We start from the raw sequence: 60948 nt of genomic DNA on the forward strand, positions 1-60948 counted from the left end.
ACCAAGTTGCATCAGGCACCGGAAACGTCTCTTCATGGAGCCCAGCGTTATCCGCATGACATCATGGATCTTGGCGTGGGCCTGATTGAAGCGGTTCTCTTTCTCATTTGCAGGTTCTGACACAGGAGTCAAGACATGCTTGCTTAGGTTGTAGCTGCTCCCTCCTTTAAGAAAGAGATGAGAGAATTAACACAGCATCAGCAACATCATACTGCATTGAAGAAGGCTTTAAACTAGCGATTGAGACCATAAACACATTTCGAAAACGTTTACTGAGGTTAGAAATCAAGTGAGAAGTTGGTGAATTCTCCATTGACTTGTATAGAGACGGAAGTCCTTTTGACACCAAAACGGTTGCCCCCTGGTGGCCTTTTGATAGAATGCAGTTCTATGTTACTTCCACGTTGGCCTCATTTTAGAGGACCCGAACTCCCCGCCTGTGTGTACCCCAAAGTGTTAACAAAAGACCTGAAAGTGTCCCTCTCATACGGATAGGCTCTGATCTTGAAGTGAGCTGCAGCCAGGACGCCCAGTGCGTCTGTGATGCCGCAGGGTTTCTCTATCTTTAGGGCGACATTAGTTCTGGTGGCCTAGGTTAGCGGGAACGAGATAATCGTCAGGCAGTCATTCTGGCTCAGCCTGAGTCTCTGCTGGATAGCAGTGGACGATACTCCGTGAGCGTAATAGTTGAGCACCACCATGATCATCGCGTACACGGGCAGCGTTGGCTTCTTTAGAGTGACTTTCTTCATACGGATGAGGGTGCTGTCTGTGATGAAGGCGATACATGGTCTGGTGAGGTGCAACATCTGGAACAAAGCTTCATCATCGAAGTCGTTGAAACAACTCGGAGAGTCGGGGTCCACATCTCCGCCGTACGCGAGGAGCTCCTCCTGGACCACGAGCCACACCGGCAGAGCGAAGGCCATCTGTTTCCTACTGCAGTGTTTAAACAGACATGTGACTCTGAAGGTCCAGCAAAACGTTTCTTAATGCAGGGATAAATGTTGAATATAAACAGTAACAAGTAGCATGGAAGCACTGTGTTCTTCTGTGCTGTAATAGTGCGTAAAGCTGCGCATTATCGCCCCCCAGTGGACAGGAAAGTAAATCATCTTCTTTGAGTTTTGTTTTTTTATGGCCGATTGTAACCTTGCAATACCAGCTTTAAGGTGCATACCGCCACCTACCGTACAGAGCATTTTACCATCCATTATAATAAACTAAAACAAACAAAAGACCCCTATATTCTATTGAACAGTCCGGTGTTTATTAAAAATGTTATAACCCCTCTGTGAATTTCCTTCATCTTCTCTCCATTTGTTCCCAAGATTCCTTCTATCTTCCACCCTCTCTCACCCTATTTTGTAATACCCTCTCCTCATTATATTTGCAACAGTACATTTATACATGTTAAGCATTTTCAACTATATTACAGAACGTACATATTTGTGCATTAACTGTCCCCTGTAAAAATAGTGTCTTATTCAAACCAGTGTCATCAAACCTTAACCCAGATAATACAATCTCCTCGACTATGTTTCTTCATTTAATAATCTGTGCTCTGACTGACTTTTGTATTTTATATGTTCTGCCTTTACTGTCCTCATTCCACTTTTTCTGCCAAAAATCAGATTTCTGGTTCCTTTTTAATTATTGCTTTAGTTGTTTACTTGTCCAAATGGAATGTCTATTATGTGCTTCAGATTTTGTGATTTATTTGCCACCCTGCTGCAAATGCATTACCTTTTAATCCCACATGTGATGGTACCCAGCAGAAGAACCACTATTCCCAACCTCTCAATTCTTATTAAGCATGAGATCTTCCCTGATTGACTTCAAGATCTGTAAACCAAAAAAGAAAAAGAAAAGGAAAGGAAAAGAACTGTTGCTGAATCGCTACATACCACCACCCTGCCTGGTCTCACTTCTTCAACCCACTGAAGACCAACAATAACTGCCATCATCTCTGCTGTATAGACAGGTAAATTATCTGTTATTCTGTTTCCTAAATTGATTTGAAATTTTGGGATGTAGCTATCTGTCCTTACATGGTTATTTTGATCTTTTGAGCCATCAGTAAAAATATGCAAGTAATTATAGAACTAACCCTAAGCCTTATTCTTTAAATAGTGATATGCACAGTGTCCTAATTCATTTTCCATCCAGGGTTCCTCAGCTCCATGATATCAATGTCCACTTTAGCTTTAGGAAAGTGCCATAGGGGAACAGCACTTATTGGAACAGGGGAGTTAAACCTTTCTTTAATGTCACATTCTTCCAAATTGCTATTTATTGTCCCTCCAAAACCATTTCCCTTATATATTTCCCATTTCCCTAATATTTATTATACTCCCAACATTAATTTAAAACATTTTTAGTGGTGTTTTCATCCCTACATCCTCTAAGACGTATCCAATGAGCTAAGGAAAACTTGTCTCTTCTGAGCTCAAGTGGAAATGTATCCTTCTTCTATCAGCACTGCATTACATGGAGTAGATCTCATGGCACCTATATAAAGTCTTAAGGCTTTATTTTGCATTCTGTTGATTTTATTGATGTAAGAATTAGATACTTGTAATCAATTGCTGATCTCATCAATGCCCTGTATGCTTGCTTATCTGCTCCCCATTTATACCCAAATATAACTCTCATTAGATTAATTACTTTTTTGCATTTTGTTTCTAGTTTTTCAACACAACTCTTTCATGTATATCTTTCATCAAGTCAGATTCCCTAATATTTGAATTTAATTTACTTTTTCCATTGGTTGGTCTTATAAATAGAGTCTCTGATCAGTACATATGACATGACTTACTAGTTGAACGTTTTAAACCCCAATTGTATATACCATTGCTCTACTGCTCTTGTTCAAGAGACTCTGAGGTGCAGACTTGAGATCATGCAGCGATCATGAGCATATCACCCCCTCCCCTCCCCTCCCTCTCCTCTCAGCTGCTCGTTGAGTGGCAGCAGCCAATCAGAGCTGACTAGTTCTGCAGCAGACAAACAGTGTAAAAGCCCGGGAGGAGAAGAAAAGAGTTTTGGAGCAAATAAGAGTTTAGAAGTTAATAGTACCAGTTATGAATTAGTTTATTTTCCTTGGACTTTCTGTGTGCGTGAATGTAAAAAAGTAAGTGCAAGTTTACCTGCATTTAAGTTTAGCTTGTAATTATTATCGCTACATGTAGAGGCAGCTCGTTAAGTTGTTACAGCCCGTGTTTAGCTAAGTTTCACAGCTAACCCATATTACCAAGAAATGCTTAGTACGGATGTTTATTGCATTTCCTTTATTTCTGTAAGCTATACTTCTGGCATAATTATTCTGTAACTTTATGTATGTAAGCAGGAAAGAGTAATAATAATACTTTGGTGTTTATTGAATGCAGATAATTGATGCATAATGTGTAGTGTTATTTTGGTGACAGTTCATGCATTCAGTTTAGTGCTATTGTGTGATTAATGCATAACTTGGAATGTGAAACTTTAGAGAGTGCCACCTGGAGTTTATGATACCATAAGGCATGTTTTTCAGTTAAAGATGTGATGAACCAAATGAAGGAGACTGAAGACCAGTTTATTCATTATTTTATAAATATTGTTTCTGTTGGTCCTTGCTTTAATAGAGTATATGCAGACCATTACTTACCTTGAATTTGCTGTCTTATTTCTATGGTTAGTTACAGTACGTAATGTTAGGATTACATTTAAGGTGTAACCTAATTGCCTCTGGATTTTGCATATGTTTGTTTCCTGTAGAGACCACACACATTCGCTTAATAAATGGTAAAGGAGGTTCTGCCTCCTCTGTGTCTGATCAACACCCCTTGGCGACGGCTACCACACCTGAACCACTTAGTCTCAGCTACAGCTCTACTAAATAGCTTCCCTAATCTTACTCAGCACAGTTCTGTCATCTCTCCCCCTGATCCATATGGCTCTGATGTCCGCATACAGTGATGAACATATCCCTCCGTCTAGATTCATAAATATGTCATTGATCATAATATTAAATAACACTGGACTAATGGCACTTCCTTGAGGAATTCCACTAGCTATATCAAATTCATCAGATAACTCCGACCCCCCTGTAAACATTTAAATAAATCCTCGCACCCAGTTGAATAGTCTTCCACCAATGCCCATTCTATTCATTTGAATTAACAGTCCCTTTCTCCACAGAGTCATAGCTTTTTCAGTATCTAAGAAAATAATTGCCATGATCCCTTTCATTTTAAGTGACTTCTCAATTTCATTACTAACTCTTACAACAGTATCCATGGTAGAACTTATCTTCCTTTTCTGAACTCATTCTAATATGATGCTAATAGCAATATAAGTATGTTGACTAAAACCTTGAGGTGATGGGTCTATAGTTTCCTGAATTATTTGTGTTTTTCCCAAGTTTACTAAAAGGTCAAATTAAGAAGAAGAAGAAGCTTTATTGTCATTGCACAGCGAGATACAATGAAATTTCGTTTGGCAGCAATCCTGGTAGCAGCTATAATCATTATGAATATAAATAAATATAATAAATAAATAAATATGTATTAACATAAATAACAACGCATCTAAAAATATGTATAACATGGGATCATTCTGGATCTTTGTGGCCCGTCGGAGGAGACGGCTCGAGTAGATCTCATTTAGGTGTGGGAGTTGGGAGCCAACGATCCACTGAACTGTCTTGATGACTCGATTCAGCTGTTTTCTCTCTGCTGCAGTGCAGTTGGCATACCACACGTGCATCCGAAGGTAAGGACACTCTCTGTCGTGCAGCGGTAGAAGTTCCTCAGCAGAGGTGGAAGGAGTTTGCTCCTCCTCAGCGTTCTCAGGAAGAAGAGACGCTGCTGGGCTTTGTGATGATGTGGGTTGTGTTCACTGTCCAACCCATGTCCTTCAAGATGTACAGGCCGAGGAACTTGAAGTCCTCCATAACACACTCCACCTCCTCACCGTTGATGCTCAGGCCTGAGTGTAGTGTGGTCCTCAACTTCCGGAAATCAATGATGATTTCTTTGATCTTCCTGGTGTTGAGGTTGAGGTGGTTATCACTGCACCAGGTCACCAGCGTCTGGACCACCTCTCTGTATGGTGCCTCATCGGTCATGTTGTCCGCAAATTTGATCAGGGTGTTGGAGCTGTGGATGGCGACGCAGTCGTGGGTGTACAGCATACTGCACTCTTCCAACTTTTAAACATGAATCCTCTCCAGATCTTATTAAATAATTGCAGTAAGATACTCAGCACTTATTTTACTTGTAGGCATGCTCTTCAGTGCAGCATTTACTATTAAATGAGTTACTACAGAAGTATATTCTTCAATATTGTCATACATTGAAATTGTGTTTTTTTTTTTCTCTCTGTGCAGTATTCTTGAATTTCCCCCAATCTGCCTCTTCAATTTCTCCAACATATCTTTCTTGGGTTGGCACACTGAGATTTAAAGAGCACAATATTGGAAAATGATCACTTCTATGCCAGAACTAATGTGTGAAGTTTTCCTATTTTCAGACATGTTATTTTGTCTCCTACTGTTCATATTGTTGTGAACTCATAGCGCTGTATACCTTGTATTTCTTCTTCGGTGGTTATTCTTACTGTGACTCGGTTTGACAGGTGAAGCTGAGCTGGTGAGTTGGTATAAAAAGTGATTGTAATTTGTGTTAAATATCATAAATATGTCCGTGCCATTAACGTAGTGATGTTTATATTTTGTGTTTTCCAGTTGATTACCTGCTGACGGCACGATCACTGTTTTAAGTGTTAAAAGAAAAGCATGTGTGGAGTTGCTAATGAAGAGAAATATACACGTGAAAAAGACAGAGATTGAGTGTTGGAGCTGAGTGTGACACTGTTTCGCCGGTCAAGCACACCCCGTGCGGTGGGATTTATTAGTTTAACACAGATAGGTTATTAAAACCGTACAACTAACGTTTCCATTCCATTCACATGAGCATGCCAAATTTCTAGAAACGTCAGATCTAGACATGATAAAGTATTTCTATATCTATATCTAAACATGTCCCTTTGCCATCATTAATGCAGACTAGTGATCTGGAAGTCTGGTAAAGTATATCTTTTAAATTATTGGCCATTAGAAATGAGGCTTCTCGCATTCCAGTGTAATATATGGAACACCATAAAAATTATGTTATTTGCCCTGAGAACCTCCATCAGTGTTAACTTTCAACAGTTCATGTATATCTTCTGCTCTCAAACCTTTAGTATCCAAAAGTTCTTCTGCTGCATTCACCACTGTCTTAATCCAATCATTTATTCTCTCTTGTTTGATACCCACCCAAAAAACCTGACGACGTGACAGTCTGTCGCGCTGCTCGTGCACGTCAGATTGCCAGTGCATGCATGTGCATCACAACGGTATCAGCAAGATGAAGCGGAGTTATCCCCCGGGGAGTGAAAAGAGAAAAAAGAAAGTGCATGAAAATGAACAGCGGGAACAGCAGTCAGGTAACTCTCCTCTCCGGATGGGAGAGTGGGAGGGACGGGGCTAGTCCGTGTTTGGTGAGCCCTGGCTGAACAGCGGACGGTCTCCGTGTGCGTCTTGCGAGCTTCTGTAATGTGTTATATCAATCCCTCTGAGTGTAGTTACAACTGCACTTATACAAAATGGAAAGTAATGGATAAATATTTACTAAGATTGAATTTTGTTTGCTTGGATAGCCCACAGGCATATAGATGCAGATATATTAGTGAATAAATAAAACTTGTGAAATATTATGACAATGGTGCTAAATAGGCTAAATAATAATCTAAATCACCTACATTTTAAGTATATGAAGGTAAAACAAGTGCAGTCAATTTGATGGAACTGAATTAATAGTAGCCTGAGATATTTTACAGGTGCTATGCTTAAGTTCCTCACAAGCAGCACAGAGTCCGGTCAGTCAGCCAGTGGAGGGACAGAACCAGGTAAAACAGGCACAGATCAAAAGCTATCTGAGACATCCATGTCCCAGGAACGTCTGAGTGGTTTGGCCATCATGAGCATCAACCATGATGTGGGGAAGCAAATATCATATGATGACATTATTGATGATTTTGCATCCAGAAAGGGCAGAAAGGGACACTTTTAATGGTGAGTAATTTGTTACACATTAAGTTCAATTTGATTTGGTCTGATTTAGTCTGTATTTATTTTGAATTAGACTAACAGGTGGCGACACTAGTGCAATATGTTTAAAGGGGGGATGAGTGGAAGCACTGGGTGTTAGGTGCGACTGTTCAGTTAAGAGGGCCCCTTAGCAGAACTTTGCCTAGGGCCCCATGAAGGTCTGAACCGGCTCTGCTCATCACTTACTTATAGGTTACTGTTCTTTGCATTTCATCATTTATTCTCTTTAAGGCTTCTGCATAGCATACATGATTGATTACTCTATATTTCTATATTTCTCTTTGGCTTTACTTTGGACTACACCCCCCCCCCCTAAATGCAGCACTATGTCCTCCACCACAATAACAACATTTCAATTTAGCATCCTCTGCACATTTACTATTGCATATCTTTGTTTGCCATTGAACTGCTGGGCTACATGTTCCATTCTTTGGCATTTGTAACATCTGAAAAGGGTTTACTCTGTAATTAATTCATCTCATTTTGATTTCTTGAGGAAGTCTGTTCAAAGTCTGTGTCAGATTGCACCATTAATATACTGTCCTTCTTTACACCACTTCTGTTTGTGCCAAGTCTCTTGACATTTAGGACTTTCTCTCCTCTGATTTCTTTCTTAACTTCCTCCTCAGTCCTTTCAAGTGACACATTATAAATGACACCTCCCAGTTTAGGGAGTGTGCCAGGTATGTGTGCTTTAATCATTATACCATCAAGTGTATCTAACTTGAGGACTCTGTGTTGCTGCTGGCTGAAATTAGGACTCTTTGATTATTAATCAGCAAATAGATTGGCACTGCAAGAGCCCAATATTAGATTATTGAAACATCAACTTAGGACATTACAAAACTGATTTCTGTAATGACTTTGGTGTAACTTAACTGAGGCATTCTAGCAAAGTAATTACAGTAATCAGTTTTGTTCATATAGATTTAAAAGTTAAATAAAATACATATAAATAGACCAGCACTTTTATTGATCTGTAATCTGAAACTCTGTAATGTCATAAGCGTACGTTGATGTTTTCTGTTCATAGTTCCTTATAGATCTCAACCACAAGGGAGTTATAAATATCATCAAAATACTTAAAGAACAAATACTGTAATTGTCAAGGCGGTTTTTGAAATATTTTCCTGGGTTCATTGGAAGTGAAAAGAAAATGTTTGTCTACACATTATAAAGGTACAGTGACGAACATGAAACTAGACATACAGTAGTTATGGAGCTATTCACACTAATAAACATGTCAAACAGGTGCACTGATGAGGGGCAAAGGTCTCTGTGGTTGTACAAGGCCAAAAAGGAGAAGCAGGTATTTATTTAGTCAATTGCCAATATGAGCTCAGACCAGCAGTTACAAGAGGAGGAGATGGTTAAGAATTAAAAGTCAACACCTCTGAAATAATATTAATATTGGACTACGTCAGCTTGGACTCAAAGGCATTATTTGCCAACCTGAAGTGCTGTTTGGTGGCAGCACTGAAAATAGAAACCTGAAGTTCAGCTTGGACCGGCAAAACAAAGGAATTTAACAAGTTTATAGTATGTCTGCAGCTTACTAAAACATTACAATGATGAGGCATTTATCTTTCAAAATCACCTCAGACCACTTGCTGCTGTGTGTCTTCCTGAGTCTACTTTGGGTAAGTTTTTTTTCTCTTTCCACTTTGATAGTGATCAGATAGTGTACCTTTATTCAACAGAAGGTTACCCTAAAATTCTGGAATTTAAATATACATATCAGTGACAGTGGAATATAATTGAGGAGGACCAGAAGGCTTACTGAAAAAGGGGAAACACTTTTCATTAATTAATAAATAATTGCACAATTAAAAAGAGGAATTAAAAAAAGGGATTTAAAAAAGTAACTTTAAAACATTATTTAAAACACCATTTGGGAAATACAATTAATTCCCAAATAAATGACTGAATTTCAAAATCATTTATAAAATGCAGATTTAAAAACAGAAATAAATGAGTGCATTTGCAAAGAGAATTAAGAATACAGCTTTTAATCGGGCATTTAAAAGGGACATTCTGTTTTTTATTTGCATTTCCATTTCCTTGTTGATTTTCCCTTATCCTATTCAAAAATGGATTTGCTGAGTCGTTTTCCCTTTTCATTTCCATTTTCAGTGTCCCTCCTGGTAAAGCAACAAGGAAATGGAAATGCAAATAGAAAACACAATGTCCCTTTTTCATGTCTTCTGTCAATGGTGCAGATTCAATAGGTGAAACACTTTATGAAATTAAACTTCATATATTTGGAATGAGGTCCATCGTGCTGTAACTTAATTATTCTGTTGCTGTTCTGTTTTCAGGGTGCCACTAACTCCACCACAACATCCACACCAGGCACAACGGTGACAGCAACAAGCAAATCAACTCCACAAAAAAACATGAAAATTAAACTCTTCTTTTTAGCTCCTCCTGAAAATGTGCAGAATGTGACGGTGTTGAACCAAACTGAGAGCAGTATAACCCTGAGGTGGAACAAGGTTAATGACATCTCAACATACTCCCTGAAGTATGTTAACAATGGCATTGAGAAGGTGGAATCCATTACTGCAACTCCTGAAGAGCCATCAGTTACACATGCAGTCACTGGTTTGAGTGCTGGGACAAAATATGATTTTTTTCTCCTCACGACACATAATGGAGTCAACAGCACTGGATTTCCTTTTTCTGCAGCCACTGGTAGGTGATGTTTGAGAATACATTTGGAATAATTTGGCCTGTGACATGCAAATCAAAGACAAGCAACTGTACTTAGTTGTACTTCTATTTTCTGATTATACATTCTCTCCCATTTATCAGTTGCACAAAATAAAACTTGCAGTAGCTAATATAGAGACATGGTGATATGTATTCACAAGGATTACTGTCTAATTATATTCTAGCACCTTTTAATGTAAAACAGTTTAAATCAGTGAGACAAAGGGAGACCAATATAAATCTTCTGTGGAGAAAAGTGTAATTTTTAAAAATCATATTTGGTTCAAGTTTCATCTCCACATTCATGTACATCCTAGCTCCTTGTAACGCAGAGACGTTTATGCTAATTGGACAAAATGAGACCAGTATAACAAAATGAATGACATCCTCAACTACATACTTGTGTTCAATGGAAGTGAGATAAATGTCACTGGATTAGATGAAGATAGTTTTTCCTCCTATAAAGCCCCACAACAAGACCAAGGACAGAGCTCTGTAACAATATGCCATTTAAAGTTTCTCATCAATAGATGGGTGCTGCTCACTTAATAGTTTGACTAAGGCTATTAATGTAATTTAATGCAATTTGTTATTTGTTTTCGAAAGTTATACAATACACAATATTTTGTCAGGAGTAAGCTGTCGTTCTTTAAAATCAAATTTTGTTTCAGTTTCTTCTCTATGTCTTTTTACATCCTAGCTCCTCGTAACACAGACGACTTTAAATCAATTGGACGAAATGAGACCAGTATAACTCTGCAGTGGAACAAAGTGGATGACATCCTCAACTATATACTTGGGTTCAATGGAAGTGAGATAAAGGTCACTGCATCACAGGAAGATAAAGAGACATACACTGTACCAGGACTCACAAGTGGGACTAAATATGACTTCCATCTCTTCACTGTGTTTGAAAATGTCAGAAGCAGTGGAGTAAACCTAACTGCAGTCACTGGTAAGATGTGTTTCCTCTTATAAAGCCCCACAACAAGACCAAGGACAGAGATCACTTATTAGTTTTGACTGTGTTTGATAAAATAATAAAATTGAATGAAGCTTTTTTGAAAAGTTACAGAAAACACAAGATTTTGCTGTGTATGTCATGTTATTGTTTTAACCTTTACACACTGTTCATATTCAAGAATTCCACAGTATCCCCTTCATAATTAGTCTCTCTACATAAGTTTGTGTGTAATTTTGTGCATTACCTGCACTAAAACATGTTTAAAAGTTGTAAAATATTTCCATTTTTTTTACATTCAGGGTAAAATTAAAATAAATCGTCAAATTTCTAGTTAAAAAGAAAAGTTTGAATGGTTTTTTCTTTTTATGTACAAAATATGGGTCAAATTAGACCCTGAATAGTATGTAAGGGTTAAATCAAACTTTGTTACAGTTTCTTCTCTATGTCTCTTTACATCCTAGCTCCTCGTAATGCAGACGACTTTAAATCAATTGGACAAAATGAGACCAGTATAACTTTGCAGTGGAACAAAGTGAATGACATCCTCAACTATATACTTGTGTTCAATGGATATGAGATAAAGGTCACTGCATCACAGGAAGATAACGTGACATACACTGTACCAGGACTCACAAGTGGGACTATATATGACTTCAGTCTCTTCACTGTGTTTGAAAATGTCAGAAGCAGTGGAGTAAACCTAACTGCAGTCACTGGTAAGATGTGTTTCCTCTTATAAAGCCCCACAAGACCAAGGACAGACTTCACTTATTATTTTTGACTGTGTTTGATAAAATACTAAAATTGAATGAAGCTTTTTTGAAAAGTTACAGAAAATACAACATTTTGCTGTGTATGTCATGTTATTGTTTTAACCTTTACACACTGTTCATATTCAAGAATTCCACAGTATCGCCTTCATAATTAATCTCTATACATAATTTTGTGTGTAATTTTGTGCATTACCTGCACTAAAACATGTTTATAAAGTTGTAAAATATTTCCATTTTTGTACATTCTGGGTCACATTAAAATAAATTGTCAAATTTCTAGCTAAAAAGAAAAGTTTGAATGTTTTTTTTTCTGTTAATGTACAAAAATGGGTCAAATTAGACCCTGAATAGTATGTAAGCGTTAAATGAAATTTTATTACAGTTTCTTCTCTATCTCTCTTTACATCCTAGCTCCTCGTAACACAGATGACTTTAAATCAATTGGACAAAGTGAGACCAGTATAACTCTGCAGTGGAACAAAGTGAATGACATCCTCAACTATACACTTGTGTTAAATGGACAGGAGATAAAGGTCACTGCATCACAGGAAGATAAAGTGACATACACTGTACAAGGACTCACAAGTGGGACTAAATATGAATTCAGTCTCTTCACTGTGTTTGAAAATGTCAGAAGCAGTGGCGTAAACCTAACTGCAGTCACTGGTAAGATGTGTTTCCTCTTATAAAGCCCTACAACAAGCACTGGGGCAGAGCTCTATAACAATATCTAATTGATACGTTTCTTATACTAAGACCTCAATAATGAACTAGAATAGAATTATCACCTTGACTATGTCAGCAAGAAGTGAAAATGTATTAACTTCATAAATGTAGAATCATGTAAAGCAGAGCTGTTGTATTGGATTGCATTAGATTGCACAGGTGTGCCTAATAATGAGGCCAGTGACTGTATATACACTTTATATACATATGTATATACATATATATATATATATATATATATATATATATATATATATATACATATATATATATATATATATGTATATACACACGTTTAGATATATATGTTTGTGCTTGTACAAACAGTTCTGAATGTTACTCACATTGATACATGTGTGTGTGATGAAAGGCTTTTTTCTCTCCATCAGTTCCTCCAGCAGTGGATGTCGTAACTGTGACTGCACGCTCTGAGACCAGTGTAACTCTGCAGTGGAAGAACACGGATGAAAACTGGAGCTACTTTCTCCAAATCAATGGAGAATATATCACAAAACCAAGTGGATCCCTTGGTGATGTGTCCCTGACAGTCTCATCTCTCAACCCTGGAACAGAGTATCCATACAGTGTGATCACAGTGTTCTCTGAACTCAACAGCACTGCTTTTATTGGCTCCACAGTAACAGGTATATAAAGGTCTTTTCTCTCACATACTCTGTTATTAATATGTTATTGCAGGCTTTTTAGAGAATGTTTGAAGTTTGGACTTACCTTTTAAAATGGACTGTTTACAAAGTAAACCTAGCTGCAGTCACTGGTAAGATGTATTTCCTCTCATAAAGCCCCACAACAAGACCAAGGACAGACTTCTGTAACAATATCTAATTTAAATTTTCTCATCAATAGGTGAGTGCTGTTCACTTAATAGTTTGACTGAGGCTATTAAATTCAATTTATTATTTGTTTTCAAAAGTTATACAATACATAACATTTTGTCAGGTGTAAGTTGTCATTCGTCAACATCAAAATTTGTTTCACTATCTTCTCTATCTCTCTTTACATCCTAGCTCCTCGTAACACAGATGACTTTAAATCAATTGGACAAAATGAGACCAGTATAACTCTGCAGTGGAACAAAGTGAATGACATCCTCAACTATATACTTGTGTTCAATGGACATGAGATAAATGTCACTGCATCAGTGGAAGATAAAGTGACATACACTGTACAAGGACTCACAAGTGGGACTAAATATGACTTCAGTCTCTTCACTGTGTTTGAAAATGTCAGAAGCAGTGGAGTAAACCTAGCTGCAGTCGCTGGTAAGATGTGTTTCCTCTTATAAAGACCCAAAACAAGAACAAGAACAGAGCTCTGTAACAATATCTGATTTCATGTTTGTTATTAACAGATGGATGCTGCTCACTGAATATCACTGCTGTTGATAAAATATCATAATGGAATGACTTATTATTGAACTATACAAAATTATACAAAACTACACTGTGTCCTGCTGGTATATGTTGTGTGTAACTGTAAAGGCATCTTTCCACTTGTTCTCATTCAGCTCCTGCAGATGTAAAAGCTCGATGTGAGAACGTTGCAGCTGGCTACTCTATCCTTATTGTCTTTGATAAACCGAAGGGTTTGTGGACTGAAGTGGAGGTGAATGTGACTGGGAAGACAGAAAAGTATGATAATGAGACACAGAAGATCATAATACCTGGATTCCAACCTGCAAAATCATATGATGTGTCTATAGCTCTACTGTCTGAGAAAGTGATGAGTTGTACACCTTATGTTTTCCAATGCCAGACTGATCCAAGGGGTGAGTCAAGTGAATATATTAGCCTAAATATTCCTGATGTACATTTTAAACAGTAGTCTCACTTTTTACACTACTGTAGTCACCTTAGTGGAAATAAAAGACAATGTGACTGTGATGCTTGGCTGTGTTGAGTATCTTATTACTGTACTGTATGTTACAAAGCATTTAATAAATATTTTTTTCCCTGTAGGAGTCATTGCAGGGTCAGTGATTGCTGTCCTGCTTTTTGGTGTTCTGGTCTTTCTAGTGGTCTTCATTTTGCTTAAAAGACCAGATATTATCAGGTTGGTGCAAACTCACTGACAACACTACTTCACTTATTTTACCAAAATGTGGTCAATCAGACTCAAGCAAGGATTATCTTCTCTTCTTTCCCACAATAGAAAAAAAACATTCATTGAGGGTTCTCGTCAATCTAATAATAGCAAGTAAGTTCAATCTTAATTGCCTCTACATAATGTTAACACCACTGTCAGTTGTAGTAAAGAAGTAGTAGACCTAGATTAATATCAGTCTTTATTCTAAAGCATTCATGTATGGATGTTCTATTTCATTTTTTTCAGAGCTATTTCTGTCGCAAAGTTTCCAGACCATTTCTACCACTTGAGTGCAGATGAGAACAGAGGTTTCAGTGAGGAATATGAGGTACAAATAAAAGCTAATTGTACTTTGTTCTTCCTCTTCTATTCTTTCCTATTTCTGTGCAGTATTGTAATAGTGTGTCTGTACAGTCATGGAACTGTTCAATTTGTTTTCTGTTTAACCTTTGTCTCAATCACATGCTGTGTCATCTGCCAACTTTCCTGTAGAAACTTCTTCCTGTTGGCACGGAGCAGATACGAAAGGTAGCGCTCCTGCCTGAGAACAAGGCCAGAAACCGTTTCAGCAACATTCTGCCATGTAAGCTCGTCCCCTCACTGCTGAACTGTGACAGATCCATTGACTCGTTCTAGCTGCTGTGGTGAATTACAGTTAAACCATCTTCTGCTTTTTCAACCTAGATGACTGGTGTCGAGTGAAGCTAAGTACATCGAATCCCACTGGGGCCTCTGACTACATCAATGCCAGTTACATGCCAGTATGTATTACTTGATAACTGACTATCACTAAATTAAATTCTTTATTTAACTAAAATATACCATCATACAGTAAGAGTTCTTAATCAATATTGACTCAAGCTGTCAAACAAAACGGCAAACAGCTAAAATTGCTGCAGCTGCACATTCATTTGAAGTCTAGCAGTGTTTGTAGTGCTGACTTCATGTGACTTCATGAGCATAAAACTATGTTTTACATCCTGATGAGCATTACAGAATCACAATCAGAATCAGAATAAATTCTCGTGCAACCCCTAAGTGGTGCGACACAAACAACATAACAGACGGTATAAAAATATAATAAATATATATATACAGGAAATATAAAAGCAAGAGAAGGATACAACATTAACTTTGACAATTGCTTCTTAGGGCTACAAGAACAACCGAGAGTACATTGCAGCTCAGGGTCCTCTTCCTGCTACAGTCAGTGATTTCTGGAGGATGATCTGGGAACAAAGAGTGAAAGGTATCGTCATGGTAACCAACTGCACCGAGGGAGGACGGGTGAGTGTCCAGGAAGATTTGGGATGGGGTTATTATCAGATTTTAAAGGATGAGCCAACTTTAAGAAAAACAATGAGCTGTTTTGGATAATTTGCTCTTGTAGCTTATGTGTGTACAATTAACCTGTTTTACTGTGCACAAAGGTTTTTTGCATTTTAAGTGTTTTCAAAGATTCTTCAGTTCCACAAAAATCTGATACTGATCTATGATTGGAATTTGTTGTCTTTGTATGTTTCCATTTCCTAGACTAAGTGTGAACAATACTGGCCCTCGGACAGAGAGACTTGCCTTTATGGAGAGATGCAGGTCACCAACAGATCTGAGCAGCAAGAGTCCAACTGGACTTTGAGGGAATTTACACTGAAATATGTATGTAACAACTCATTTTAAACATTTGAAAGATGTAACTAAATAGGTTGGCTATTAATATATCTCCAAGTGACAAACCAAAACAAAGAGAATGAAAATTGTGACTGTGTCTACTCAGTTTGTTTGAATTTGTGTACATGGGCTTTCAAAGAGGATGATGTTTGTGGTAAATGATGAAGACTTCAAGAATCCTATACCAACCACTATACTGGTTGTACAAACTGACCTATTTATGTGAATCTTCTTCACAGAAGAACACCTCAGAAGAGCGCACTGTGAAACATTTCCACTTTACCGCCTGGCCTGACCACGGAGTCCCACAGGGCAGTGAAGTCCTGATCCAGTTCAGAGAACTGTTCAGACAGCACATAAAGACAGAGGGAACTGGGGAACCCACTGTGGTTCACTGCAGGTACAGAATGAGAACTGGTTTCCACCTGAGCTCCAGTAACCTGTACTTTGGATGAATGTCAGCAGCATACTGCAATTATGATGCACCTGCTTTTAAAATTATACATAAAATATTCTCTTATGACCATTACACCTGGTCACTGACTTCTTACCTTTCACTATTGTCTCTCTGTTAGTGCTGGAGTGGGGAGGACAGGCACTATTATTGCCTTGGATGTGCTGCTTCAGCAGCTGGAGCGAGAGAAAGCAGTGGGCATCAATGCCTTTGTGCACAAGATGACTCTGAATCGACCACACATGGTGCAGACAGAGGTAACACTGTTCATTTAGTTGCTTCAGGCTGAGCTGATCTTCAGGAATCTCGTTTGATATTTAATGACAGCTAGTGATAGAGCATAAACACTGTTACAGTACTCTAGTATACGGAAGTTATGCTTAGATCTCCATGTAGTTGCTCATTTGAATCTCTAAATAAACCTAAAAAAGCTTTTATGCTGCTCCAGTTAAATTTCAACTAGATATATTGATTCCATACATGGAAACATCTACACAGTTACCCACACACACATGTTACTGCAAACAAGGAAGTATTAGCCACAATACAACATGTGTATTAGCTCTATCACTACAAAGAGTTCTGCTTTTCACATGACCAACTTTGGTTTGTTTCTTTGCAGTCCCAGTACGTCTTCCTGCACCAATGCATCATGGACCGTCTGCAGCCACATGAAGAGACTGAAGAAAACTTATATGAGAATGTGGACATGATATATGTCAATGCCATTGAACTCCAAGATTTTCGTTAAACAGCTCAATGTCTGAACTAAATGAGATTAGCTCTTCACTGAAATGTTTATGCACTTAATGAAAAACTCATTCTGAAGCCTTCATGATGTTTTGTATTTTAAAATATCTGTAATGTAAAAGAAAGTTTTAAGACATACATTACCGGTCAAAAGTTGAACACCCCAATTTTTCCAGTTTTTTATTGAAATTCAAGCAGTTCAAGTCCAGTGAATAGTTTGAAATGGTACAAAGGTTAGTGGTGAACTGCTAGAGGTTAAAAAAAAAGGTTACCCAAAACTGAAAATTATACAAAAACAAAAACAAGTCTTACAGAGAAATTGCGAAGAAAGTCAAGGTGTCAGTGAGTACGGTTTCCTCCACCATCAAAAAGCACTCAGAAACTGGGGGGAGGGGGGGGCGGGAGGTCAGAGTCAGAAGACAAGTTGTTCAAGAGTTGAAAGTTTGACAGGTTGAGTTGCTGCAAAAAAGCAATTGCTAAGACGTCAGAATAATAAGAAGAGGCCTGGGCCATGAAACACCACCAATGGACTACAAAGACTGGAAGAAGGTGTTATGGACTGATGAATCAAAATTTAAAATATTCTGTTCATCACGCAGGAGTTTTGTATGCCGTCGAGTAGGTGAAAGGATGGTTCCTCAGTGTGTGACATTAACTGTCAAATATGGAGGAGGAAGCATGATGGTCTGGGGCTGTTTTTCTGTATCCAGGGTCGACTACCACAGAATTCTGCAGCACCATGCAGTATCCTCTGGTATGCACGTAGTTGGTCAGGGGTTAAGATAATGATCCAAAACATAAGTCCAAGCTATGCCAGAACTACCTTAGGAAAAAAGACCAAGATGGTAAGCTTGAAAACAATTTTTCAATAAAAAAAAGGAAAAATTGGGATGTTCTAAAACTTTGACCGGTAGTGTATATTTACAGTTGATATATAAAATCAATTTTATTTAACCAACATTTTTTTCTCTCATTTGCTAAAAGTGTATTATTATTATTATTATTATCCTTTAATGGAATAACACTTCAAATGACTAAATAATATTTTCAAATGACTTTTATTACAATAAGAAATGTAGAGAGAAAATGATTTTCTGTTTGTAGAAGAAATTAAACATTTTTAGTAACAAAACTATAACTGAGTGTGATTTTTACAAAGTCTGTAAAAAAAGGTGAACTGGCAATTCATTATGCATGTTATGCATGTAATCACTCAGGTCTCTCCCATTCCTCCATTACATTAACTTACCAATCATCCAGTACTGTCCATGCAATTCATCCTCCATCTCTCTTCCTTTGAACGACAATTCCCATAAGTCCTGCTGGAATGGCCTGCCCACACAAAACTTTTCAACACTCAGTATGTTGTCGTTGGAGTCACAGATGAATTGGCTCACAACAGACATGTACCCAAGGTGTTGACAATAGACCTTTTTGTCACATGGAGAGGCTCTAATGTTGAAGTGAACAAATGCTGGATGTAAACAGCAGCAAGTATCATGGGAGCACTCTCTTATTCTGTACTGTGGTATTACGCAAAGCTGTGCAGCAATTCCCCCAGTGAACAGGAATGTAAATTAGCAGTGAGGAGGGGAAAAACCTGGATACAGCTATACAACTTTATTGTTTCATCTCCAGCATATTGTAAAGTCTGCATCTCATTATCCCGCTCACAGTATACCAGCGTTCTCTTTAGTTAAGAGACATGTTTGTCAGCTTTTAGATATACAGGACCTCCTCAAGGCTCAAATGTGATATTTCCACATGACTTTCCCAAACAGTATTATGACTTTCCATTCTCTTTCAGTCACTCGCTGTGCTGTCTCTTTTCCTGCAATTCTCCTCTTACTCCTTTCCTTCTTCTATTACTCACAGTATTCCAATCCATATCATCATCAACCCAACCCTGATAATGTTTACCCATTCTTCACTAACGATATGGTTGATTGCACACTGAATACTCCTGGTTTCTCTCAAGCTCCACTGCTCCAGGAATGTCGATAAGGACTAATGAGGTACTAAAAACCTGGATACAGATATAATATAATTCTGCTTGACGGGTGTAATTACAAAGAAGGTACCATGCTATTGGTAAGATGTGACCAGATAATGTGAACAGCTATGGCAAATGGTAAATGGACTGTACTTATATAGCGCCTTTCTAGTCTTTACGACCACTCAAAGTGCTTTATTCACCTATTCAGACGCTGATGGCAGGGGCTACCACGCAGGGTGCCTCTTCATCAGGGGGAATTTAACCATACATTCTCATTTGCACACCGTTGGGGTTAAGTGTCTTGCCCAATGTGGACTAGAGGAGCCAGGAATCGAACTGCCAATCTTCCAATTAGAGGGGACAGCTCTACCTCCTGAGCCACAGCCGCCAGCTTAGGCCATTTCACTAACAAAGCCTACACCAACTAAGATATGATGTGGAAGCAATGGCGCCGGAAGTGGGGGGCCAGGGGGCCATTGGCCCCCCCACTTTTACTCTCCTGCCACATTATTTTTAAGCCAAATCAAAGGTCCACTTTCACTCATACGTTACGTAAAATACAGAGAGTGGCCATAGAGAGAAAGAAAACAGCCTCCAGCAGGCACTCAATTGTGCGCACAGACTCCACAAACCTCCCGCCTTCCTGCCTCACCAGCCCGGTAAAGCCTAGAGTGTCCTCGGCAGGCTCCGGGTAGACTCTCCCTCTGGCTCTAGCACCTAGCAGTAATCCCTACAAAAAAGTGAGCCAAATTCTGTGTCTATCTGGTTCGCAATCAAACAATTTCTAGCGCTGTGTTTTTAAAAGACATAAATCCAAAAGCACTCTCAATGCACTGCACTAATCACAGTTTAAACGTCATACTACAAGAAGCTGCTTCAAAGTGCAACATTGTGCGTGGTGCAGTGCCTTCAGTTTAATTCATGACATACATGAAATAATAAATAACTCACCGAAACGACTTGCCGTCTTTAACACTATCAGTGCCGCATCTAATGTCACACCCACTGGCCTCAAACCGCTCTGCCCCACTCGCTGGACAGCCAGAACCATGGAGCGGCTGCGCACCCAGCTGTCAATGCTTACAGCTGTTTTGCAGGCACACAGGGGTGGATTGGCCATTGGGAGTACCGGGATTTTTCCCGGTGGGCTGATCTGGGCCGATGGCTGCCCGTTTTTTATTTTTTATTTGTTCATTTAGTTTTTGCTGCTCCTTGCCATGGTAACTCTCCCGGCCCAGGGGCAGAGACATGCACCGGCTCACAGTCTGTGAGTGAGGACTGTATCACCATCGGAGCTCTGTGAGTCACAGAGCTCCGATGGTGATACAGTCCTCAGCAGGTGTGAGCCTGCAGCATGGTGTGTATAAACACTCATTAAATGTTCAGAACAGTTACTTAACAGTCTATGAACTTTACTTGACATAATAAATAGGAAACTCTGCATAGTGTGGTGTGTTACAACTAGGCCTAAATCTAGTTATCTAAAGTATTGGAAAACAATCATATTCATATACTATGCTGATTCATTGATGAGTTGATTTTATTAACCACTATTTCATCAAAGGATGTCACATAATAACAAATCTGCAAGCTTACAACTCACATGTTGCAATGTGATGTGGTGTGAGCATGTAGATCTGCTATTTTCACAATTTTTGATCATTTCTACCTATAATGACTTATTGATTGTTCAGTATACCACAGTTAGTAAGGGCTTGTCTGTTTAAATGTACATCAACGTGAGTTGGCACAACTCGGATGCGCGCGGATTGTAGTGGGCCGGTCTGGACCAAAAAGTCCAGGGCTGAATTTTTGTCCCAGTCCAGGCCTGCAGGCACATAAAGGTTCCGCTAAAAGTCCCATCAGTCGGGTGACGAAGATGGGCCACACTTGCGGACATGCTGGCCGCACAGGGACGAGGCACGCAATCCCTCTTCAATGAAGTCGACAGGCTTCTCCGGCTGTATTTGATGCTGCCCATGTCCAACGCAACGGCTGAGCGGAGCTTCTCCTCCCTCCTTCGTGTAACCCTTCTTACCTCTCCTAACACTTTGTGATAGACTCAAGTATACTAAATATCAAATGAGGGTTGACTCTGTTCCAGATTCGATGAGGAGACTGCTAATATGTCCTGGCTAATGTTGAATTAGACTTATATCCACCCCAAATACCACACACACAACAATTTAGTTTAGAGAAAATATATATATTGAACCCAGAAAAAAGATTCTTCAATATAGTATTTCAAAAAAAACATAAATAAACAAAAAAATGAGTACTGGATCAAAAATATATATCAGTACCTATACCCAGTTGGATTAAACTCTTTTCTTCATCACAATTTGCTAATTGGATTTCTTTCTTTCAACCAAAATAAACAATCAAGTAAATGAAATATAACCTCTCTGAGATCTCAGGTATGTATATAAAAAAATAGAAATTGTCCCAAAAGTTCAACTGAGTTAGAAAAAAATAAACAAATGACCCCAAAAATAACAAAAATATGAGTGCACTCAGATAGTCCTACCACCCTCTTTCACAGTGAATGTCCAAGGTGAGTATTGCAGGGGGGCTGGGGGAATTATGTGTGAGGTGTGAGTGTGGATGATCCTTGAAGGTGAGGGATAACCAGGACGGAGATGAAGGTGGATGACAGCAGAAGGTGACGGGGGAACCCGAGGACTCAACGAGGGACTCCAAAAAAACCCAGCCTATACAGCCATGGAAAATAATTAATTATCTAATACTTAAAAGTCCTTTTCAATATACATTTAAATACAATTACTGCTTTACAGTGTCAATGTTACTTTTGACACTGTATATTGTGAGATATGATTTTCTAATAGAAATCATATCTCACAATATACAAAACATGAATTGACATATTTCAAAATAACCTCTACACATACTGTAACCTATTCACATTAGTTTTACTGTTCATCACACTCAAATAGCTTATCTGCATGAAATCTCCGCTGAAATATTCAGTAAACCTGCACTTTGCAGTTATAAAGCATTCACATACAATAAATCAATCAATAATCAATACAAGATTCATAAACCATGTAGCACATTTCAGTTACACATTAATCAATTACTCCAACCTCTTTCAAATAAATCCCGACTGGTTTTAGTGAGAATACAAGGCTAATCAGTTAAGTTTTTTTCCTTTTAGCATCGTGTAACATTTTGCTACAGAGTTAGCATGCCAATGTGGATTACCGATCGTTACTCACCGGGAAATCAATTATCTATAACTCTAAAAGTTCAACGTTGTGTCTTTTGAAGCCACAGGTCTTCATCAGTATCATCTACTTCTGCACTAGCTTTCTCTTCCTTATTTTCTTCTTATTTATCAAATTATTTCTACGTTTTTCTTAGATCTACACACTTGTAGGGAGGTTAAGCCCAAAAAAATAGGCCTTTGACTTCAAGTCATGATGCAAAGGTCCCCTTTGGTATGGAAGTACCTTAGGGTCATACAAATAAATTTATCCAAAGACACAAGTGCGATCACACTTTGTATCGGAAATACACACATTTTTAAAAAATGCCCACCGACCATACTTGAGAGGGCCATATCTTTGTTTCTGTTATAGATATAATGACACATTTGGTGTCAAAGTGTACATTTATGGGGTCAAGGAATCCAATAAAATAGGTTTCAAGTTTAAAAAAAACAACAGTTTTCTGCTACCATGACAATTGGGGGTAAATACGCACATTTCCCATAAAAAAAATGTGTCATCAGGGTGACTTAACTTGTTTTCTTTTCCTTCAAAAACTTTAATTTTTTATTTAAGCAGTGCGGCTACTTCATTGCATTATATTTGTCCTAAGTAGCACGAGATTTCGACCAGTCAGGAATGGCAGGAATCAGGCGTTCAATTTCCTCCCGAAGGTGTGTAGGTTGAGATGGTTACTCGCATCAGTTTTTTGTCATACTGAAAACAGCACATATTGCCACCTGAATTCAAGGGACAGCAACAATCTTGGGGTGAAACTAACCAGGGTTACATTTGGTTGAAAACTTTTCTTAGCTCCACAATGACTGAGCGACGCCTAAATCACCTCCTCTTCCTCCACATCCATAAACACCTGACCGATGGCCTGGACCTCCGAAGAGTGCCCCGCAGCTTTTGCTTTGCCAGTGAGCGAAGAGAAATTTACTTCGGCAAAGTCTGAGGGGACATTAATTATGCGTTAATTAGACTAGATCAAACCGTTCACAGTTCACAGTTCAATAAGCACTTTTAGTTTTATAGTTTTCCAAATTTTAATAAATTCATAGTTTGCCAAGTTTTGTAAATTCCTTTATGTTAGGCTATTTTTCCACGTGTTGTTATGTTCATTTTGTAATTTAGGCCTAGTCCGAATCAAATTTTTATCCAAAAATGGTTCAAAGTGTTCAGGTTTTTCATTAAAACACATTAAGAAATAATGTAGTTTCCTCCTAAGATGAAGTTTGTGATTAAATATATTACCTGACTTTGTCTTAGTTTATTCATCATCTTTTTAGGACGAGCATGTCACTTGCTGCCAGATAACGCAGCTTGCACTCAAACACACACTGTTGGCTCTATTGCGCAAGCTCACACTCAACTCAGGCTGTACTTCAATCCCTGATCACTACGCACCTTTGACTGGTCCCTATAGTTAACTGGGCATTACACAGGTAGCCACGCCCATACGATGACAAGCCCCAGGTGCAATGCACTTTTTGGCCCCCCCACTTCTGAAATGAATCCGGTGTGGAAGTATTTATTATGTGGAAGGAAAAAGGGTTGAGGGATAGGGAAGAAAGGATGGGGGGTGAGGGTCGAAGGGTAGAGATGAGGGGTGAGGGTAGATGGATAGGGATGTAGGGGTTAGGGTTGAGGGGTCGTAGGGTAGGGAAGGAGAAGAGAGGGTCGTGGGGATGGGGGAAGGGATGGGATGTAAGAGAGGGGGAGGAAAAAAGAGAGGTATAGTGTGTGGTGTGGATGAAAGTTGAAGTCGGGTGCCAGGTCGATGAGGAGGCGCAGGATGCTGTACCCGTCTTCTAGTTGGGTGTGTGGAGGGAACCGGGGCAGGATGAGACTCCAGGTGGGGGAGCTGTCTGGTCCGAGTTACAGACCCCCAAAAAGTCTTCCAGAGGATGGAAGCACTTGAGTGTTTATAATGTCAGTAGTGCTGTGGTGGATGTAAGTTAAGTAAGCTTAAGTACTGCTTGTGCAGAAATTGAGAAGGAATGAAGCGTGGTCTCTGTTCCTGAACTTTGTTATAAAAATTCATTTAATGTGAAACACTTGGTGTATGTAATTTCTTTTATTGTAAAGCACTTTTAGCTGCATTTCATTTCATTTCAAGGTGCTTTACAATGAAGTTTTCATTATTAGCATTCACAGCATCAGTGGTAGTAACTATAATCCTCCTATGGATATAAAACTACACACATGGAGTTGAAGTAGTACGTCACCTGTGATGTTGTCTACAGAGTCAAGAGGAGCCGTGTTGTTCATTTTAACTCCAAACAGCATCACTGCAACAAGTGTTATTGCCACCAGCAAATAGATTGGCATCACAAGGGCCCAATATTAGTTAAATGAAAGAAATATAAATAGACCAGCACTTTTATTGATCTGTAATCTGAAAGGCTGTAATGTCCTAAGCATTAGTTGATGCTTTCTGTTCACTTATAGATCACAACCACAAGGAAGTTATAAATATTACAGTCTACTGAGACAGTGCAATGAAATCAAAAGAAAATATATCCTGTGAAATCAGCCGAGTTTAAGGGACTCTACAGCGATTTGAAATTAGAAATCATTAAAACAATCATTTTAAAATACAAATGATTTTAGATTAATCAAGGGATTTTTGAAATATTTTCATGGGTTCATTGCAAGTGAAAAGAAAATGTTAGTTTACACATTATAAAGGTACAGTGATGAACATGAAACTAGTAATGACAAACATACAGCAGATATGGAGCTATTCACACTAATAAACATGTAAAACAGATGTACTGAGGAGGGGCAAAGGTCTCTGTGGTTGTACAAGGCCAAAATTGAGAAGTAGCTATTTACTTAGTCACTTGATTTACTTACGTATTTACTTACTTAGTCAATATGAGCTCAGATCAGAGGTTACAAGAGGAGGAGATGGTTAAGAATTAAAAGCCAACAGCTCTGAAATAAAGTTAATATTGGACGACGTCAGCTTGGACTCAAAGACATTATTTGCCAACTTGGAGTGCTGTTTGGTGGCAGCACTGAAAATAGAAACCTGAAGTTCAGCTTGGACCGGCAAAACAAAGGAATTTAACAAGTTTATAGTATGTCTGCAGCTTACTAAAACATTACAATGATGAGGCATTTATCTTTCAAAATCACCTCAGACCACTTGCTGCTGTGTGTCTTCCTGAGTCTACTTTGGGTAAGTTTTTTTTTCTCTTTCCATTTTGATAGTGATCAGATAGTGTACCTTTATTCAACAGAAGGTTACCCTAAAATTCTGGAATTTAAATATACATATCAGTGACAGTGGAATATAATTGAGGAGGACAAGAAGGCTTACTGAAAAAGGGGAAAAAAACTTTTCATTAATTAATAACTAATTTCACAATTAAAAACAGGAATTATAAAAAGGGATTTAAAAAAAGTAACTTTAAAACCTTATTTAAAAACCCATTTGGAAAATACATGAATTAATTCCCAAATGAATGAATCATTTATAAAATGCAGATTTAAAAACAGAAATACTGAATTTGCAAAGTGAATTAAGAATACAACTTTTAATCGGGCATTTAAAAGGGACATTGTGTTTTCTATTTGCATTTCCATTTCCTTGTTGCTTTTCCCTTATCCTATTCAAAAATGGATTTGCTGAGTCGTTTTCCCTTTTCATTTCCATTTTCAGTGTCCCTCCTGGTAAAGCAACAAGGAAATGGAAATGCAAATAGAAAACATAATGTCCCTTTTTCATGTCTTCTGTCAATGGTGCAGATTAAATAAGTGAAACACTATATGAAATTAAACTTCATATATTTGGAATGAGGCCCATCTTGCTGTAATTATTCTGTTGCTGTTCTGTTTTCAGGGTGCCACTAACTCCACCACAACATCCACACCAGGCACAACGGTGACAGCAACAAGCAAAGCAACACCACAAACAACTACGCTGACAACAACAACAGCAACACCACAAACAACCACGCTGACAAGAACAACAGCAACAACACAAACAACCACGCTGACAACAACAACAGCAACACCACAAACAACCACGCTGACAACAATAACAGCAACACCACAAACAACCACGCTGACAACCACAACAGCAACACCACAAAAAACCACGTTGACAACAACAGCAACACCACAAACAACCACGCTGACAAGAACAACAGCAACACCACAAACAACCACGCTGACAACAACAGCAACACCACAAACAACCACGCTGACAAGAACAACAGCAACACCACAAACAACCACGCTGACAACAACAGCAACACCACAAACAACCACGCTGACAAGAACAACAGCAACACCACAAACAACCACGCTGACAACAACAGCAACACCACAAACAACCACGCTGACAAGAACAACAGCAACACCACAAACAACCACGCTGACAACAACAGCAACACCACAAACAACCACGCTGACAAGAACAACAGCAACACCACAAACAACCACGCTGACAACAACAGCAACACCACAAACAACCACGCTGACAACAACAGCAACACCACCACCAACCACGCTGCCAACAACAGCAACACCACAAACAACCACGCTGACAACAACAGCAACACCACAAACAACCACGCTGACAACAACAGCAACACCACAAACAACCACGCTGACAACAACAACAGCAACACCACAAACAACCACGCTGACAACCGTTCCAACAACAACTAAACCACGTAAGTACGAGCTGCTTTCCTTAATATTTGGTGGTGATATGTCTGACTTGTTTCTAAAATGAAACTCTTTGTCTTTTTAGCTCCTGAAAATGTGCAGAATGTGACGGTGTTGAACCAAACTGAGAGCAGTATAACTCTGCAGTGGGACAAGGTTAATAATATCTCAACATACTTCCTGAAGTATGATAATAATGGCAATGACAAGGAGGACTTCATCAATGAAACTTCTGAAAAGCCATCAGTTACACATACGGTCATTGATTTGAGTGCTGGGACAAAATATGATTTTTTGCTCCTCATGACACATAATGGAGTCAACAGCACTGGATTCAATATTTCTGCAGCCACTGGTAGGTGATGTTTGAGAATACATTTGGAATAATTTGGCCTGTGACATGCAAATCAAAGACAAGCAACTGTACTTAGTTGTACTTGTATTTTATGATTATACATTCTCTCCCATTTATCAGTTGCACAAAATAAAACTTGCAGTAGCTAATATAGAGACATGGTGATATGTATTCACAAGGATTGTATATGTATATATAGTTAGACAAAGTGAGACCAATATAACTTTTCAGTGTAAAAATTTAAAGATTTTTTAAAATCTGATTTTGTTCAAGTTTCTTCTCCACATTCATGTACATCCTAGCTCCTCGTAACACAGAGGATGGATGAAACATTTTTGAAAAGTTACAGAAAACACAACATTTTGCTGTGTATGTCATATTTTTGTTTTAAATCAAATTTTGTTACAGTTTCTTCTCTATGTCTCTTTACATCCTAGCTCCTCATAACGCAGAGGACTTTAAATCAATTGGACAAAATGAGACCAGTATAACTCTGCAGTGGAACAAAGTGAATGAGATCCTCAACTATACACTTGTATTCAATGGAAGTGAGATAAAGGTCACTCCATCAGTGGAAGATAATGTGACATACATTGTATCAAGACTCACAAGTGGGACTAAATATGACTTCAGTCTCTTCACTGTGTTTGAAAATGTCAGAAGCAGTGGAGTAAAACTAACTGCAGTCGCTGGTAAGATGTGTTTCCTCTTATAAAGCCCCACAACAAGACCAAGAACAGAGCTCTGTAACAATATCTGATTTCATGTTTGTTATTAACAGATGGATGCTGCTCACTGAATATCACTGCTGTTGATAAAATATCATAATGGAATGACTTATTATTGAACTATACAAAATTATACAAAACTACACTGTGTCCTGCTGGTATATGTTGTGTGTAACTGTTAAGGCATCTTTCCACTTGTTTTCACTCAGCTCCTGCAGATGTAAAAGCTCGATGTGAGAACGTTGCAGCTGGCTACTCTATCCTTATTGTCTTTGATAAACCGAAGGGTTTGTGGACTGAAGTGGAGGTGAATGTGACTGGGAAGACAGAAAAGTATGATAATGAGACACAGAAGATCATAATACCTGGATTCCAACCTGCAAAATCATATGAGGTGTCTATAGCTCTATTGTCTGAGAATGTGATGAGTTGTACACCTTATGTTTTCCAATGCCAGACTGATCCAAGGGGTGAGTCAAGTGAATATATTAGCCTAAATATTCCTGATGTACATTTTAAAAAGTAGTCTCACTTTTTCCTCAATTTTTACACTACTGTAGTCACCCTAGTGGAAATAAAAGACAATGTGACTGTGATGCTTGGCTGTGTTGAGTATCTTATTACTGTACTGTATGTTACAAAGCATTTCATCCAGATTTTGCTCCCTGTAGGAGTCATTGCAGGGTCAGTGATTGCTGTCCTGCTTATTGGTGTTCTGGTCTTTCTAGTGGTCTTCATATTGCTTAAAAGACCAGATATTATCAGGTTGGTGCAAACTCACTGACAACACTACTTCACTTATTTTACCAAAATGTGGTCAATCAGACTCAAGCAAGGATTATCTTCTCTTCTTTCCCACAATAGAAAAAAAACATTCATTGAGGGTTCTCAACAATCTAATAATAGCAAGTAAGTACAACCTTAATTGCCTCTACATAGTGTTACCACCACTGTCAGTTAATGACAAAAAAAGTTGATTTGCCTTCAAAATGATATACATTTGGGAGAGAATGAGATCATAGTAGTAGAACTAGATTAATATCAGTCTTTATTCTAAACCATTCATGTATGGATGCAATCGTCTTACATAAGTTATACAATGGTGGTAATGTGCATTTGTGTTCTATTTCATTTTTTTCAGAGCTATTTCTATCGCAAAGTTTCCAGACCATTTCTACCACTTGAGTGCAGATGAGAACAGAGGTTTCAGTGAGGAATATGAGGTACCTAAAAAAGCTAATTGTACTTTGTTCTTCCTCTTCTATTCTTTCCTATTTCTGTGCAGTATTGTAATAGTGTGTCTGTACAGTCATGGAACTGTTCAATTTGTTTTCTGTTTAACCTTTGTCTCAATCACATGCTGTGTCATCTGCCAACTTTCCTGTAGAAACTTCTTCCTGTTGGCACGGAGCAGATAAGAAAGGTAGCGCTCCTGCCTGAGAACAAGGCTAGAAACCGTTTCAGCAACATTCTGCCATGTAAGCTCGTCCCCTCACTGCTGAACTGTGACAGATCCATTGACTCGTTCTAGCTGCTGTGGTGAATTACAGTTAAACCATCTTCTGCTTTTTCAACCTAGATGACTGGTGTCGAGTGAAGCTAAGTACGAATCCCACTGGGGCCTCTGACTACATCAATGCCAGTTACATTCCAGTATGTATTACTTGATAAATGACTATCACTAAATTAAATTCTTTATTTAACTAAAATATACCATCATACAGTAAGAATCCTCAATCAATATGACTTAAGCTGTCAAACAAACACTTGAAAGGGAATGATTTAAAAATCTTCAACACTTCATCATCTGGAGTAAAGTTGTTGTAGCTGCACATTCATTTGAAGTCTAGCAGTGTTTGTATTGCTGACTTCATGTGACTTCATGAGCATAAAGCTATGTTTTACATCCTGCTGAGCATTACAGAATCACAATCAGAAAAAATTCTCGTGCAACCCCTCAGTGGTGCGACACAAACAACATAACAGACAGTATAAAAATATAATGAATATATATATACAGGAAATATAAAAGCAAGAGAAGGGTACAGCATTCACTTTGACAATCGCTTCTTAGGGCTACAAGAACAACCGAGAGTACATTGCGACTCAGGGTCCTCTTCCTGGTACAGTCAATGATTTCTGGAGGATGATCTGGGAACAAAGAGTGAAAGGTATCGTCATGGTAACCAACTGCACCGAGGGAGGACGGGTGAGTGTCCAGGAAGATTTGGGATGGGTTTATTATCAGATTTTAAAGGAAGGGCAAACTTTAAAAAATCAATGAGCTGTTTTGAATAATTTGCTCTTGTAGCTTATGTGTGTACAATTAACATGTTTTACTGTGCACAAAATTATTTGTATTTCAGTGTTTTCAAAGATTCTTCAGATCTGATACAGATCTATGATTTAAATTTTGCTTTTGTATATTTCCATTTCCTAGACTAAATGCGAGCAATACTGGCCCTGAGTCAGTGAATTGTTAAAGTTGAATAATTTGCTCTTGTAGCTTATGTGTTGTCAAATGGTGACAATTAACATGTTTTACTGTGCACATTGTATTTCAGTGTTTTCAAAGGTTCTTCAGTTCCACAAAGAGCTGCATCAATCTATGATTGAAACTTTGTTGTTGTATGTCTCCATTTCCTAGACTAAATGCGAGCAATACTGGCCCTCGGACAGAGAGACTTGCCTTTATGGAGAGATGCAGGTCACCAACAGATCTGAGCAGCAAGAGTCCAACTGGACTTTGAGGGAATTTACACTGAAATATGTATGTAACAACTCATTTTAAACATTTGAAAGATGTAACTAAATAGGTTGGCTATTAATATATCTCCAAGTGACAAAGCAAAACAAAGAGAATGAAATTGTGACTGTGTCTACTCAGTCTGTTTGAATTTGTGTACATGGGCTTTCAAAGAGGATGATGTTTGTGGTAAATGATGAAGACTTCAAGAATCCTATACCAACCACTATACTGGTTGAACAAACTGACCTATTTATGTGAATCTTCTTCACAGAAGAACACCTCAGAAGAGCGCACTATGAAACATTTCCACTTTTCCACCTGGCCTGACCACGGACTCCCACAGGGCAGTGAAGTCCTGATCCAGTTCAGAGAACTGTTCAGACAGCACATAAAGACAGAGGGAACTGGGGAACCCACTGTGGTTCACTGCAGGTACAGAATGAGAACTGGTTTCCACCTGAGCTCCAGTAACCTGTACTTTGGATGAATGTCAGCAGCATACTGCAGTTATGATGCACCTGCTTTTAAAATTATACATAAAATATTCTCTTATGACCGTTACACCTGGTCACTGACTTCTTACCTTTCACTATTGTCTCTCTGTTAGTGCTGGAGTGGGGAGGACAGGCACTATTATTGCCTTGGATGTGATGCTTCAGCAGCTGGAGCAAGAGAAAGCAGTGGGCATCAATGCCTTTGTGCACAAGATGAGACTGAATCGACCACACATGGTGCAGACTGAGGTAACACTGTTCATTTAGTTGCTTCAGGCTGAGCTGATCTTCAGGAATCTCGTTTTATATTTAATGACAGCTAGTGATAGAGCATAAACACTGTTACAGTACTCTGGTATACGGAAGTTATGCTTAGATCTCCATGTAGTTGCTCATTTGAATCTCTAAATAAACCTAAAAAAACTTTTATGCTGCTCCAGTTAAATTTCAACTAGACATATTGATTCCATACATGGAAACATCTACACAGTTTACTGTCGTGTTACTGCAAACAAGGAAGTATTAGCACAATACAACATGTGTGTTAGCTCTCTCACTACAAAGAGTTCTGCTTTTCACATGACTTTGGTTTGTTTCTCTGCAGTCCCAGTATGTCTACCTGCACCAATGCATCATGGACCGTCTGCAGCCACATGAGAAGACTGAAGAAAACTTATATGAGAATGTGGACATGATATATGTCAATGCCACTGCACTCCGAGAGTTTCGTTAAACAGCTCAATGTCTGAACTAAATGAGATTAGCTCTTCACTGAAATGTTTATGCACTTAATGAAAAACTCATTCTGAAGCCTTCATGATGTTTTGTATTTTAAAATATCTGTACTGTAAAAGAAAGTTTTAAGACATACATTACCGGTCAAATGTTGAACACCCCAATTTTTCCAGTTTTTTATTGAAATTCAAGCAGTTCAAGTCCAATGAATAGCTTGAAATGGTACAAAGGTTAGTGGTGAACTGCTAGAGGTTAAAAAAAAAAAGTTTACCCAAAACTGATGCTTATACAAAAACAAAAACAAGTCTTACAGAGAAATTGCAAAGAAAGTCAAGGTGTCAGTGAGTACAGTTTTCTCCACCATCAAAAAGCACTCAGAAACTGGGAGGAGGGGGGGACGGGAGGTCAGAGTCAGAAGACAAGTTGTTCAAGAGTTGCAGATTTGACAGGTTGAGTTGTAGTCAGCTGCAAATATGACTTGACCCCAAAAAAATTCTAACAAAAGGTTTCTCAGTGGTTTACAGTAGTATCAGATGTACTTAAAAACATACTAAAAGTTTACCAAAGTTTGACTCCAAGAAAGGCCCCATTTTCAAAATGGCTGCCATCAGGTCCTAAAAATGACCATTACTCCCTTATTTACCTCCTAGACCAGGAATACTGGTGCCTGATACATGTTTTGGTCATGTAATATTCTGAATAGCATATTTGCATGAAAGATAACTGAGTACAAGTACAATTTGATGTTAAAGTAATTGGTTACAAGCATATAGCCTATATGCGGAAAATAAGTAAAAATTCCCTTAAGTGATTGCATAGTTCTCCTTTTTGATATTGTTTTGCCTTGTGTTGGTGTTTTCTGTGGTTCATAACCATTCCTTTGATTCCAATGAAGACTAAATTCATTAGAACTGAGTGGTACTGTAAAATTAGTCAAAACAGGGCTGCCACGTGAAGGCTCAGTACCGCTAACCCCCTTTTTTTTTGCCTTTTGTTTTTTTAATATATTTTTTTAAACACTATTCTTAGTTATGCACCTTAAAGTGTGACCTTATTTAACCATTAGTCGTCACACTCTTCCTCCCATAGAGGTTGATTATAGTGATTCTCACAATTCCCAACTTGACATGGTCCACAAGCAGGCATGCATGGTAGTCCATATGCCCTGCAACTGCACCGTTGTGTTTGGCAGGCAGTTGTGAAATTACAGTGGATCATCTGCAGGAGGCTTTCTGGGGCAGCAGTCTTACTGGTCATAACTGGCAGGAACCGGTTGTCCACCAGTTTCCCTCCCCAATCCACTGTGTTCAGGTCACCTTCCTTTCCAATCCACACCATGATCTGGAAGTAAACTCTTTGGCAGTGGTATTTGGTTGCGGACTCAGTTGGAGGCAGACGTTCTGGGGCAACAAATGATTTGGCGGTAACAATTTTCTTGCTAAAAAGGTTGTAGCGCAAAGAGGCAAGTGAATCGGTACTCTTTCCGCCAAACAACACTGCCATTGCCTTGGTCCCATGGTCCTCTATGACATTCCTTGCTTGATGTGGGAGCAGAAACACATTTGAACAGGACTGGATGGTTGCCTCACCATTCACAAGTTTCTGGAATGCTGTCTGTTTGCCAACACTAAAAATGCGTGAAGTTGTATCACATCCTGTGAAGGCGTGAATAAACACCAACTGGGAACACAGGTCACTATCCAGGACTTGTTTCATCTCACTGATGTTGTACACTTTAGTAGCTTTGGACTTGTCTGAACGAAAATAGAGGCCTCTATTTTTCGTCCCAGCATAGTAGAGGAGAAGAATGAGTAAGTCTGTATCCTCCCCTATCAAGGTTGTGGGCTGATGTTCTGAGGCCTTGACTGCAGCTTTGACAATGACCACGTCTGCGTCACCTGATGCATTGATAACAATGCAGCCCTTCTTCTCCAGCTCCTCGGTCATAAGATTGATAAGTCCTTGTTTGTTGCAAGATCTTTGGCTATTGAAAGGACCAGTTGCTACTCTGGCACTTCTTTTTGGTGGCTCAGCTTTATTCTCCAATTGCATTAATGTCTTTTTTATTTATGTACTTTTGTCGACATTTTGAATGTACTTTTTCACCAGCAGAAATGTGTACATTGTCGCCTCTTTGTGCACTTGCATGGTTGACACCATCAGCTCCCTTCTGATGAACCTCAACCACAGGTTCAGATCAGAACCATCGTTTAAGTGTTTACTGCAAATGGGGCAAGTTTCTTGATTTATATGACTCATGGTCAAAATTGCATTTGGTGGCGGAGTTTAGCTCAGTGGGAGGAGCGCCCGCCACATGTGTTGAGGCTGTAGTCCTCGCTGCAGGCGACCCCGGTTCGAATCCCTCACCGAGTGGTCCTCTCCTGCGTGTCATTCCCCCCTCTCTGCCTCCTGTTTCCTGTCTATTTCTACTAACCTGTCAATTAAAGGCAAAAAGCCCAAAAATATATATTTAAAAAAAAAAATTGCATTTGGAGTGTACTCTTTGAAAGTAATTCAACAATGCCACCCTTCTTAACACGCTGGCCTTTTTATGTGTTGGAATTCTGTCTGATGTTCTTTTGACACACCCATAAAATGACACTAAGCATTTGTCTGAGAATAAGACACGTGTGTTGTAATACAGTATAATTCATATTTTATGTAATTTTATTGCCTGTTTTTTTCTGAATGTTTGTTTGATGGATTGAGTGTTTTATTGTTGATTTTGTAATGTGATCTTGAGTGTTGAGAAAGGCGGCCATAAATAAAATGCATTATTATTAATATTATTATTATTTTTATTATTATTATTATTATTATTATTATTATTGGAGTTCAGAAGGTTGAGTTACTATGGACACAGGGGTTCTGTTACTTGCAATAACTTTTACATTGAATGTCAAGTCTGTGTTTTAGCAAAGAAAAGTATGTGTCCAAAACACGTAGCCTCCTAGTGAGTAGGAGTTATATGACTTTTACATGGTTCACCCCAAACAAACAGGTTTTCCAAGACTCAAAAGGGCCTGTCCCAAGGAGAAAATGTATTACTTTGTAAATGAACAGCATGCACATTTAAACATTCACAATTGAAAGCAAGGACATAGAAGACGGCTAGCTAAATTACTATTAAATCCGGTTAGCATAATTAGCATTTGTTTAAAACTCTTGCATTCAAGTTGACTGATCATCTCAATACCAATGTTTTCCAAGTCTCCTGTCCCAAGGAGAAATGCACATTTAAACATTCAAAATCATGAAAGCAATTATGCATAGAAGACGACTAGCTAAATTGCTATTAAATCCGGTTAGCATCATTAGCATTTGTTTAAAACTCCTGCATTCAAGTTGACTGATGATCTCAAAATCAGTGTTTTCCAAGACTCACAAGTCTTGGAAGCCCTCCCTCCCCCCCAAATAAATAAATAAATAAAAACATCAAGGTATGTATCGAACCGTGGGTCAAACATCGTGATAATAGTGAGTTTGGTGTATCGTTACAGCCCGAGTAATCTCATAAAATCATGGGTTAGGGTTAGTATACAATTATGCCAGTGCAATTTAGACAAGTCCAGTGAATTTTATTGACCCAGAAAACATGGTGTGAGACACCAAAATTACTTGGCTAGGTCAAAAAATGAAGGAGTTAGGATATTTTAACGACTTCCCGCCCATCTTGGACGCCATCTTGAAAATTACACCTTTCCAGTGGTCAAACTTTGGTAAACTTTTAATATGTTACTAAGGACACCCAATACTACAAGAAATAGCTGAGAAACCTTTTGTTAGAATTTTTTTAGGGTTAGGTGGTTTTTTTCCATATATGCAGCCGCCTATTGCAGCAAGAAAGCCATTGCTAAGATGTCAGAATAATAATAAGAGGCTTGCCTGGGCCATGAAACACCACCAAGAAGGTGTTATGGACTGATGAATCAAAATTTAAAATATTCTGTTCATCACGCAGGAGTTTTGTACCCCGTCGAGTAGGTGAAAGGATGGTTCCTCAGTGTGTGACATTAACTGTCAAATATGGAGGAGGAAGCATGATGGTCTGGGGCTGTTTTTCTGGATCCAGGGTCGACTACCACAGAATTCTGCAGCACCATGCAGTACCCTCTGGTATGCACGTAGTTGGTCAGGGGTTAAGATAATGATCCAAAACATAAGTCCAAGCTATGCCAGAACTACCTTAGGAAAAAAGACCAAGATGGTAAGCTTGAAAACATTTTTTCAATAAAAAAATGGAAAAATTGGGATGTTCTAAAACTTTTGACCGGTAGTGTATATTTACAGTTGATATATAAAATCAATTTTATTTAACCAACGTTTTTTTCTCTCATTTGCTAAAAGTGCATTATTAATATTATTATTATTATCCTTTAATGGAATAACACTTCAAATGACCAAAGAATATTTTCAAATGTCATTTATTACAATTAGAAATGTAGAGAGAAAATGATTTTCTAATACAATATTTTTAGTAACAAAACTATAACTGAGTGTGATTTTACAAAGTCTGTAAAAGAAAGGTGAACTGGCACAGAACAGCAGCTTGCTCAACCTGTGTGTTAATCCTACATTGTAAGCTGGGTTTTGTTTCAGAAATGTCCTCAAAGATCCTCCTCTGACGGTTTCAGTCGGTTGGTCCTGCCTGCTGGAGGCAACTGAGATGTTACAATCAATGAGTTCCTCTCTCGCTTTTAGTGCCTCAAGGTTGATCTCTATGGCCAGCGAATGCTGCCTGCCTGGATGAAGAGGCTCAATTTTACCAACTACAGGCGGGGGAGGGACAGAGAACTTCTTAGAGATGTTATGTAGGACACTGCACGCCTTGATGATGTTGGACTTTTTGTCCAAAGAGCCTTCTTGTGCAAAACCAAGTTGCATCAGGCACCTGAAACGCCTCTTCATGGAGCCCAGCGTTATAAACATGACATCATGGATCTTGGTGTGGGCCTGATTGAAGTGGTTCTCTTTCTCATTTGCAGGTTCTGACACAGGAGTCAAGACATGTTTGCTTAGGTTGTAGCTGCTCCCTCCTTTAAGAAAGAGATGAGAGAATTAACACAGCATCAGAGAAAACCATTAAATGTTAATACTAAAGATTGCAGTGTAATGTGTTCTCAGTTTGTAATAGAAAATTAATATGTATTATGAAAGGCATCAACAGGCCTTCTGCAATGTGTAGCTATTCCTTAGAACTGGCAGGAATGACCAAGCAATAATGTACAAAATACACACCAAAAATCATCATTTCCTGGGCACACATTTATATACTGGCTGTGAACCAGACGCTGCTGGAACCAATGAAAATGAACGGGTACAAAATTCCTGCTATGTAAAAACGTATATAGTTTTATTTGTTTCAATATTAATCTGAAAGGTCATTCTTGACATTGGAATTAGTAGTTTGACGAAGTCAACTTTAGAGCTGCAACAATTAGAATCAATTAGTTGCCAAATATTAAATTAGTCGCCAACCCTGTTGATAATTGATCAATAGTTGTGAGTTATTTTAAAATAAGAAAATGTGAACATTTTTGGGGTTTTTGGAAACAATGATTGACACCTAAGCAAACTCAATTACACGGAAAAATACTGAGATAAGGTGGGATGCTGTCGGATTAGATTTTTTAAAATGAAAATGTAGAACTATTATTATTTTAATTCATTATGCATGTAATCGCTCAGGTCTCTCCCATTGCTCCATTGCATTAACTTACCAATAACCCAGTACTGTCCATGCAATTCATCCTCCATCTCTCTTCCTTTGAACGACAATTCCCATAAGTCCTGCTCGAATGTGCTGCCCTCACAACACTTTTCAACACTCAGTATGTTGTCGTCGGAGTCACAGATGAATTGGCTCACAACAGACATGTACCCAAGGTGTTGACAATAGACCTGCAAGTGTTTTTTTGTCACATGGAGAGGCTCTAATGTTGAAGTGAGCAAATGCTGGATGTAAACAGCAGCAAGTATCAACTGGTTTGGATGATGTGACAATCGACTTCAATCTGACTTCCACTGAGACTAATCAGACTGATGAGGTTGATGAAGTGATGCATTGATGACTGTGAAGACTGGGTGGTGATGGGGAGGTGGTGGGTCGCATAAAACAGCATCAATAAAGCCCCTGATCAGAGAAGGAGAACATTTAAAAAGACAGCTGCAATACGATAGGCTAACAAAGAAGGTACCATGTTATTGGTAAGATGTGACCAGGTGATGTGAACAGCTATGGTAAATGGTAGATGGACTGTACTTATATAGCGCCTTTCTAGTCTTTACGACCACTCAAAGCGCTTTACATCACAACTCATTCACACACATTCATACACTGATGGCAGGGGCCACCACGCAGGGTGCCTGTTCATCAGGGGGAATTTAACCATACATTCTCATTCGCAATTTTGGGTTAAGTGTCTTGCCCAAGGACACATTGACATGTGGACTGGAGGAGCCAGGAATTGAACTGCCAGTCTTCCAATTGGAGGACAACTGTTCTACCTCCTGAGCCACAGCCACCAGCTGATTACATTAAACATTCATATTACATTGCTCTATGCCCGTTTAGGCCATTTCACTAACAAAGACCACACCAACTAAGATATGAGTTTAAATATTTATTATGTGGAAGGCAAAAAGGTTGAGGGATAGGGAAGAAGGGATGGGGGTGAGGGTTGAGGGTTGAGACATAGGGATGAGGGGTGAGGGTAGATGGGTAGGGATGATGGGTGAGGGTTGAAGGGTAGGGATGAGGGGATGAGGTTTGAAGGGATGAAGGTTGAAAGGTTGAAGAGGTGGGATGAGGGGTGAGGGTCGAGTGGATGTAGGGGTTAGGGTCGTGGGGATGTAGGGGTTAGGGTCGTGGGGATGTAGGGGTTTGGGTCGAGTGGATGTATGGGGTTAGGGTCTAGGGGTCGTAGGATATGGAGGAAGAAGTGAGTGTCATGGGGATGGGGGAAGGGATGGGATGTAAGAGAGGGGGAGGAAAAAAAGAGAGGTATAGTGTGTGGTGTGGATGAAAGTTGAAGTCGGGTGCCAGGTTGATGAGGAGGCGCAGGATGCTGTACCCGTCTTCTAGTTGGGTATGTGTAGGGAACCGGGGCAGGACGAGACTCCGGGTCAGGGAGCTGTCTCGATGTCCGGTCCGAGTTGCAGACCCCCAAAAAGTCTTCCAGAGGACGGAAGCACGTGAGCATTTATAATGTCAGTAGTGCTGTGGCAGATGTAAGTTAAGTAAGCTTAAGTACTGCTTGTGCAGAAATTGAGAAGGAATGAAGCGTGGTCTCTGTTCCTGAACTTTGCTATAAAAAGTCATTTAATGTGAAACCCTTGGTGTATGTAATTTTTTTTATTGTAAAGCACTTTTAGCTGCATTTCATTTCATTTCAAGGTGCTTTACAAATGAAGTTTTCATTATTAGCATTCACAGCATCAGTAGTAGTAACTATAATCCTCCTATGGATATAAAACTACACACATGGAGTTGAAGTAGTACGTCACCTGTGATGTTGTCTACAGAGTCGAGAGGAGCCGTGTTGTTCATTTTAACTGCAAACAGCATCACTGCAACAATTGTTTTTGCCACCAGCAAATAAACTGGCACCGCAAGAGCCCATTATTAGTTAAATAAAAGAAATATAAATAGACCAGCACTTTTATTGATCTATAATCTGAATGGCTGTAATGTCCAAAGCGTTAGTTGATGCTTTCTGTTCACTTATAGATCACAACCACAAGGAAGTTATAAATATTACAGTCTACTGAGACAGTGCAATGAAATCAAAAGAAAATATATCCTGTGAAATCAGCCGAGTTTAAGGGACTCTACAGCGATTTGAAATTAGAAATCATTAAAACAATCATTTTAAAATACAAATGATTTTAGATTAATCAAGGGATTTTTGAAATATTTTCATGGGTTCATTGCAAGTGAAAGGAAAATGTTTGTCTACACATTATAAAGGTACAGTGATGAACATGAAACTAGTAATGACAAACATACAGCAGATATGGAGCTATTCACACTAATAAACATGTAAAACAGATGCATTGAGAAGGGGCAAAGGTCTCTGTGGTTGTACAAGGCCAAAAAGGAGGAGCAGCTATTTACTTAGTCAATTGCCAATATGAGCCCAGACCAGCAGTTACAAGAGGAGGAGATGGTTAAGAATGAAAAATCAACAGCTCTGAAATAAATAATATTGGACTGCGTCAGCTTGGACTCAAAGGCATTATTTGCCAACCTGAAGTGCTGTTTGGTGGCAGCACTGAAAATAGAAACCTGAAGTTCAGCTTGGACCGGCAAAACAAAGGAATTTGACAAGTTTATAGTATGTCTGCAGCTTACTAAAACATTACAATGATGAGGCATTTATCTTTCAAAATCACCTCAGACCACTTGCTGCTGTGTGTCTTCCTGAGTCTACTTTGGGTAAGTTTTTTTTCTCTTTCCATTTTGATAGTGATCAGATAGTGTATCTTTATTCAACAGGAGGTTACCCTAAAATTCTGGAATTTATACATACATATCAGTGACAGTGGAATTTAATTGAGGAGGACCAGAAGCCTTACTGAAACAGGGAAAAAAAGCATTTCATTAATTAATAAATAATTTCACAATTAAAAAGGGGAATTATAAAAATGGATTTAAAAAAGTAACTTTAAAAAGTTATTTAAAACCCCATTTTGAAAATACATGAATAAATTCCCAAATAAATGACTGAATTTCAAAATCATTTATAAAATGCAGATTTAAAAACAGAAATAAATAAGTGAATTTGCAAAGTGAATTAAGAATACAACTTTTAATCGGGCATTTAAAAGGGACATTGTGTTTTCTATTTGCATTTCCATTTCCTTGTTGCTTTTCCCTTATCCTATTCAAAAATGGATTTGCTGAGTCGTTTTCCCTTTTCATTTCCATTTTCAGTGTCCCTCCTGGTAAAGCAACAAGGAAATGGAAATGCAAATAGAAAACACAATGTCCCTTTTTCATGTCTTCTGTCAATGGTGCAGATTAAATAAGTGAAATACGATATGAAATTAAACTTCATATATTTGGAATGAGGTCCATCTTGCTGTAACTTCAAGTTCAAGTTCAAGTTCAAGTTCAAGTTCAAGTGTACTTTATTGTCAAAAATCTATGTAACAGGGTTAGCACAGAAGTCTGAAATTGCGTTTTACCAGTCTCCAATGTGCAGTTAAAAAGACATGTAAAAAGACATAGACAAAAATCCCCCCCCCCCCCACACGCACACGCACACGCACACGCACACGCACACGCACACACACACACACAGTGTGCAAATATTGACATAATACACAACCACACGCACACACACACACACATAGCAGCAGAAGTACAATCAGTGGTCATAGTAAAGTGAAAGTGTAGATCTGTGTACAAAGTGCAAGAGTAAAGTGCCAGTGGTATGGTGAAGGAAATGTTCATGGAATGTCATCCAGTGACCTTGGAATGTTCATGTGGTTTTCTTCAGTGTGTTGATGAGTCTGATGGCTTGTGGAAAAAAGCTCTTGTTCAGTCTGCTTGTGCGGGACCGCAGGTTGCGGTACCTCTTCCCTGATGGTAGAAGGGAGAACAGTCTGTGTGCTGGATGAGTTATGTCTTTGATGATGTTCATTGCCCTCTTGGAACAGTGTGAAGTGTACAGTTCATGGATGGCTGGTAGGGGTGACCTGATGATCTTTTCTGCTGTCCTCACCACCCTCTGTAGCGCCTTTTTGTCTGCAGCTAGGCAGCTGCCATGCCAAATAGAGACGCTGCTGGTCAGGATGCTCTCAATAGCACCTCTGTAGAAGATGGTGAGAGCAGAGGTGGGAAGGTCGGCTCTTCTCATCCTTCTCAGGAAGTGGAGTCGTGTCTGCGCCTTCTTGACCAGCGCAGTGGTGTTGGTGGTCCATGAGAGGTCATCTGTGATGTGCACTCCCAGGAACTTTGTGCTTTTCACAGACTCCACTGCACTGCCGTTGATGATGAGTGGGATGTGTGTTGGTTGTTTCTTTCTGAAGTCCACAGTAATTTCTTTTGTTTTGTTTACGTTGAGAAGCAGATTGTTCTTCTCACACCAGGCGATGAGTTGCTGCACCTCCTCTCTGTATGCTGAGTCATCGTTGTCTTTGATGAGGCCCACCACTGTTGTGTCGTCTGCAAACTTGATGATGTGATTCGTTTCAAATCTGGCACAGCAGTCGTGGGTCATCAGCGTGAACAGCAGGGGGGATAGCACACATCCTTGCGGCACCCCGGTGGTCGCTGAGGAGTTGTTTCCGACTCTGACCGTCTGCAGTCTGTTTGTTAGAAAGTCCAGCAGCCAGTTGCACAGTGAAGTGCTAATGCCTATTTTACTCAGCTTGTTCACCAGATGTTGGGGGATGACGGTGTTAAACGCAGAGCTGAAGTCAATGAACAGCATCCGCGCATGACTGTTTTTGTTCTCCAGATGAGCCAAGCAGAGGTGGAGTGCTGTTGCTATGGCGTCATCAGTGGAGTGCTTGGGGCGGTAGGCAAATTGGTATGGGTCCAGAGTGGTGGGGAGGGTGGATGTTAGATGGACCTTTACCAGTCTCTCAAAGCACTTCATCATGATGGGAGTGAGTGCTATGGGTCTGTAGTCGTTCAGTGATGATGCTGGTGACTTCTTTGGTAGTGGTACGATGGTGGTAGCTTTGAAACTTGCTGGTAAGATGGCTTGGTTCAGAGAGGTGTTGTAGATGTCTGTGAGGACGTCAGTGAGTGAGTCTGCACAGTCTCTGAGCACGCGCCCGGGTATGTTGTCCGGCCCTGCAGCTTTCCTGGGGTTCACCTTGAGTAGGGTCTTCCTCACGTCGGCTGGGTCCAGTTGAAGTGTTGTGCTGTCTGGGTTTGTGGGGTTTTTTGTGGGTGTTGTGGTGTTATTTTCTTCAAACCGGCTGAAGAAGGTGTTGAGTGAGTTGAGGAAGTCTGTGTTGTCCTCACACGGTAGGGGGGATGGTTTGTAGTCTGTGACTGACTGGATGCCTTGCCACAGGCGTTTTGGGTCCTTTGTGTCTGTGAAGTGCGAGTTGATTTTTTTGTCCATATGCACGCTTGGCTGCTCTCACGCCCCGGTGCAAGTTGGCCCTGGCAGACTTGAGGGCCTCCCTGTCCCCAGACTTAAAGGCAACGTTGCGTGCCCTCAGGAGCTCACGTACCTCCCTGGTGAACCAGGGTTTTTCGTTTGCTCTTACTGTAATGTCCTTGGTGACGGTTACATCTTCCATACATTTTGTTATGTATCCTGTTACAGAGTCTGTATATTCGGTGAGGTTGACTTCCCGGTTGGTAGTGGCCGCCTCCCTGAAAACAGACCAGTCGGTGTATTCAAAACAGTCCTGTAGAGCTGCTGTGGAGCCCTCTGGCCAGGTCCTGATCTGTTTCACAGTTGGCTTGCTTCTCGTCAACAGAGGTCTGTAGGCTGGGATTAGCATAACAGAGAGATGGTCTGATGAACCCAGGTGGGGGTGGGGAACAGCTCTGAAGGCCTGTCTGATGTTGGTGTAGACCTGGTCAAGTGTGTTCTTTCCCCTTGTAGCAAAGTTCACACACTTGTGGTAGTGTGGCATTACTGTTTTCAAATTGGCCTGATTAAAATCGCCAGCGATTATGCAGACCGCGTCCGGGTGTGTGTTTTGTAGTGTACTCACCGACTTGTACAGAATGGAGAGAGCCTCCTTTGTGTTGGCGCTGGGGGCGAGGTAAACAGCTGTGATGTTGATGGTATTGAATTCACGCGGCAGGTAAAATGGACGGCAGTTAAGGGTTAAAAACTCAATGTTCTCTGAGCAATGACTTGAAATAACTGCAGCGTTTTTACACCAGTTGTTGTTGATATAAATGCACACACCACTTCCTCGAGATTTACCCGTGCTGGCGTGGTTTCGTTCCGCGCGGAATGTTGTAAATCCATCCAGTTTAATGGCGCTGTCCGGATCGTTGTTATGAAGCCACATCTCGGTTAGGATGATGGCGTTGCATTCTCTCACGTTTCTTTGTGTGGTTAAATCCAGCTTGAGATAGTCCATTTTGTTTTCCAACGAGCGGACGTTTGATAGAAGAATAGATGGTAGTGCTGTTTTGTGAGGGTTTGTTTTCAATCTGTGTGTGATGCCGGCGCGGCAACCTCGCCTTCTCCTCCGGCGTATGCTCAAACTCCACCGCCGCTTCAGCTGCTTCCAGTTTCGGCTGGTGGGGGAGGAAGAGCCCGCTGCCTCGGAGGTTCCGTTGTCTCGGGACATTATTCCAAGACCGAGAAGAGATTCTCGATCCATGGCGAAGTTAACTCCGGATATATCCTTTGCACAGTTGTTGTTTCTAAGTCCCAGTAGTGTACTTCTGTCGTATGCGATTGTCGGAGACGATTTGGACGGTACATTTAACATAAAACACACATTGTTATCGGGAGCCGGCTTGGCCGCAGCCTCACAGGGCGCCGCCATCTTGTCTTCCAACTTAATTATTCTGTTGCTGTTCTGTTTTCAGGTTGCCACTAACTCCACCACAACATCCACACCAGGCACAACGGTGACAGCAACAAGCAAATCAACACCACAAACAACCAAGCTGACAACAACAACAGCAACAACACAAACAACCACGCTGACAACAACAACAGCAACACCACAAACAACCTCGCTGACAACAACAGCAGCTACACCACAAACAACCACGCTGTCAACAACAACAGCAACACCACAAAAAACCACGCTGACAACAACAACAGCAACACCACAAACAACCACGCTGACAACAACAACAGCAACACCACAAACAACCACGCTGACAACAACAACAGCAACACCACAAACAACCACGCTGACAACAAGCAAAGCAACACCACAAACAACCACGCTGACAACAACAACAGCAACACCACAAACAACCACGTTGACAACAACAGCAACACCACAAACAATCACGCTGACAACAACAGCAACACCACAAACAACCACGCTGACAACAAGCAAAGCAAGACCACAAACAACCATGCTGACAACAAGCAAAGCAACACCACAAACAACCACGCTGACAACAACAACAGCAACATCACAAAAAACCACGTTGACAACAACAGCAACACCACAAACAACCACGCTGACAACAACAGCAACACCACAAACAACCACGCTGACAACAACAACAGCAACACCACAAACAACCACGCTGACAACAAAAGCAACACCACAAACAACCACGTTGACAACAAGCAAAGCAACAACACAAACAACCACGCTAAAAACCGTTCCAACAACAACACCAACACCACAACCAACCACCCTGACAAAAAGCAAAGCAACACCACAAACAACCACGCTGACAACAACAACAGCAACACCACAAACAACCACGCTGACAACAACAACAGCAACACCACAAACAACCACGCTGACAACAACAGCAACACCACAAACAACCACGCTGACAACTACAACAGCAACACCACAAACAACCACGCTGACAACAAGCAAAGCAACACCACAAACAACCATGCTGACAACAAGCAAAGCAACACTACAAACAACCACGCTGACAACAACAACAGCAACACCACAAACAACCACGCTGACAACAACAGCAACACCACAAACAACCACGCTGACAACAACAACAGCAACACCACAAACAACCACGCTGACAACAACAACAGCAACACCACAAACAACCACGCTGACAACAACAGCAACACCACAAACAACCACACTGACAACAACAACAGCAACACCACAAATAACCACGCTGACAAGAAGCAAAGCAACAACACAAACAACCACGCTGGCAAAAAGCAAAGCAACACCACAAACAACCACGCTGATAACAACAACAGCAACACCACAAAAAACCACGTTGACAGCAACAGCAACACCACAAACAACCATGCTGACAACAACAGCAACACCACAAACAACCACACTGACAACAAGCAAAGCAACACCACAAACAACCACGCTGACAACAACAGCAACACCACAAACAACCATGCTGACAACAACAACAGCAACACCACAAACAACCACGCTGACAACAAGCAAAGCAACAACACAAACAACCACGCTGACAACCGTTCCAACAACAACACCAACACCACAACCAACCACCCTGACAAAAAGCAAAGCAACACCACAAACAACCACGCTGACAACAAGCAAAGCAACAACACAAACAACCACGCTGACAACCGTTCCAACAACAACACCAACACCACAACCAACCACCCTGACAAAAAGCAAAGCAACACCACAAACAACCACGCTGACAACAAGCAAAGCAACACCACAAACAACCACGCTGACAACAACAACAGCAACACCACAAACAACCACGCTGACAACAACAGCAACACCACAAACAACCACGCTGACAACAACAACAGAAACACCACAAACAACCACGCTGACAACAAGCAAAGCAACACTACAAACAACCACGCTGACAAGAACAACAGCAACACCACAAACAACCACGCTGACAACAACAACAGGAACACCACAAACAACCACGCTGACAACAACAGCAACACCACAAACAACCACGCTGACAACAACAACAGCAACACCACAAACAACCACGCTGACAACAAGCAAAGCAACAACACAAACAACCACGCTGACAACAAGCACAGCAACACCACAAACAACCACGCTGACAACAACAACAGCAACACCACAAAAAACCACGTTGACAGCAACAGCAACACCACAAACAACCACGCTGACTACAACAGCAACACCACAAACAACCACGCTGACAACAACAACAGCAACACCACAAACAACCACGCTGACAACAAGCAAAGCAACAACACAAACAACCACGCTGACAACCGTTCCAACAACAACAGTAACACCACAAACAACCACACTGACAACAAGCAAAGCAACACCACGAACAACCACGCTGACAACAACAACAGCAACACCACAAACAACCACGCTGACAACAACAACAGCAACACCACAAACAACCACGCTGACAACAACAACAGCAACACCACAAACAACCATGCTGACAACAACAACAGCAACACCACAAACAACCACGCTGACAACAAGCAAAGCAACACCACAAACAACCACGCTGACAACAACAACAGCAACACCACAAACAACCACGCTGACAACAACAACAGCAACACCACAAACAACCACGCTGACAACAACAACAGCAACACCACAAACAACCACGCTGACAACAACAGCAACACCACAAACAACCACGCTGACAACAACAACAGCAACACCACAAACAACCACGCTGACAACAACAACAGCAACACCACAAATAACCACGCTGACAACAAGCACAGCAACAACACAAACAACCACGCTGACAACCGTTCCAACAACAACAACTAAACCACGTAAGTATGAACTGCTTTGCTTAATATTTGGTATTGATATGTCTGACTTGTTTCTAAAATGAAACTCTTTGTCTTTTTAGCTCCTGAAAATGTGCAGAATGTGACGGTATTGAACCAAACTGAGAGCAGTATAACTCTGCAGTGGGACAAGGTTAATAATATCTCAACATACTTCCTGAAGTATGATAACAATGGCAATGACGAGGAGGACTTCATCAATGAAACTTCTGAAAAGCCATCAGTTACACATACGGTCATTGATTTGAGTGCTGGGACAAAATATGAATTTGTGCTCCTCACGACACATAATGGAGTCAACAGCACTGGATTTCCTTTTTCTGCAGCCACTGGTAGGTGATGTTTGAGAATACATTTGGAATAATTTGGCCTGTGACATGCAAATCAAAGATAAGCAACTGTACTTAGTTGTACTTCTATTTTCTGATTATACATTCTCTCCCATTTATCATTTGCACAAAATAAAACTTGTATTCACAAGGATTGTATATTCATATATAGTTAAACAAAGTGAGACCAATATAACATTTCAGTGGAAAAATGTAGCTCCTCGTAACATAGGATGGATGAAACATTTTTGAAAAGTTACAGAAAACACAACATTTTGCTGTGTATGTCATATTTTTGTTTTAAATCAAATTTTGTTACAGTTTCTTATTTACGTCTCTTTACATCCTAGCTCCTCGTAACGCAGAGGACTTTAAATCAATTGGACAAAATGAGACCAGTATAACTCTGCAGTGGAACAAAGTGGATGACATCCTCAACTATATATTTGCGTTCAATGGAAGTGAGATAAATGTCACTGCATCACAGGAAGATAAAGTGACATACATTGTATCAAGACTCACAAGTGGGACTAAATATGACTTCAGTCTCTTCACTGTGTTTGAAAATGTCAGAAGCAGTGGAGTAAACCTAACTGCAGTCGCTGGTAAGATGTGTTTCCTCTGTGGAGTGGAGTATAGATTTTGGTTTCATTTTCATCAAATATGTATTGAATGAATGTATGCTTGAATTTGTATTTTTTTTTTCTTTTCGCTAAATCACATACAGTAATTACACTGTGTCCTGCTGGTAAATGTTGTTTGTGACTGTAAAGGCATATTTCCACTTGTTTTCACTCAGCTCCTGCAGATGTAAAAGCTCGATGTGAGAACGTTGCAGCTGGCTACTCTATCCTTATTGTCTTTGATAAACCGAAGGGTTTGTGGACTGAAGTGGAGGTGAATGTGACTGGGAAGACAGCAAAGTATGATAATAAGACACAGAAGATCACAATACCTGGATTCATACCTGCAAAATCATATGAGGTGTCTATAGCTCTACTGTCTGAGAATGTGATGAGTTGTACACCTTATGTTTTCCAATGCCAGACTGATCCAAGGGGTGAGTCAAGTGAACATATTAACTTTTTCCTCCATTTCTTCATATTACAATTGTCACTCTAGTGGAAATAAAAGATAATGTGTCTGTGATGCTTGGCTGTGTTGAGTATCTTATTACTGTACTGTATGTTACAAAGCATTTCATCCAGATTTTGCTCCCTGTAGGAGTCATTGCAGGGTCAGTGATTGCTGTCCTGCTTTTTGGTGTTCTGGTCTTTCTAGTGGTCTTCATTTTGCTTAAAAGACCAGATATTATCAGGTTGGTGCAAACTCACTGACAACACTACTTCACTTATTTTACCAAAATGTGGTCAATCAGACTCAAGCAAGGATTATCTTCTCTTTTTTCCCACAATAGAAAAAAAACATTCATTGAGGGTTCTCGTCAATCTAAAAATAGCAAGTAAGTTCAATCTTAATTGCCTCTAAATAATGTTAACATCACTGTCAGTTATTGAGTTAAAAAGAGTTGATTTGGTCTTCAAAATGAGATACATTTGGGAGAGAATGAGATCATAGTAGTAGACCTAGATTAATATCAGTCTTTATTCTAAAGCATTCATGTATGGATGTTTTATTTCTTTTTTTTCAGAGCTATTTCTATCGCAAAGTTTCCAGACCATTTCTACCACTTGAGTGCAGATGAGAACAGAGGTTTCAGTGAGGAATATGAGGTACAAATAAAAGCTAATTGTACTTTGTTCTTCCTCTTCTATTCTTTCCTATTTCTGTGCAGTATTGTAATAGTGTGTCTGTACAGTCATGGAACTGTTCAATTTGTTTTCTGTTTAACCTTTGTCTCAATCACATGCTGTGTCATCTGCCAACTTTCCTGTAGAAACTTCTTCCTGTTGGCACGGAGCAGATAAGAAAGGTAGCGCTCCTGCCTGAGAACAAGGCCAGAAATCGTTTCAGCAACGTTCTGCCATGTAAGCTCGTCCCCTCACTGCTGAACTGTGACAGATCCATTGACTCGTTCTAGCTGCTGTGGTGAATTACAGTTAAACCATCTTCTGCTTTTTCAACCTAGATGACTGGTGTCGAGTGAAGCTAAGTACATCGAATCCCACTGGGGCCTCTGACTACATCAATGCCAGTTACATGCCAGTATGTTTTACTTGATAACTGACTATCACTAAATTACATTCTTTATTTAACTAAAATATACCATCATACAGTAAGAATCCTCAACCAATACGACTTAAGCTGTCCAACAAACACTTGAAAGGGACTGATGAGGAAATCTTCAACACTTCATCATCTGGAGTAAAGTTGCCCTAGTTGCACATTCATTTGAAGTCTAGCAGTGTTTGTATTGCTGACTTCATGTGACTTCATGAGCATAAAACTATGTTTTACATTCTGCTGAGCATTACAGGAAATAAAAGTAAGAGAAGGGTACAACATTAACTTTGACAATTGCTTCTTAGGGCTACAAGAACAACCGAGAGTACATTGCGACTCAGGGTCCTCTTCCTGCTACAGTCAATGATTTCTGGAGGATGATCTGGGAACAAAGAGTGAAAGGCATCGTCATGGTAACCAACTGCACCGAGGGAAGACGGGTGAGTGTCAAGGAAGATTTGGGATGGTGTATATTATCAGATTCAGTGAGTTGTTAAAGTTGAATAATTTGCTCTTGTAGCTTATGTGTTGTCAAATGGTGACAATTAACATGTTTTACTGTGCACATTTTCAGTGTTTTCAAAGGTTCTTCAGTTGCACAAAGAGATGCATCAATCTATGATTGAAACTTTGTTGTTGTATGTCTCCATTTCCTAGACTAAATGCGAGCAATACTGGCCCTTGGACAGAGAGACTTGCCTTTATGGAGAGATGCAGGTCACCAACAGATCTGAGCAGCAAGAGTCCAACTGGACTTTGAGGGAATTTACACTGAAATATGTATGTAACAACTCATTTTAAACATTTGAAAGATGTAACTAAATAGGTTGGCTATTAATATATCTCCAAGTGACAAAGCAAAACAAAGAGAATGAAAATTGTGACTGTGTCTACTCAGTCTGTTTGAATTAGTGTACATTTGCTTTCAAAGAGGATGATGTTTGTGGTAAATGATGAAGACTTCAAGAATCCTATACCAACCACTATACTGGTTGAACAAACTGACCTATTTTGTGAATCTTCTTCACAGAAGAACACCTCAGAAGAGCGCACTGTGAAACATTTCCACTTTACCGCCTGGCCTGACCATGGAGTCCCACAGGGCACCAAAGTCCTGATCCAGTTCAGAGAACTGTTCAGACAGCACATAAAGACAGAGGGAACTGGGGAACCCACTGTGGTTCACTGCAGGTACAGAATGAGAACTGGTTTCCACCTGAGCTCCAGTAACCTGTACTTTGGATGAATGTCAGCAGCATACTGCAATTATGATGCACCTGCTTTTAAAATTATACATAAAATATTCTCTTATGACAGTTACACCTGGTCACTGACTTCTTACCTTTCACTGTTGTCTCTCTGTTAGTGCTGGAGTGGGGAGGACAGGCACTATTATTGCCTTGGATGTGCTGCTTCAGCAGCTGGAGCGAGAGAAAGCAGTGGGCATCAATGCCTTTGTGCACAAGATGAGACTGAATCGACCACACATGGTGCAGACAGAGGTAAAACTGTTCATTTAGTTGCTTCAGGCTGAGCTGACCTTCAGGAATCTCTTTTGATATTTAATGACAGCTAGTGATAGAGCATAAACACTGTTACAGTACTCTGGTATAAGGAAGTTATGCTTAGATCTCCATGTAGTTGCTCATTTGAATCTATGAATAAACCTAAAAAAGCTTTTATGCTGCTCCAGTTAAATTTCAACTAGACATATTGATTCCATACATGGAAACATCTACACAGTTTACTGTCGTGTTACTGCAAACAAGGAAGTATTAGCACAATACAACATGTGTATTAGCTCTCTCACTACAAAGAGTTCTGCTTTTCACATGACCAACTTTGGTTTGTTTCTTTGCAGTCCCAGTACGTCTTCCTGCACCAGTGCATCATGGACCGTCTGCAGCCACATGAGAAGCCTGAAGAAAACTTATATGAGAATGTGGACATGATATATGTCAACGCCACTGCACTCCGAGAGTTTTGTTAAACAGTTCAATGTCTGAACTAAATGAGATTAGCTCTTCACTCAAACGTTTATGCACTTAATGAAAAACTCATTCTGAAGTCCACATGCTGTTTTGTATTTTAAAATATCTGTACTGTAAAAGAAAGTTTTAAGACATATATATACAGTTGATGCATAGAAAGTTTATATTTAATTTTTTTATCTCATCTGCTAAGTTTGATGTTTTGCCATAACACAGGAAGTGCTGGCCAAATGATGCCACTGCACCCCTTAGATTTAAAATAAAATAGAAAATTGAGCCCCTCCCTCCAGATTGACGTAGATGAACGATAGTTGATACATTTATGCAAATCATTACCGGACCATTAACTATTAACCCAACACACTGTTTCAAGTGTAATATGTGTGTTTTTCTTGTGTTTTTAAAAAAAAACTTAATTGAAAAAGAGTATAAATATGAACTTATAACTACTAGTGCATTCAAATAAAACAGCCTTTAATAAAAAACAAAAAAAGACTGCATCTTCACCGGTGCAACTTATTACACTGAGTAATATATTTTTTGGTCTGTTTTTCGAGGTAATTATTTCTGTTTTTCAGAGTATTTTTTTTTTCTGTTTTCCAGAGTTATTTAGTTTCATGATTGGTTTTTCAGGGTAATTTTTTCAGATTTTCTGAGTAATTTTTTGTCTTTTCTGTTTTTCGGGGTAATTTTTTTCTGATTTCTGAGTCATATAGATGATATTAATATTAGTTTGTCGACCTTGCGCAGGCACCTGAAGACTTTGCGGTTGTTCAGAAGGAATTTCTTTTGTTCTCTCATACAGTAAACTGAAAATGTAGCCAAAATAAGACATTTGAAGATTTCACCTTGGGTTTAAGGAAACTGTGATTGACACTTTTCTCCATTTTCTTTTATAAACCAAGGAAGTAATCAATTTATCAATAAAGGAAAAGATCGCTAATTGCAGTCTGAGTCTATTTTCTTAATAACGATTTCAAACGCATCTTGGTTAATGCTAGCAGGTGGAGTTTGCTTGGTTGTCATGGTGATTCTGGGGTTCCATGTTGTCTCGCTTACACAGGAAAAGACTGAGATACGGGTGGACACGCTCTTTCTATTTTTATTGTTTCACCTCCAGCATATTGTAAAGTCTGCATCTCATCATCCTGCTCACAGTATACCAGTTCCTTTTTAGTTAACAGACATGTTTGTCGACTTTTAGATATACAGTACCTCCTTAAGGCTCTAATGTGATATTTCAATTTCTGTTTTCCTGCTTTGTTGTTTTTCATCACAGATAACTTCTAGACAGGTTAGGATGATGTGATTAATATAAATGAAATAAATTACCTTCAACATTAATCTCAGGTCCTGAATTGTAAAGTTTTGCTGCAGCTACAGTGACTTTGGACACATTGGATCCATATATGTTATGCTAAAGTGTTTTCGAATGCAGCTTTAACATTGTAAATCCTTATTTGATCATTTCATAGAACAGCACTTTCATCCAACATTAGACACAACACTGCTCCAGTAGCTGTGATGTGTTGCAGCTCGACTCCTAAACTCTTAGCCATGGACCCCAAATTCAAAATGCAACAAGATATCATTTAAATTATATCATAGTTCATTTATTGTTCATGACACTAAGGTGTAAAATGTTGAAGTATTAAAAACATACAAACATTTTTTAAAAAAGTATGTAATTTATTGAATATAAACATGGAAATGTGCATTCATTCTACACACATTGTTCCTGGATAAATAAATAAAGCTTGTGCCTTCAACAGTGACCTCACATGCCAAAAGAAATCCTCCACACCTTCACCTCTACCTTGCATCCAATCACAGGAGTTGTGTATTTGTTACAGCTTGGGTGATAAATAAAACATTTTGTTGACTTCACTAATGGAGACGTCCTTCAGTCTGGGTATCCCCCCTTTCCGGCAGCCTTCTGTCCTCTGGTTTTGAGCGTATACATCTGCAAAAGAAAGGGGGACATTTGAGGGTGTTAAAGTAAGGCAGTTTTGAAGCTTCCATACTACTGACAAACACGTTTTTTGCCTACATAGACTAATACACTATACTGAATGATGACACCTCCTCTCTCTGTATTCATTCACAACTTTAAGGTAGGTTGTGGTGGAAAACACAGCACAATGCCTTATAAGTAAGTACTATCTTAACACCTTATATGAAGTCCACTTGTAAGTGTTTTAAATAAAAAAACACAGAAAGACATGGAAATAGAAGACATAGAAACTAGCACTAGATGGGTGCTTTATTATCTTAGTATTGTAGCATTCACAGCATCAGTGGTAGTAACTAAAGGACTTCTATGGATATAAAACTACACACACAGAGTTGAATCAGTACATCACCTGTGATGTTGTCTACAGAGTCGAGAGGAGCCGTGTTGTTCATGTTTACTCCAAACAGCATCACTGCAACAATTGTTATTGCCACCAGCAAATAGATTGGCATTGCAAGGGCCCAATATCTACACCAGGGAGAATGTCTCAGTTAATGGTTAATATAGGTGCTAATGTAGTACATATATTTCCTGAGGAACAAGAGAGCTTGGATAACTACAGTAATTAAAAATAACATTTAAAAAAGTCTTACTTTTGAGGCCAGTAAGTGAGTCCAATGGAATGAAGCCACTCCTCTGGTATAAATGCCCACAGACAATACAGAACTATAGAGAGAAGAAAGGGAAAGTTGATGCATTTGTTGATGCATGAATTCATGGTAGACGTTTTTGTTTGTTTGAATTCAATTATAAATTAAATATTATTCATATTGTTGGTGAGTCACTGCACTAACTTTTGATGTATTTGATGATTGTATGTACCTGAAAACATTTTTCTATTGTTCTATTCAGAAACACTTCAGTACATTCACTTTTAAAATGATCTTTTAGAATGAAATGTGAGATTTTTCAATTATGAGACTAACAGTGTTACAACAATATACATTTTAAGATTTCCCTGTAAAAGTTAGAAAAATGTCAGACAAACAAGAAAAGATAAGTATTTGAGTTTTAAACGACATTTTAACTTTTTTTGTTGTTTTGTTTACATTGTCACCTGTTTGCCAGCCTTCACACCAGAGGTACATTATTTTAGTTATTACTTCTGCTATAAGTATGTGTCTCTCTTTGCTTAGGCAAAAGAATAAGTGGCTCCAATTGTGTTATTGCATCTAATAATGAAGGCCACACAATTTGACTTACAAAGTTATCTGCTGGAGGCTCTTTGGAGTCCTCTGGAATAACATGTGCAAATCTGTCCAGGTACTACAGATGGTGATAATCTTTTAGCTTCAGTATATCTGGTACAATAAATGTGTGGTGCATCTGCCCTGTGAAATAAACAACAAAGAAACACTGACTTTGTTGGTAGTCAGACATGTATGTGGTAGGATAGTGAACCAGGAATATTGGACTTACAGAAGCCAAACTGTGATCCAAGGAAGAGGACAAACCCATAGATGGCTCTCTCAGGCAGAGGAGAGGGAGAGTTTTCCACCATGATCTGAAACCAAAGTGAAGAAAGATGAGGTGAAGTGTGATTCAAGCTGCATTTAAAGCTTCAGAGCAGTTACATACCTACAGATACGTATGACGCAGTAACACGCCTTTATTGAAGACGGAACAGAAATTAGTTCATGAAAATGTAGCAGCTACTTTCCAACGACGCAACTCGCTTTAAACAAAAATGTCGTCGACATATGCGTCAAGATTAGATCATAATGCATAGGGCTGGTATATGAAATAATATTTCTTATTTAGTAATTTTAGCTGTCAGACGTCGATCAATTATTACGCCTACATTTCCACAAGCGATATTCGGCACGGTATGAAACGTTTACCTGAAAAATGGTTCCGCATTCGGAGTGAAAAAGCAAAGCCAGCAGCAAGTGCACGACTTTTTAAATACGCAGATACGTTATAATGAAGTGGATATGAATAAAAAAAATTATACGATTGTTGTTTTATTGTTTGAAAGATTTTTAACTAGCTAGGCTCGTGTCAGTCAAACATTTCGTGTTTTTGCCGGACGTATTTCACTGTTGCACACTTCGGAAATACACATTTCAGCATGGCTTTTTGGAGCAACAGAAGTTGGCTACTGGGCAGTCTCCTCTACATTTAAGAAAAATATCATAACAACTCCTCTACTTTGGCGGAAACAGGCTGTAAACCTGCGCGAGGAAACATTTATTGGTGAAGTATCTTCCATTACCTTTTAAAAACGTTACCTGGCAACCAAGCGATAGAGCTCCTGATGGTACAGCGTGGTTGAGGAGGGCCGACATACTTCACCTGTTTTAAAAACAAGTAACAGCAAACATTTCATCGAAAGTGGCCACAATGTCAAAGGTGAAAGCAAAGAAAAGACACTCTTCTTCCTCTAAATCACACAATCCTAAGCCTACAAAGGAAAATAATGCAGTCAAAAGGAAAAAGAAGTATTGGAAAAAAATGCCGTTTAAAAAGAAGATGCTTCCACTCGAGGATAAGGAAAAAGGCCAAAAGATATCACCTCCAACAGATGCTCTACAGTTCTCTGCCAACTGGAAGGCATTGCAAGAGGTAAGAGTTCAGCTTGTTCTTGTTGCTTGGTTAAAAAGTATAGTATATTTATGTCATATTCACTAATTTTATTTAACTTTCAACAGATAATAAAAGCAAATCCGCCTGAGAAGAAGCAGCCGGAGACAACGAAACATCAGAATGGTGTGCTGCAGAAAGTGGAGGATAAAAACAAATCTTCTAAAAGTGTTTCTAAGAACAATGCTTCTCACAATCAGACAGGTCCTGGAAAACCAATCAAGCACAAAATTATTAGCAGCAATTTTGTCTCAAAAGACAAGGAAAAGGTGAGTGTGAAAGCTCCAACTGTCTCAGAGATGAGACAGTCTGCTGCTCCAAAAAGGAAAAAGGACAGTGCAAATAAATCAAGCAGTGAGCAAGCAGCCAAGAAAAAGAAATCTGTTGTGGAAGAGACCAAACCTACAGAGTAAGTTGTATACTTACACCAACTTAAATATATTTACATTTTAAAAAGTTATAGATGTGGCTTCTGCTTCTGGCAAAATATACATGACTTCATGTTGTTCTGTGTCTATCTTGTAGAGAGGACATCTGGTTTGATGATGTGGACCCTGATGACATTGAGGCAACAGTGGGACCAGAGGCAGCAGAGATCATGAGGAGAAAGCAGGGCATTCGAAAAAATGAGGACACAGAGAGCACCCTGGTTAAGGAGAGGGCTTTTGAAGGGTGAGTGATGTCCTATCTGTGCCTCCCGAATAGCTTTCAAGACGGTTTATGAAGCGTTCATGTCATTACTGGTAAACATTTATTTTTCGGACTGACAGGTTGTTATAGCAACCTAAAAGTGAAATTGCTCAAAGTGGTATCATTCATAATATATTAATTCCTTAAAATAAAATGCAACCAAAAAAACGTACATCTTTCTGAAAGGATGAGTCATGAATGGTAACTCTGATGTGACCTGAATTCAGTATTGGCTCCTGTGCAGTTACAGTGTTGTCAGTGTGACACTGTGAATAGAAGTAGGCCATGTTGTGCCTGTACTTAAAGGAGCATACTGCTGTTTTTGCATATTAAAGTGCATGTAATACAAATAGTGATCATTTATCATTGCTGCCAGCTAATTTTCCAAGCCATACCATAGTGGTTTAGATTGCTGAATAAGATTATGTCCATACCTTCCAGGCAGATTTCTAAACTGCATGAAAATTAACTACATTTAAATCGAGTAAATCATCAAATACTCTTTATGGTTGAATAATCAGACTGTAATATCTGATACATCAAATAAAGACTGGACAGATCAATGTAGTTTGCCACATTGATGCCAATACATAAAACAGTTCTGTTCTTTGATTTGCAACATTGCCCACACTGACAAATACAACCAGAGATAACAAGCAATAAATGGTTGCTCCATTTATGGCAGCGTCTCTTGTGTAAGTGCTGTTTTTTCTCCATCCAAAGCTTTAGAGTCTGTTGACAAACTGGCTTCTTCCTGCAAAAAATCAACTAAATGCCACTGATCTTCTTCACGATGTTCATATTTACATATGTGATTTATTTTCTGGCAACATAGCTTGTTAATTCAAGTGTGGTCTGGCTGTTGGCTTGATTGTAAAACACATTACAATACAACAATGACAGAAGTCTGAAAACCTACAGCATGCTGTTGATAAATGATTGGAAAAGACACAAGCATGGCTCACACTGAGATTAATGTGTTAGTTTTGAACTTTTGGTGTTTAGTTTAAGATGAAAACATGTAGCCTTTTTAATACAATATAAATAATCTAGTTCAGAAGACAGATATAAATTTAAAAAAAGCAGGGAGAGCAGCTTTTCCCAGCTTAAACTCCTAAGGCAGGTTGACATGACGACAAAGTAGTGACGACTGTCTTCTCGTATCTCCTTGTTTGCCACGGCAACCATCAGCCTCACCAGAGCTGTTGCCATCGATTGTGAGATGGTGGGAGTCGGTCCTGATGGGGAGGACAGCATCTTGGCACGCGTGTCGCTCGTGAACCAGTTTGGGAAATGCATCTATGACAAATATGTGAAACCGACAGAGAACGTGACAGATTACAGGACAGCTGTCAGCGGCATCCGACCAGACGACATTAAAGATGGTGAGTCATAAAATTAGCTCGTAGTTATCGTATTAATGGAAAATTTGTATAATTAATTGCTTTTAAACTGGTGTGTCTCTAGTGTTATACAGCAGTTTATCATCCGTGTTTGTCTCCAACACTTTAACTCTGCAGGAGAGGATGTGAAGACTGTGCAGAGGGAGGTTGCTGAGATCTTGAGAGGAAGAATAGTGGTTGGACACGCTATACACAATGACTTAAAGGTAACCTGCTTGTAATGTCTGAGCTGGAAGGAGTCTAATTTTCAAATAAATGTAAACTTTTATAGACTGATTATTAACTCCTGTTTCAGATTTTACTCTTGGATCACCCAAAAAAGAAAATCCGGGACACTCAGAAGTATAAACCCTTTAAGAAGGCAGTCAAGGTACTTTCAAAGTTGACAAATGTTGTGCATGTTGACCCTGACCCAATTCTGACAATCAGTGTCGTATATTAAGCGATTTAATTTTCTTCTTTCAGAGTGGTCGACCTTCACTCAAAGTCCTCTGTAGAGAAATACTCAATGTCAAGGTCCAGCAGGGTGAACATTCATCCGTAAGTCATCAATATGTCACAAATATCACTTATTGTTTTTAAACTGTGATACACCTAAAACCACATATATTATAATCTGCAATAATAGTGGTTGATTTTGAAAACATCAAATTACAAAGAATACAAATTCCCCTTTCTCTTTCAGGTCCAAGATGCGCAGGCCACCATGAGGCTGTACACAATGGTGAAAAAACACTGGGAAGCAGAGATTAAAGCCAGTCACAAAGACAGAGACTCACATAAGAAAATTGAGAGAAAACCCAAGTCTCCTAAGAACAGGAACAACACTTTCATGGGATTATGAATTCAAAACTAATCTGTAAGTGGACAGATCATCTCTGATCTCAGCCGACTTGATGTAAATGATCAGAGGTTTCCGTTTGTTTTCAGAAGAGAAAAAAAGCAGATGTTGAACAATTATGACAGGATAAAAGTACGACATTCATGAGCTTACGTAAGATCTATCACAACAGTTCCACGAAGTGAGGAAAAAGAAGCCACGAAGAATACCAATGAAAATGAATCATTTCTTTTTAAAAATGTGCATATAGTGTGTGATGACAGGGATTTCATCAGTCTGAACCCCTCAGACAGGGCATTCAAGGATGTGAAAGACTTGATTGTTTTTGCTGATTTACGTAAAAAGCCAAGAGTGTTCTGCCTGAGCATCTCAGGGTGTGACTCAGACAGGGATTAAAACATCTGAGAGAGCATGGAAGCTGCATTTACACTGATCCTTTCAGCTATTTCCTCCTTAGATATTTCCAGACATCATTTCCCCACGCTGTTACTCCCAGCATCAGAGGCAGGTGTTCAAATGCAATTTCCTCTATGGATATGGACCCACAGTGCCCCCGAGAAATCAAAATAATTTCTCCAGGCATCGCATCAGCATAATATTTTTGCGTTATGTTTCCATTGTTTTTATCATTTCTCTGTTTTGAACTTTGGCCTCTAACGAGTTGGTTTGTTACAGTTTGATTCATGGTTGCCTTAAAAGTTGTATGTTGGGAAGTACAGGATAAATAAAACATGAGAGAAACTCTTTATATAGAGCTACAGCATATTGCATTACTTGTTCATGAGTCACCTCACTAGTGACAGTTTTTTTTTTTCAACCACTGACATATCCAAGACCGCTATAGTCCACAGAATGATCTTTCTATGAGGCACTTTTGTTGTCAGTTGATGCGTGTGATATCCAAATTGTGATCCTTGGCTTTTTCTAATCATGCTCTCTGTTTTGCAGCACAGTAATAAGTTATGCAGCTTTTAAGGGTGATGCTGATTTACAGTGACAAACATGACACCCAGACCTTTGGTTTTACACATATCCTCAAGGCAAACTCATATGACCCCAGATGCACCAACAGAAACAGATACATCATGTTTTTTTGCCTAATGTATCTGTATGTCTTTTTGTTTCTTTTCCAGAGTGCTTTATATGTTTTTACTTCTCTCAACAGTGAATCAGATAGTTGAGTTTAATATGGTGACTTGTCTTTTCTCTTTGGATCATATCTGCATAGTCCTCTGATATAAC

At 39.3% G+C, this 60948-nt stretch overlaps 3 protein-coding genes across 3 annotated transcripts; 2 read left to right on the plus strand and 1 right to left on the minus strand.

Annotated features, from left to right (window-relative positions):
* Positions 1–9531: 9531 nt before the first annotated feature.
* Positions 9532–52338, plus strand: LOC128381134 (receptor-type tyrosine-protein phosphatase H-like). The gene is made up of 30 exons (XM_053341084.1): positions 9532–9829; positions 11273–11527; positions 11996–12169; positions 12700–12954; positions 13336–13590; positions 13836–13959; positions 14660–14741; positions 14906–14996; positions 15098–15174; positions 15566–15700; positions 15947–16069; positions 16321–16481; positions 16657–16792; positions 26362–26403; positions 27142–27199; positions 27280–27549; positions 27987–28241; positions 47734–48003; positions 48351–48558; positions 48774–49060; positions 49225–49318; positions 49418–49462; positions 49652–49733; positions 49898–49988; positions 50090–50166; positions 50490–50624; positions 50842–50964; positions 51215–51375; positions 51551–51686; positions 52046–52338. Exons 1-30 carry the CDS (start codon positions 9532–9534, stop codon positions 52172–52174), a joined length of 4629 nt encoding a protein of 1542 aa, XP_053197059.1. The 3' UTR covers positions 52175–52338.
* Positions 52339–53860: 1522 nt separating this feature from the next.
* On the minus strand, positions 53861–55932 carry pigp (phosphatidylinositol glycan anchor biosynthesis, class P). Its single transcript, XM_053341547.1, has 5 exons — positions 55768–55932; positions 55609–55693; positions 54783–54855; positions 54539–54657; positions 53861–54138 (listed from the first exon to the last, which is right to left on the minus strand). The coding sequence occupies exons 2-5, from the start codon at positions 55688–55690 to the stop codon at positions 54023–54025; spliced, it is 390 nt and encodes a 129-aa protein (XP_053197522.1). The 5' UTR covers positions 55691–55693; positions 55768–55932; the 3' UTR covers positions 53861–54022.
* A 323-nt stretch (positions 55933–56255) lies between these two features.
* On the plus strand, positions 56256–60498 carry rexo4 (REX4 homolog, 3'-5' exonuclease). The gene is made up of 8 exons (XM_053341273.1): positions 56256–56754; positions 56841–57181; positions 57298–57444; positions 58654–58847; positions 58983–59071; positions 59161–59235; positions 59331–59405; positions 59551–60498. Exons 1-8 carry the CDS (start codon positions 56533–56535, stop codon positions 59707–59709), a joined length of 1302 nt encoding a protein of 433 aa, XP_053197248.1. The 5' UTR covers positions 56256–56532; the 3' UTR covers positions 59710–60498.
* The last annotated feature ends 450 nt before the right edge of the window (positions 60499–60948 follow it).

The sequence above is a fragment of the Scomber japonicus genome, chromosome 20, assembly GCF_027409825.1.
Source record: "Scomber japonicus isolate fScoJap1 chromosome 20, fScoJap1.pri, whole genome shotgun sequence".
NCBI lineage: Eukaryota > Metazoa > Chordata > Actinopteri > Scombriformes > Scombridae > Scomber > Scomber japonicus.

Bases quoted from the DNA above. Each gene is read 5' to 3' on its own strand.
- pigp (XM_053341547.1), bottom strand. From the start codon at position 55,690: ATGGTGGAAAACTCTCCCTCTCCTCTGCCTGAGAGAGCCATCTATGGG. The intron at 54,658-54,782 runs GTAAGACTTTTT...TCCCTGGTGTAG, and splicing joins CTCACTTACTGGCCTCAAAA to ATATTGGGCCCTTGCAATGC. The intron at 54,139-54,538 runs GTGATGTACTGA...TTTCTTTTGCAG, and splicing joins CTCTGTAGACAACATCACAG to ATGTATACGCTCAAAACCAG.
- rexo4 (XM_053341273.1), top strand. From the start codon at position 56,533: ATGTCAAAGGTGAAAGCAAAGAAAAGACACTCTTCTTCCTCTAAATCA. The intron at 57,445-58,653 runs GTGAGTGATGTC...GGCAACCATCAG, and splicing joins AAGGAGAGGGCTTTTGAAGG to CCTCACCAGAGCTGTTGCCA. The intron at 59,072-59,160 runs GTAACCTGCTTG...CTCCTGTTTCAG, and splicing joins CTATACACAATGACTTAAAG to ATTTTACTCTTGGATCACCC.
- LOC128381134 (XM_053341084.1), top strand. From the start codon at position 9,532: ATGAAAATTAAACTCTTCTTTTTAGCTCCTCCTGAAAATGTGCAGAAT. The intron at 12,955-13,335 runs GTATATAAAGGT...TTTACATCCTAG, and splicing joins TATTGGCTCCACAGTAACAG to CTCCTCGTAACACAGATGAC. The intron at 51,376-51,550 runs GTACAGAATGAG...TCTCTCTGTTAG, and splicing joins CCCACTGTGGTTCACTGCAG to TGCTGGAGTGGGGAGGACAG.